The sequence below is a fragment of the Bidens hawaiensis genome, unplaced genomic scaffold (assembly GCF_021521415.1).
Source record: "Bidens hawaiensis isolate Kalapana, Puna unplaced genomic scaffold, B.hawaiensis_p1.1 tig00027595_1, whole genome shotgun sequence".
Classification (NCBI taxonomy): Eukaryota; Viridiplantae; Streptophyta; class Magnoliopsida; order Asterales; family Asteraceae; genus Bidens; species Bidens hawaiensis.
In genome coordinates this window covers 70,947-143,035 of record NW_027494478.1, presented here as the reverse complement: position 1 = coordinate 143,035, position 72,089 = coordinate 70,947, and the positions used below count along the sequence as shown (strand labels likewise).

The 72,089-nt window shown below is 35.0% G+C and overlaps 2 protein-coding genes across 2 annotated transcripts; both read left to right on the top strand.

Annotated features, from left to right (window-relative positions):
• Positions 1-26,337: 26,337 nt before the first annotated feature.
• Positions 26,338-26,748, top strand: LOC143575716 (putative mitochondrial protein AtMg00240). The gene has a single exon (XM_077060007.1). It carries the CDS (start codon positions 26,338-26,340, stop codon positions 26,746-26,748), a length of 411 nt encoding a protein of 136 aa, XP_076916122.1.
• A 14,717-nt stretch (positions 26,749-41,465) lies between these two features.
• Positions 41,466-42,011, top strand: LOC143575715 (uncharacterized). Its single transcript, XM_077060006.1, has 2 exons — positions 41,466-41,675; positions 41,838-42,011. The coding sequence occupies exons 1-2, from the start codon at positions 41,466-41,468 to the stop codon at positions 42,009-42,011; spliced, it is 384 nt and encodes a 127-aa protein (XP_076916121.1).
• Positions 42,012-72,089: the final 30,078 nt, after the last annotated feature.

The following is a 72,089-nucleotide window of genomic DNA, read 5'->3' as shown; positions in this document are numbered from 1 at the left end:
TGTTTCTTGTGGAATTGAGATTGTTGGTCTTGTTGAAGAACAGGGCTTTTGATCTAGCATGCAATTGGCTTGTTCCATTCTCACTTCTTTCATAGGTATTGCCATTCACCTATGTTATTTCTAACTATTTAGGTGTATATGCGTTTTATGTCTTAAAGTGTGCATCTTTTAGAAGCTTTGATGAACATAGGTTGTGTTCATAGTTTGTGGTTTCTGTGTTTACAATACAAACCACTATATCCAATAAAAATCGCACCCGTAGGAAAGCTATTGGTACGGATAAGCTTCTATCCAAGGGATAAAGAGGTTGTTTCCAGGGAAGCTCGACTTGCTCTATATCGTACACAAATATGTAGTGCCAGTGATAGTGAAACACTTGGCTCTATAAAAGACTTGCTTCAAAAGAACATCATACACAAATATACAAATATACAGTGCTAGTGAGGATTTTAAAACGGCAGAACTAGAAGGTTACCACCAATAAAAAAGCCATTAAAGATAAAAAAATAATAATAATAAGTACTAGATGTAGCATCATAAGTATAGGGCGGAATTACTTAAAAGACAATATCAAGTACTAGATACATCATAAAACGCAGAATTACTAGAAGACGCTCATTGTAGTAAATATTTTTTTAGAGATGCAACTCTAAAAAATTATGCCTAATACGCCCATTCTAAGTGAGTGGGGCCTGCCTCAACTCCTCTTCGCCATCACGTTTTCCACTGCTCTAACACGCGCCCAACCCCCTCAATCTCCCTTATTTGATACACCAGCCACCCTAGTCTTTGCATCCCTTATCTAGAATTCTTCAAACAATAGTAGCAATTTAAGAAATATGAGAATATAGAAATGGAACACTGGTTGCTTTGATCTTTACTGCAAACAATGTATTTTTTTTTCTTTCTTATATTTGTTCTGTCATGCTTCTTGTGTTAATGTAGTGTTTAGTATCTGTTCTTTCTTGTATTACCATTGTTCCTTGATTTGTAATTTGACTTCACATTTTGATAGTCGGATACAAAATGAATAAACTACACCTTCCATACTTCTATGCAAAAATAGAATGATGTTGTGTAGGCACGTTTTACAGAATGTTATTCATGAAGTTGTGTGACATGAACAATTTAAGTATTAAAATCCAAGTAACAAATTGAATATCGAATATTCAAATTGTTAGAATCAAATTATCCAAATTTTGAAATTATGACACTAGATTAGAATTCATAATAGATTCGACAAAGTCAATTTGAATTCAAAATTGCCAATTTGAAACTTGATTCGAGTTCGAAATTCAAATGGATTTGATTCGAATTCACTCAAAAAAAAAATTAATACTCAAAAACTCAAACTACTGCAAACTTAACAAAATGAAAATACAAATTTATAAAACAAACAGACCATTAAATGTTACATCCTAAATACTCAAAATGAAATAATGGCATGATACCATTGTTGTGGTTTTTTAGAAAAAGAGAAACGTCAGATAAATTTATCTCGTGTTATTAATCAGTTATTTTGCTTTGTAAAATCAAGAGCACAACTAAACAATCAATGTATTAGCTAACAAATAACATTTAGTCCCTTCTACTCCTTTTATTGAACCTTTGTGTTCTTGAGTCTATTTTTTTTTTAAACAACAAATTTCTGTCTTCTTGGATATCAGGACCCAAGACCTCCCGAGTCTTATTTAACAAAGGAAAGAATGAATTTAAAAAGATGTTAGGAAAAATCCTGTTTCAAGCAGTTTTATTTTAAATAAATGAAAGGAAAACTTAAGCTTATTACCTTCATTTCAGATCCTTTAAATTGAAGAGATTTTAAAGGAAAATACTTTAAAATTTATAGAATTCTTACTTTCTTTTTTCATTTTCTTTTAACTATGGAACATGGTAATTAATTAAATATTTCTGTTCCACTCTCTCTCTCTCTTTTTGATTATTATTTTTTCTGCCTTAATTCTCTTTTCTTTCCTTAATTAAACTCTGAAACACAACTCATCAACACCTGTATAATTTCTTCGCATGACACCTTTGGCTTCCAATCTCACAAGTGAGTCACAATAACAGAATTGTATTCGGTCCTGTCAAGACCGGAGACCAATCACCTGGTCCTTGTATAACAAAACAATCCCATTTCCTTTCAAAGCATCCTTCCATCTTATGACAATATTTTTCTGGTCAAAGTTTTGGTTTCTGTTCTTGTTTTTTTCTATATAATTAGGTTGCATGGGTCTTATTCAGACTACACAATTTAAAATGCAGTACTATTAAAGTGAGGGTTAAGTTATCCTACACGGTCTCTTATGTTTCTTATATCTAAGAAATGTACAAAGACGTAATGGATCCCAAATTCTAATACAATGTCGAGCAAAACATAACAAACTGCTGAGTAATATAACATAATGTCAAAAAAAAAAACACGTGGCGAGTATAAAAACACGCAACAATCTAAACAAAATTTATAAACTCTGCAAGTTATAAATCGAAAAGCGAAACTAAAATCTAGTAACCTAGAATTCGAGGAAACGGTTCGAATGTCACTAGTTTGAATTCAATTGAAGTCCATTTGATACCATACCTATAACCAGTGATGGATATAGCCTATGAGGAGGGTTAGCCTCTGCTATCTCTCAACGTTTTATCGGTAGTGTAAAAAAAAAAATTTTTGGTCGGTTTTTGTGTTTCGTTACCCCTGAACAAAAAATAACGTTACCCCTATGTATTTTAAGCCCAACCAATTTAATACTTAAACCCAATAAAAGCCCAAGCCCAAACTAAAAAACCCAATAACCCAAATAATAATAATAATAATAATAATAATAAAAAGAAACAGACCTCAGACCTTGTACTCTGCTCAGCCTCACGACACTGTAACTAGCCACCACCAGGACACCTCCACCTCCTGCCACCTACCTCCCGTCCGCCAGCCCGCCACCAGCCGCTCCATCTCCGACCTCTCCATCTTTCCGAGAATATTTATTGTATTTAGGGATTTAGGGTTATATTTAAATTGATATTAATTTGGGATTTAGGGTTTATGTTTAAATTGAAATTGATTAGGTATTTAGGGATATGCTTAAATTTGAATTAATTAGGGATTTAGCTTTTAGTTTTATGTGTAAATTGGAGTTGACATTAGGTTTTTGGCTCAAATTTTGTTTAGGGAACTCTGAAGATGAGTAAACAATCTTTTATTAGCAACCTTTTTAAACGTCAAAGAAATAAAAAACGATGGCATCGGTTCATCAACAAGTTAAATATTCCAGCTTCAAGTTCAAACATGTGCGACTCTTTTATTTTCTTATTTAATTAAATATTATGTTTATCAATATTTTTGTTGAGTAAACTTTAAAACTACTCATTAACAATATGTGTTTGATCTGATCGAAAGATATCAATAAAATCATTGTATTAGTAAGCTAATAAGTTTGAATAGTTTTACAATATCATTAAGCAAACAAGTTTAGGTTATTTTGATGCAACCCGTTATGAACCAACTTGTTTTAATCCGCCATTGCAAATAGGTTAACCGGGCGTTGGTACGCTTGTAACAGGAAGCCGAACCCGGGACATGCCAAACGCGTAGCCAGACACCTGCACAAGCAAAACGCATTACTGGGCTCCGCTACGCGCGAAACGCGTAATCAGGCCCCGTAAACGCGAAACCGGTGCGGTTAAAATTTTTTTTTACGGTACCCCTGAAATTGTTTTCTAGATCCGTCACTGCCCACAACTCCCTATTTTTAGAAGAGTATGCATTTAAATCCAAACCTTAAAGCTAGTGTCTTTAATATGAATAATATATGACTAATTTTTGGGTTCATCAATTTAAACCCTCAACTCAAAACCCGACACAATTATCACCCTACCTTATTTCATAAAGAGTTAAGTGTCATTTTAGTACCTGTGGTTTGTCTAATTACGCAACTTTAGTACCGTCTTTAAATTTATTGCAAATGGCTACCTCACTTTTCTAAAACTTGCAATTTTAGTACTTTTTTTTAACCCCGTCTATTTTATCCGTTAAGTCAGGGGCAAATTAGTAATTTTGATTATTTTATTATTTTCTCTTTTAGCTAAATGTCATTTTCATACATGTAGTTTGTTTAATTATGCAACTTTAGTATTTTTTTTGAATTTATTGCAACTAAATACTTTGATTAGTTTTGGATAGACCGACAAACCAAGAGAGCCATTACATATTACAATTAAAAGATCATCTTTAACCCTAAATGAACAGATCAACCCCCTCCCCGCGCTCATTGATCCTTCAAACCCTAACCGTTGTTCATCTTCGAGTTCAGTGAATTACGATATATTGTTATGTCCATGTGATTCCTCAATTGTCATTCGTCTACAAGTTTAATTGATGTTATACTAAGAGGTGCGAAGTTGTGTGATTGTTATTTGCTTTGATCCTCCGATGTATTAAAGAGCCACTGTTATCATACTCGAACTTTTGAAAAATAATCAATGCACATAAAGAAAATGCAAAAAAAATGGCTAAGGTGAACTCGGATCTTGAGCTACTAGAAGTAAATTGGCAATCAAGAACAAAAGACTAAGAAATATGTTATACATTTCATGGTTGTTTTTCATCTTATCATGTATTTAGTTTTCTTTTAATTGTAATATATAATGCCTCTCTTGGTTTCTCTGTCTATCCAAAACTAATCAAAGTATCTAGTTGCAATAAATTTAAAAAATGGTACTAAAGTTGCGTAATTGAACAAACCACATGTATGAAAATGACACTTAGCTAAAAAAGAAAATAAATAAAATAATCGAAATTACTAATTTGTCTCTGACTTAACGGACAAAATAAATGGGGTTAGAAAAATAATACTAAAATTGCAAGTTTTGAAAAAGCGAGGTAGCCATTTACAATAAATTAAAAGACGGTACTAAAGTTGCGTAATTGAACAAATCACACATACCAAAATGACACTTAACTCTTTCATAAAATAGCAGTACTAAAATTTTGTACGTTATGTAAAAGAATTTGATAACATCCAAATATTTATATAAATCAAAATTTGATAATTAATATTCAACTAAGACCATTTATGAGATGTCGTGGAAATTGTTAGTATTTGATTAATCTTCCGTTATATTTTTCCTAAACTTAATTTTCCTCCGAAACATTCTTCTAATTTACGACCATATATTTTTTCTGTCTAGTTGACAGATAATGTATAACCGTTAAACAGGTGACCCAAACATTACACGTATTTTTTATTTTATTCTTACTTGTATCTTTTTCGCGAGGTTGGTCTACATAAGGTGCTTGTTTCTTACGTTTCTGTACGACTTCCAAAGAGAAAACGAAATGATATTGATAAATAATATTTTTTTTGTTCTTAAAGTTAGATACTTTGTATAAAGATATAATTAAGAATTGAGTTAGGATCAAATAAAAACAGCTTTTAGCGTGACAAGCGTTTTATATTAACTCTAAAGTAATTATTATGATTATTATTATTATTATTATGCTATTTCATTTTCTTGTAGCAAAATAATAATTACTCTAGTTAACATACTACAACGTAATAATAATTACTTTAATTATTTGTGCGTTTCTTACGTTAAGCTCTATTTGTATCTGATCTCCCCCTTAAAAATATAATAAATAAAGTGGGGAGATTGAGATCATGTAAACCTACTAAACATAAACTTGAGTAATTATATAGAAAATGAAATTGTAATAATAATTACTCTTGTTTGAAGACGGTAGAATATTAATAATAATTACTTTAATGTTAGTATAATTACTATAGTTATTTGTATATTTAATACGTTAAATGTATTTAACCCTTTTTTTGAAGGACTAAATGCTACTATATACAGGTATTGAACCAATGACCTTTTATTCGGCACCTTAACCACCTTTGAACGTGGGAATGTCATTTGTATTTTAATCCTATATTAAATGTAAGCAACTAATAAAATAAAGGTATACATAAACTAGAGATAAAATAATAACTGCTATCAAATAAACATAAAAATAAATGATATATCGAATAATAATAATAGCAAATATAAAAACTTGGTCAGAGCCGGTATTGATGATTCAAGTGTCCTATACGAGTTAAAAAAAGTTCTTTGACCCTAACGAATTATATAAACAAACTTCTTTTAAATGACAGTTAACATTAAAACAATAAATATAGTAAAATCATAATATTAGTTTAACATGTATGCTTATAAATCCAAATCAATATTTATCATAAAACTTCAGCTCTCAACCTCAATCTACAAAGACCTTTATTAAAGGTTTGACTACAAACATATCAAGGCAAATACACGCCACCCATCACATATAATTAATACATCATTTTTTTCTAAAAAATCTAACGACCACAAAAAATAGCAAAAAATGGATTGTATTTATATCCAAACTTGTACCCGGTTTACCCACATAAACCAACCAATTCGATATAGTTTCCACAGCCCATTAAGCTAAAATAAAATGGAAATGGAAGGAAGGCAACCAATTAACCCAAACAAATCTTCAAAAGACTGGCCGTTTTCTTACTTCACATTTGACAAAGAAAGGGATTCTCCAGACGAAGTCCGCAACTCCATTCTGGTGGTTGCGGCACTTGTTGCCGCGGCCAGCTATCAAGCGGTGATGAACCCTCCGGATATTTATGAAAAATGGCCTCGTTACACGCAACTCGTGGTTGCTTTTGCATACACGCTAGCTTTTTCGTCTTCGTTCACCATCATCGAAATGCTCACACATTCTTTCCCATTTCAAAGGGAGCTACGACTAGCATACATGTCCATATGTTTCGCCTTTGGAGCCGTTGCTGTACAACTAGCGGATATAACCACTTACCTTGCGTACGCAGTACTTGTGGTGTGTTTATTAGCACCGTATCTTATTCGTGCCGTACCTAATTTTATAAAGAAAATGTGTGCACGATAAATATTGGTCCCGAAGACCTGAATAGAATTCATCAATTAATGTATGATGAAGTGAAGCGCTACCGCTTTATATTCTACTAGAAATATATAGGTGTACGTGAATTCTGTTTTCAACTTTTACATGTTTTTGTTTTATAAATTTAGAGGCTATGTTATCTATATATCTAGGCGATTAAATTAACCATCATGTACGATTAGCTATTATTTGAAGTTGGATATTTATTATGTATAGACATACCCAAAAAGTACGTCAAAAGATGTAGGAACATAATCAGAAGTAAGTTAATCAAACATCAAAGTACAACGATTATAATATACAAATGAAAACTAAACAATATGCAACAACAATATTACGATAGATAATACATATTCAAATCAAATTATGGTATCCATAATTAGAATAAACCCTAGCTAGAATATACTATTTAAAACACTTCAACAATTGGAGCGGGAATGATCGAACGCTCAGAAATCAGAACTGAGCAAAAAACAATGTAGCTATAAAAAGAACACTAGGAAATTTGCGGCTGAAAAGAGGGTCGCCAAATTAGTGAATGAAAACAATGCTACAATTCAAGAACTGGTTAGTGTCTCTTTTGCAACTAATACGGTCCCTAAACACATAATGTAATTAAAACTGCTAGTTACCACATGTCGCTAATCATAAATATATAAATACCAATCATTTAATTTAATGAAAGATAGATACAACAGCCCGACTTTACATGTCTCGCACATGTAAAGTTGAGGTGCTGAAGATAAATAATAAAATATCCACTTTTGTATGAGTGTTGTGAAATAAGCCTAATAGCCAAACATGTGAGAAAGAGACGGAGGGAGAAAGATGGAGATTTCATTAATTATGTGTGTTTGAGCAATCTGTACGTCACACTCGGACGTTTCCGCTTAAGCCGGGGTGTTACAAGATACAATGGGATATTTATAGGAAAAGAAAACTTAGAGAAGAAGCTAATATATATTAGGAGTTGATAACCATAATATTAATATATTTATAGCACTTTCCCTTGGTTATCAACTTAATACGCTTGAAGATACTATCTCATTAAAAACCTTGCTAGGAAAACCCAGTGGGACAAAACCATAGCTAAGGGAAAAAGAGTGCAGTGCGCATTGTCTCCTTTGATTTATATATCCGTTAAAATGGTAAATATCGATCTTCTGTGAAAGCTTCAAAACTTTTGTACTCAATCATTTGTGTCTTCGTCCCTTGACATGCGAATTGTTAAGTTGAACAATGTTGCATGATCTTCACGTAAAAACTTCTGTTGTGTCATCTCGTAACCAAATACTATTGTATTGATACCCTGTTGTGTTTCTCTGCATGACCAGACTAACAAAACTTGTTTTGATGGGTTAGTAAAATATAAACACAATCTTTCATACCTGAAATATATGTTTTAACCAATTCCAATGTCACCTAGCTAGACACATGCCGATAAATATAAATAAAGAAAATAATAATCATATATAGTTAACAATACGATATAATGCACTTATGCATTTAATTGTGGTATTTCCGAACTAATAATAGTTCATATTCAGATAGGAAATGATATTAGAGTGCATTGTTGGACATCCTTTAACGTACTAAAAGAATGAATCTTGTTTTTGGTAAAATGTCTCAACATCTTTTAGATATACTTTGATGGATTGATAAACATATAATTACATATATACTCGAACTGCAAGTCGAGCAATAATCACATCATGTCAAGGTATTTCAAAAACTATCCTTCTAAACATTTTGCAGTTTCTCTCGATGATGTGTACATCATCACTGTAAACTGTGATTATATGAACTTTTAAAAGTAAAATTTTGATAAAAACATGGCTAATGACGTCCAACTTATCTCCCTCCTTATCAAAATATTTCCAGATTGTAGGTACCACGCTGAATCCGACTATTTAGTCCATATGCAATTTCTTAACATTGTAGAACATTTATTGATGCTTTCATGCCGATGCTTATGTGTTTTTAATCCATCACAAAATTCTTTCCATCTTAACAATTATTGATTTGCATTCACTCCTCATGAGTTTTGCTACATGAACTTACTCATTTGACACATCAATTTATATATCATATATCAAAACACATATTGTACCATTCTTTGTTTATTAAGATACGATCATCATTAGGTACAATTTCTTCTATGCATGCTTATTGGTGCACAAGAATTACATCCTTAAGATGTTTCAATTAACCTTTTAAGCATTCACGTGCTAGGAACTCTTCAGGAGTTCCAGCTATATTTAACATATAAAATAATCATAACGTATTCAAATATGAATCTGTATACAAAATGAGTCATAGTGTTCTCGAGAACATAATTTACATGATTTGATAATTCAAATCCTTAATAGACTTTTTGTAAACTTTCAGTATCAACTGAATCATGATATTTATTAGACGCATATGAATTCTCTCTTCGTATTACCAGACTATTTAGGTATCAGAAAGTAATTGTTTCCACCATTGGAGAATGCATCTCCTCATAATCAATCATGGATCTTTGCAAATCCTTGTGCCACTAAATTTACATTATATCACTTAACCGAATTTTCATAACTCACACAAAAGATCCGTTTGTATCTAACATATTTTACAACTTTAGTTGTATGGACTATTGGTCCAAAAAACTTTCCGTTATTTAGAGAATTCAACTCTGCCCTATTTGCGCCTTTCCACTTTGGCCAATCACATAGGTATATTTAAAATCTCAATCTTCATCATCATCATTTCAAGCGCTAATTATGTACAAATTATAACGACGTCGACTTTATTTCGATTCCGTATATATTATAGACAAGATAAAATACAATTTACTAAGAGCTCTTTGTTTTCAGGTACTTGAGGTTTTTTCAATAACCATCATGTCTAACTTCTCTCAAAAGACCTTTTTATTATACCTCGACCTGACCATTTTTATTACTTGCTCCAATTTTTGAGGAATCATTATTCTTGGAATCGACTAGTCTACCACGCTTCAGGCGTGCCTTAGACTCACTAGTCATTACCAATGTATGGTTGTCCTTCCAGGACGTTTATATTAATTGGAGCATAAGCAGTTGTTACAGGTGTCTTAGCTAGACACTTTGTTTTGGTCAGTGAATCATCTGATAATTGATTCGTTAATCTTTATACATGAATTATTCTTTGAACTTGTAGTTCATATAATTTAATTTGAGGATCAATGGTAATTCAAACTATTTTTTTTTCCAACTACTTTATATCTCCCCTTAATGTTGGGAATGTTGCTTAACTAAAGTGAAAACCAATAAGCCATAAACAAATATCTCATTAATAGCTCTAACTCTTTAATCATAGATAATATATAATACCGACATAAATTCCCAACTTTCTTTATGGTCACATCTTTGTGTCTTGTGGTGAATTAATTTCAATATGTAACACACATGAAATATTAGATGAGAGATACTTGGTTACTGACTAAAAACCAATTGCAATGGGGAGGAAGTATCATAACTTGTTGGCTCGATGTGAATGCATGTAAAATGACAAATACCCAAATAGAACATGAACTTTTTCTCTCATTGTAACCAATTGTAGACGTTTGATGATCGTCTCAACAAAATCAATTCGTCTATGAATAGTGATTTACCAAAATAAATATGAAAATCTAGAATATTGTGCTTGCTATCTCATTAGCTAAGCCACAAATCACACAAACTTCATGTTGTGAAATTGATAACCATTTAGACGATACATCGATTTAAAACACTAAATGGTATCATGTTAGGATATGTGTATCCTTTTCTTATTCCATAACATTTAGGAATTCACACCCTTCTTTAGTTGGTAAATAAATAATTTCTCTTGAGAGCAATATGACATATATTCGGAAGAATCTTTTAGTTCTTTAATAAATTTCACATAATTGACTTGGTGTGGTCTAACCGGTCATGCCATTAGATAACCATGATCTATAAACTTCAGGTTTATGATCGTATATGTATTACGCTTCCTTAATTAATACAAAATAGTATAATACAAGAGAACAATGCATAATTATTTCAAGCTATCATAACTTTCAAAATTTCACACTTTGTTCTCATATATGGCTAACCATTTGCCAATTATGGTGGCCTATCTCAGTATTGTAAGTATAACTTTAATGAAAAATCTCATTCTTAGCATGATCATTATTACAAATTCTCAATTACGTCCATGATCAAGCAATTTTCAATGATTATTATAAAATCACATTCACTTCAAGGAATGGAGTGGTTCATACTTGTTTCATGGTTTTTCAGTACTTTCTCTGACTTACATATATAAAATCATTGGATCTCTCACACTTTTTTATTAATAATGCTACTTTATGTGCATAGTTGAGATGTGACAAATGAAAAATATTTTATCCAACTTTTCCATATAAATAATTTTCACTTTGTATAATAAAGATTGAGAAACAGTTACATGAGCTAGTTATGTAATATTATCGGTCTTAATGCTTATGATATTTTGTGAATCCAATGAGGTTTAAGAATATGACACTTCACGTGTCCTATTTGAACATACTTATACTCTTTCATGTGGTCATCATAAATCATGACTTTAGTTTAATTTGATACTATTAGCATTAATAAGATATAGAATACAAATCATAAATAAAATTAAATAACACAATACATGCATGATGTTATGCTACGACATAAAAAGTTATATTAAAGATCATCCATATAAGTAATAAAAGTAAGTACAACAAACTTTGTGCATGAAAGCATCGATGCTAATATGTTGATCTGTGAACGCATCAAAAACAATTTATTCAAGAGCCAATATAATTCAACTTAAGATAATCAATATTCAATCTATCTAGAGTTACATATATATTATGTTGCAGAAAATAAGTATTAGTTGTGATCTATATTATAAGACAATTGAGCTTTAAATTTACCAGATAAATTCATATTAGTTAGGTGTATCGAAAACCATGATACAAATAGAAACTTTTAGACTTAGTTCTAGGCTCACTAATGAAATAATTTAATTGATAAAATCGAAAGAAATATTTTGTTATTCGAATACCTACTTGGTAAAATCAATTAAATATGTGAATATCTTTTTTCTTAAAATAATAACAACGATAATAAGTTATTTTAATAAAGAAATATAATTCGTATCTTATCTTTAAAGAAAAGATACTGAATATAAATGAAATAAGTTAAATATCTCTTTTAATGTACAATTATAGCAGCATGAGATCTATAAAATCATAAATATAAACCGTGTTTAAGGAACCAAAAAAAACATAAAATTGAAAACATATCAACGAATTGTATGAATTGAGATTTGAGATCATATATAACTCCAACATTAATATACCATGTTAAGACTAGTTGAGTATATAATTAAATATGAATCAATAATATTAATAATTTTTTTTTCAATTCTAAAAATACTCCAAAATTCATTAATTTTAAAAATACTTCCTGTAACCCCCATATTAACAAAGAAAATCAAGACGATAGACCAAACGTATATTACTAACATTGGATTATATTCATATAAGCTAAAAGCACTATAGAAGAAGTCAAATAGTATCAAATCCTACCAAAAATCATAGTGTGATGATATGATTGAACCTTGTTAATTTTTTTCCTTCGCGTTGGAAAACGAGTTAGGTATGTGGGCAGATGATGCATACCTTAGATCTAAAACAATTCTTTCATATTAGATTGGTAAGTGATGGAAGAAACATGTTCTCATCTATTCCCAGCTTAGAAAGCCCATTTAATTTCGACATATGTTTTCATTCATAGTTAAGATGGATCAAACATAACCCATAAGTCATCTTTGTATCAAACAATTTTTTTTATCATCTTAATTTAAAAGAAAGTAATATTAATTACTAAGTTGTTTAGTTTAATAAATTCAAATAAATTATTAAACGAATTAAAGATTTATGAATAATTCGTTTACGTGCTTTATATATATATATATAGGGAGAGCATCAAGAGAAAACTCACTTTTAGAGAGAAAACTTAAAAACTCTTAAAGAATTATTTTTAATTAAAAATAAAAAAAATATTTTCAAAATTTTGTTTTAGCCATTATTCTTAGATTTTCTTATATTTCACTCGAAAAATATAAAAAAATAAAAAAAAATTAAAAAAAACCGCTGTAATGCACATACGTATTACTGTGCGATACCGTTGTATTACACATGTGTATTACTATGTATTTTTGAGTTTAATAGTGTTTTATTGCATATATTCAATATTTATGTATTGTATATGTGTAGTAGTGTTGTATTATATGGAAAAAAAATAATAATAAAATAAAAGTTGATGTGGTGCACATGTGCGTTAATGTTGTATTACACATACGTACTAATGTGTATTCAATGTGTGTATTAGTCTTATATTGCATATATGCAATGGTGTGTATCAAATATGTGCAATAGTGTTGTATTCTATGCAATACAAACACTTTTGCATATATGCAATGCACACTATTACACATACGCACTATACCGACGAGGTTATTGACAAGTTTTTTTTTTTTTTTTTTTGGAACCAATAACAACATATAAGAATAATGGAAAAAAAAGAAACTTTAAAAAAATTTTTTAAAAAAAGTTAAAAATAGTTTTTTAGAAGTTTTTAAGACTTATATATATATATATACACACTATTAACTTGTATAAGAAAAAACTATTAGAAATTTTTACATATTTTATGTATGAAAAACATGAAGTGGCCTAAAATAAAAAGAACTTATATACGTTGGTTTATTATACGATTTAGGCTTCTGTTATCAAACATGAATAAACTATATATTAAAGAAAGAAATGATTTAAACTTTAAAGTACCTGATTTTGCATATTAAGAATCTCATGGGAAAATTCACTGCCATCAATATTTTACAGCGTTTCTCTAATATCTAATAAATCTTTAATTGTACTACTTGAGCAAACAAATCGTGATTAGTTGATGGTATTGGTGACGAGCACTTTCGTGCTGATAACGTGTTGTGAAATAAGCCTAATAGACAAACATGTGAGAAAGAGACGGAGGGAGAAAGATGGAGATTTCATTAATTATGTGTGTTTGAGCAATCTGTACGTCACACGCGGCGATTCTGCTTAGGATGGGGTGTTAAAAGATACAATGGGATATTTATATGAAAGGAAAACTTAGAGAAGAAGCTAATCTATGAGTTGATAACCATAATATTAATATATTTATTGTCACACCCCAACCTAAGGCGGAAATGCCGAGGCGTGATCCGATTGCTCACAGCTCGAAGATACCATCATAAATATTAATGACAATATCTAATTAATTATTTTGTTCAAATAACACACACAATAGGCAAATACAATAAAACAATTCAAATAAATAAATACAATCATTTAAATTCAAGTTTGTCTTCAATGTCAGCCCATTGTAAAACTTCTCGACCAGGGCCCAAGGAGTAAGACCATGCTGTGAACAACGGGCCAGTAAACCCTGAAAACGCTCCCAAGCTTGACAGTACGGCTCGTCCGGCTCCATATGGAAAGAATGGATCTGATCGCGGAGGCGAGATGCTTTGGCAGGTGGGAAGTATTTCTTCAAGAAAGCTGTATGCAACGCCTCCCAAGTAGTGAATGCTCCAACAGGTTGTGAATCGAGCCAAGTGGAAGCCCGACCTGTAAGCGAAAACGGGAACAAATGGAGGAAAATGACATCTTCATTAGCACCTTGTAAATTGAACGTCCTGAGCACACGGGTGAGACGGTTGATGTGCGCTGGTACGTCCTCATCGTCACGTCCATGGAATAGATTACTCTGGATGAGATTGGTTATGACAAAAGAGGGAATCTGCCAAGAATTAGGGTTATCGATTACGAGGGTGATGATGGACGAGTGATCTCCGGTGAAACCCTAGAAAGCTTGTTGGTAAACGGTTCGGTTGTCGGCCATTTGAATATCGGGAATGGTTATGGGGCTCGACGGCGGTGAATTATGTGGTGATGACTTCGGTGGAGAATCTATGATGATCAGTGAATTGACTTCTGATTTTAACAGAAGTGGTCCTTGCGAACGAAGATGTGGCATAAACCTGAAAAGCACACAAGACCAAATCAATAGACTCTATTTAAATACAAAAATAAAACTAAAAATAAATAAAATAAACTAAACTTAAAATTAAACTAAAATTAACTAGACTCCTACGACTCAAAAAGAAAAACAAAACAAAACAAGTAGCACGTATGTAGCAAGTAAGTCTAATCAAAACTAATAATCGCCAAGAGTCCCCGGCAACGGCGCAAAAAACTTGATGTGATTGAAGTAGTTTAATATTATTAACTAAAATTACGCTAATCTAGACACTTAGTAATAAATTCTAGACTCTTAAACTTAACTAAACTACTAACCGGCAAGTGAACCGGTTGACTCTAGTACAGCTAAGTAAGTTCGGATATCGAACCCACAGGACTTTTTAAATTACGTTAACTAGCTAAATTTAGACTTAACTACAGACACGACTATTTATTATGGGGGGTGTTACTTACTTGGGGCAACTTCATAGAATAGTAATCAACTTTCAAAAGTGTTCCAATTAGGTCACTTAACTTTAAAAAGTATTCCAATTAGGTCACTCAACTTTCGTGTTTGATTAAATTAAAAGTTTTAACATGGTTTTTTAGCCAATTTCTTTTCTGTTTCACATAGGAAATCTTTTTATCTTTTTTTTGAAGTTGACGTTGAGTGGCAACGTGAATTTTATTTTTTATTTTTAAATTTTAATATAATTAACGTCTTTTAAAAATTTTTAAATTTAACTATATATATTGCAAATTCCGACACCCACATCTTATCATCCATTTCTTTCTTGACGTACACAAAAATCGGCGAGACTTGATTTGAAGATTTAGTGACCTGATTTGGAAAAAATATGCATCAGTGACCTAATTGGAACACTTTTGAAAGTTGGTTACTATTCTTTGAGATTTTCCATACTTAAAACTAATATTAACTTAATCGCTAAGACTTAAAAACGACTTAACTCTGGACTTAATTCAAATAATGACAAGATAACTACCTAGGCTAGAATCCCCTAAATTTCAGTTATCAATTAAACCGGAATAATACTTAGTTATGGAACTGGGATCGTAAAATAGACACTTATAAGAAAACCCGAACAGGACCCCTGACCCTTCTCAAGAGAAACCTATGGATTTCTAACAAGTTTAACGCACACCAGTATTTAAAATCAAGTTCGCTTACGGTCACCTAATTAATTACAAACTAGTTCCTTTATACGAAATCCTACCTTACAGCACGGAAATCAAAGGCAGTCTATATTCAATTGACTCGATAGACAAAGTTAACCAATCAAACATAGACGGACTCCTTACGAAGAACTAAATATAGCAATCCTGATCAACAAAGACCTATCAATAACCTAGCACCTTACAGCTATTTAGGTTAGCAGGACACTTAGGTTTATTTAATTAACAATTATTATTCCTATGATCTTAGTGCACATCAATGATAAAATAATCAAAAACACAAAGTAATTGACCTAATAGGAACCTATCATAATGACAAACAATAATCAAGGCAACTATGGAATAATAATTAATCAAACAATCCTAAATATCCATATACATCAATTTAATATAAGTAAACCTTTTACTAGTTCATAAAACCATAACGATAAATAAATCCCAAGTCAAAATCAAACATCAAATAGGTTCATCATAAGCCTAGGCAGTCTATAATGTTTAGCCTAGCATCTTAAAATCAAACAAAACAATAATAGACGAAATCATGGCGACAATAAATAAGAACGAAAGAATAAAAGCGACAAAACCCGGAGTCTTCGTCCTTGACTATTAAGCACTTCGCCGGCTGATTCCTCGACTCCAAAGCTTCCGGAAACTGTCCTCGGACGCCTCGGAACTCACCAAATTCGTCTGGAACTTCAGGGTATGCTTAATGGTGAGTTTAGGGGTCTTTATATAGGCAACAGGGGTCCAAAAATACATTAAGACGGTTAACGAGCTGGAAGATTCTGGAAACTAGACTGATCACACCCACCGCGCCGCGCTCTGGCCTGGGGGGGGGGGGGTTGGTCCACCTCGTCTGGTCCGGTTTGTTTCCTGATGCGTTGGTTCTCCGATTCGGCTTGTTTTTGCTCGTTTTTCGCCCTCTTTTCACCGAATTAAAACCCGAAACCTACATTATTCAAATAAGTTAGTAGTATACAAATCCTAATAAAAACCGAACGTAAACTAATAAAATATTAAATAAAATATATACAAGGGATTAATATATATTTAGCGTTATATCACCCTTTTCCACTCATAACAAAATGGTCCTGAGTGCAAAGGGGAGCGCATGATCATATTTAGTGATGCTATCACGTGCAAGTAAATTCGAGCAAGTAATCAAGTAACACACAAGTTCATATAGTGAATTGTATTTTGTAAACGAAATCATAAATACTTTAAATTTGGTAAGATACATATACTACCCCCAAAAGTAATAAAAGATTTAAAAAAAGGGGGTGTGAGAAACTCACCTCGAATGCGAAGATAAGCTTGTAATAAAAGCCGATAGCACAACAACGAAATCGAAGCAATAAAAAATGCGTTAAATAATCCGAAACGATTGAACTTCTCATACTATAATTAAAATTAAAAAAAATCTAACTATCGGGATTGAAAAAGTTATATATAATTAAACTTTAAGGTTAAGCATTATTCTCATTTTATGGTATTTTTATATTATAATAATATTTTTAAGCTTTTACGGAGTTTAACGATTTAATATCATTTTAATATTACTAAATAACTTAACGTAAGTATGAGAAACATGATACTTGCAAAGCACGGGCTAACGTTTACGAGTTAAAATTAAGTTTAATGGTTTAACGTAATAAAAGTTAAATAATTAAATTTAACGAAACAATATTAACGAATGAATTAAAAATTAACGGGTTAACGAGTTTGGAAGTTGTTTTTGTATGAGAACCGATGAAATATAATTTATATTTATATTATAAAAAAATTTATTTGGTTTAAAATAATTTTATTTGATTTATTATGATTTTAAATAATTTATTTATTAATTATACTTAACAAAATTGATTTTTAAAAAAATAAAGGAAATATAGCCTAACCCGGGTCCTTTTACCTATACCCAAACATACTAACCAGTTGGACTAAGCTATTAGTTGATTTAGTAATGGCAAGAAAAATATATATACTTATGTTAAAACTTCATCTTCTTCCTCTTAACCCTAGCAATCTAATTCGAGAATTTCCTTCCATGTTTGCCAAAACAAGTTTAGGGGTTTTATTAGTCAGCCAAAACCAATGAAAAACCATGTAACAATTACCTCTAGATGTTTCGGATTGACCGAGAACACGGGTTGGCCGGGATAAAGACTTTGATGAATTATTATGCTATTACAGGGTGTATCTTTGATTGAATGGAGGATTGGGGCGAGTTGTTATGATTATTAACGGCCTATATATAGTGTTAATTGAAACGTTAATCGTTTAATGCTTGTTATTGAGTTATCCTATAATTCCGGTCGGTCCGTGATTGTTACGGGATAATTATACGGTTATTAGATAATAATAATACATGTAATTGATGATGATTAAAGCGTTGTTGACATAGTCTACGGCCGTTATACAACTTTAAACGAGTCAAACACGTTGATTATTGGGTTAATGGCGCCTTGCCGGCGCCGTTTCCGGCGGCCGGGGTAAGGTGACGGGAAACGGGTTGGGGGGGGGGGAGATTTGGGACTATTTAATATATTTTAAATTTCATATTTACAGTTTAGCCCATGAAGTTTAAGATTACTTTAAAACATATATTAAACTATAATTACATAATGAACCTTGAACTTTTGAATGTTTTAAATCTTGTTAAAGATATATATATATATATATATATATATATATATATATATATATATTTGGATTATTTACATGTTATGCCCGAATAACCAACTCGTTTAGCTTTAATAAAACTTCAAATCCCGAAGTTTCGTTATTGTTTGAAAACAATATAAAATGAACGTAAGATGAACAAAAATACATTGAAACGATAAACCAGGTCGGTTTAACGAATATGAATAAACATTGAAGAATATCAAACGAAACCTGAGAATATATATATATACAAAAACCGAAAATTCGAAATGGGTCAGGTTTTAGATTTGAATAGTAATGAATGTTACAAGGACCCTCTAATATTAGGCGCTTTTCATATATTTGGAGTGTTGGAATTGAGAGAGGTATGGATGGAATTGCCAAATACTCCTAAATTGTTAAAAGGGTGGATCAAGATGACGGGTACAAGTTTAGGAGTATTAAAGTAGTAAAGAACTTGGTTATTTTGGGGTGTTATATTTGTTTTTGCTATGTTGACATTGTATGCTTTTGGTTTTATTGAATGATTGTTTGGTTTATGTTGGCACTGAATGCTTTTGGTTTTATGTAGAAAGGTTGTTTTGATGTTTATGTTAATGGTTGTTATTGATGTTTAATGGTTGTTTATGTTTTATTATCACAGGATCATAATGGATCACAATAAGAAATGACTTTTTTATTTAAATTTCATTTTATTTAAAAATTTCTGTTTTATTTTAGCAGTCTGCAGACGTTAAAAAATAAGCAGTCTTCTTCTTGCAGACTGCAGATGTTTGATCCACCTCTTCTACTACAGATGACTGCAAATGTAGTCCGGAGACTGCAGACATTGTTTGTTTTTTCATAGGTAAAATGTCTGCAGTCTGCGAACCATATCTTCAGAAGAATAGATGGACCAAACCTTTGCAGTTTGCAAGAACAAGATTGTTTGTTTTTTAACGTCTGAAGATTGCTAAAATAAACTGATGGCTGTGTACAAACTGTGGTGGTGGGTGGTGGTGGTGCTGAATGGTGATAGTGGTAGTGGTGAGTGGTGGTGGACCGTGATGGCGGACGGTGGGGGTGGTGGTGGATGGTGGCAGTAGTGATGATGATTTACCTTCGTCGTTTAATAAACGATTCATGTCGGGGTTGGGTTCGTGGGTGAAGAGGAAGGATGATGGTGGTAATGTGATGAACAAAATGGTGGTTGCGATTCAGAAAATAGGGGATGGGTTTGTGAAGATGGAGAGGATGAAGATAGAAATGGTGCGGGAGCTTGAGTCGATGCGGATGAAGACGGAGATGGAGCAGACGGAGATGATACTTGAGACGCATCAGAAGTTGTGGGATTCGTTAACGAAAAAGGTTATGGAGGAAAGAGTAAGAAGGTAAAGAGAATGGTGATGCCGGAAGAAGGTTGAACCGAAGGTTTAGTGTATTTCATTTGATAGTTTGTTATTGTTAATAATTTGGGGTGGATGTAGTTGTTGATACTTAAAAGTTGGAATCTTGATGTTTCTTGTGAAATTGAGATTGTAGGTCTTTTGTTGGAGAACATGGCTTTTGATCATGCAATTGGCCTGTTCCATTCTCATATATATGCCTTAAATATGCATCTTTAAGAAGCCTTGATAAGTTCTACTAGATACAACATCATAAAACTATTTTTAGGCCGGATTACTTAAAAGACAGATACTGTGAGCGCATATGTTATGTGCTGCTTAACATATGCGCCGTATATATTGATGTATATATATAGTTTGTTTGTTTTCATTGTTTTGTAATTTTTGATTATGGAGCAATAAAATTCTTTCTCTTCTTCATTTTATATTTTCTTTCATGTTATTGTTTTGTACGGTTACATGGTATCAGAGCATGGATATTAAGGCCTGCTCTTCCTTTTAACCAGATTTTTCTATCTTTTCTCTGGATTTTCTCTCTTCATCATCTTTTGCTCTTGTTTCTTGATCTTTTGATTATTATATTCACCTTGTTCTTCTGTTTCAGCTGTTTCTCTCTTGTTTCTTCCATTAATATCTTCTTTTTCATCTCTTTCTCATACTTTTCTGAGTTTTCACCGTCAAAATTCCATCAAAATCTCTCAGAATGTTTCTTTCTTGTTCTTGAACCTTTTCTCAGGGTTTCAGAACTTTCCTTATTCATTTTCATCATTTTTCTTCATTTTTTGCACTTACACGCCGCATAAGTCTTTGACTTATACGGCGCATAAGTTCAAATTTCTTCATACTTATTACTTATAAGACGCATAAATTTACGTGGCGCATAAGTCCTCCTTCCTTTTCAACGCATATGTTTTCTTTGTTCAAGCGTTTAAGTTTTTTTTTCTATGGTTTCCTAAATGGAAGCCCCGAACAATTCTTTTGTTCAAAACATCACCATTGATTCCTCTAATCCTCTTTATCTTCATCCGTTTGATCACCTGACATGATTCTGGTTTCAAATTTTTTGACGGAAGCGGTTTTGGAGCCTGGAAACAAGCAATGACTATTGCTCTTTCCGCTAAAAACAAACTTAACTTCATCAATAGCACTGTCACCATGCCAGCTAATCAACCGCATCTGGCCTATTGGCAAAGATGCAATGATCTGGTGATATTTTGGATTCTCAACACTCTTAATCACGATATTCTTGATAGTCTTTTGTATGTCGAAACAGCTTAAATCCTTTGGAATGAGCTTAACTCATGATACAGTCAGGCAAACGGTGCTAGAGTTTATCAGCTACAAAAGAACCTCTGCCAAATCTCCAAAGGAAGTAGTGACATTGCTACTAATTTTGCTAAAATAAAATCCAATTGGGACAAATTGAATGCTATCAACTCCATTCCTTCTTGCACATGTGGGGCTGCTCATGCCTTTTCTAAAAGAGAAGAGGATCAAAGGCTAATTCAGTTCCTTGTTGGACTGAATCCAAGCTATGATACGATCATAAAAAATATTCTGATGATGTAGCCCCTTCCCTCCATTGATCGTGCTTATGGGGTCTTGATGTAAGATGAAAACAAAGAGAAATCCACACCACCACAACCACTGATTTAACCACATCCTCTACTTCTATGCATGCAAATACTGGAGGACTTTCTAGTGGTGGAACTGGAGAAAACAAAAGAACTTTGGTGTGTACTCACTGTAAAAGGAATGGGTATTTGGTAAGCAAGTGTTATAAGTTGATTGGTTTTCCAAAAGACTATTAATTTTCTAGAGGCAAGAGGTTTGCTAACCTTGCTGAGGAACAAGGAAAAGGTGATCAAAATCACTCTGATCAGCAAGGGATCACTCAGCAACAATATCATGACTTGATAGTTTTGTTGCAGCAAAACAAAATTCAAACTGGGCATTAAAAACTAAAATACTTATGCTGCTAACAATGCTACAACCATCAATTATGATTCTTTTCGAGGTATAATGCCTTGCAATTCTTTAAAATTTTCTTCCAAATGGATAATTGACACTGGTGCAAATGGTCATATGTGCCATGATCAAAATTTGTTTTCAAGCGTTTCCTTTCTCAAAATCCAGTTTTCATCACTCTTCCTAATGGCACAAGTGTTACTGTTCATCAGTAGGGATTGCTCCTTTAACTGATCAAATTTCTTTGTCAAAAGTTCTTCTAGTACCACACTTTAGAAATAATCTTCTTTCTATTTCAATATTATGTTTTGATACTAATGGTATTGTTCTTTTCTCTAAAAATGTAACACTTCGGATTTTTCAAACCCGTATTCGTTTACATATAACCCAACCGCAAATATTTTAGATCTTTAAATGATAATCAAAAACAAATATTTATAAGTTATTAAGTTTATAATGTTCACTTTAGGCCCCTTATACTTTATATGTTGTTCAAATATTAAACTATGCATAAAAAGTTCGTTAAATGACCTAAATCCAAACTATAGGGACTAAAGTTGACAAAAATTGAAAGTTCCATTTTTTTGGCCGGAGCGCCATGTGGTGGGGTGGCCTATGCCCACCATGCGGCGCCATGGGCTACCTGCACAACTTGTTTCATTTATTATTGATTCCTAGTTCGTTTTTGGCCCGAAATCGCTTATTTTAGGACATAATCGAGTGAATTAAGCCCCAAGAAATCCCCCAAAGCATAGATACATGTCCATATTCATTAACCCTTGATCAAGAACAAAATTTACTGCATATAATATTGATTTCGTCATTAAATGCTTATTCGGTTTCCTAAACGAGTAAATTAACTAAATATAGTTCGTTTTGGTGTTTCCTATAAACAACCCATAATTCCCTGCCATAAACCTTCACATAAAGCCTAAGAATCATTCCCAGCCGTCATTAGCCTCTACCCATCTCTTATCCTCTCGGTTTTTGCTTATTCGTTGAAGACTCAAGCTTATTCGGTTGACTTTGCTTATGCACCGACCTTTGACTCATCGTATCTCTTTGTTCTTTCACTTTCCGGGTAAGTTGTAAAGATAGGAATCATTTATATGTATTCCTTAGTCAATAACCTTCAATCAATTTCGGTGGTTGAAGGGTGTTGACTGGTCAATTCGTCTAAAACTCGTTAAAGGGCAAAATAGTCAACTAGTTTGACTTAACGTTTTCTCATACTTCTGGTTGGATTCAATGTTCGGTCCAGAAGACTTTTATTCTCGTAACAAAATTATAAGGCTATGACCAAAACCCGACTTCCAACTCGATGTTCGGATTCTGGTCAGTACCAGCTCGCTTAAATCTTAAAACAAACATAACTTGAATTCTAAACATCCGTTTGGGTTGATTCCAGCGGCAACGAGTTCCCTGCTATTTATATTATCATATCCAAAAGTCTCAGAGTTTGAATTGTTTATATCGTTTGACATGTAGTGGACGACTCACTTATTTGTTAACTCGCTTATTCGTATTTATATTCGCTTGTCGTTAATCTAAGGTGAGTATATCATTCCCGTATTTTACCAAATTTTCTAAACGTTTTGGGGACATATGCGTACCTATCCGTATTTCATACTATATATATATATATATATATATATATTCAAACAAATGCATATGTGTAATTGTGAGTGACTTAATCAAATATACGTGTTACATGATTACTTGTGTTAATATTCATCCATTTGGAGAGGTCCAACGTATTCCCAAGTATTGGGTGCTCATGCTATTGACTAACGCCCGATTCGCTTGGCAATGGTCTACATACTTGTTTATGGTTTGATTATATTTACCACTTTTATCACGTTATGCTTATTTACATTGACATGCAAAACTGGTGATATTCTCACTCAACTTTATGTTGACAACCTCTGTTTTCTACGCATATTCAGGTTGCTTGTATTGAAAATTGAAGTTTGAACACGTAGACAAGACTTTAGGATATAATCCAGATAATCATTATTTGAGTATATTCATGTATTTAAATTGTTTGTTTTAATTGAATAATGTGTGTATATTTTGAATAAAATAATTAATTAGATATTGTCACTTATATTCATGATAGTATCTTCGAGCTGTGAGCAATCGGATCACGCCCCGGCATTTCCGCCTTAGGTTGGGGTGTGACAAAAAACAATTGTGTTTTATAGACCCCTTTTCTGAAGAGCCCTCTGGTTATTGGTGAAATGTTGAATAGTCTTTATCTTCTTGAGGCAACCAAGAATATTGATAGTTCTTTTCTTTTCAATAATGCTTGTAATTATGTTGTAACTAGTGAAACTTGGCATAATCGTGTTGGACATTTGGCAATTTACAAATTGAAACAATTACCTTTCATTTCTAATTCTTTTTTCAAATCTATCAAGCTTTGTAACATTTGTCCTAAGGCAAGACAACATAAATTGTCATTTCCAATTAGCACCACATTAACTAGCAAAATCTTTGAGCTAATTCCTATTGATGTTTGGGGGCCTTATCATACAGCTACCTATAATGGGTTTAGATATTTTTTAACCGTTGTGGATGATTATAGCAGAACCACATGGAATCATTTGCTTTCCACTAAAAGCAATGCATTTCCCATTCTTCAATATTGTATTGAAATGGTTAGCAATCAATTTGGGACCACTGTGAAATGCATTCGGTCTGATAATGCTTTTGAACTGGGGATTGGTTTGTTCAACGTGCTTACTTATTGACTAAAGGCATTATTCGTCAGATTACTTTTACTTGTGTAGCTGTCCCTCAACAAAATGGCATTGTTGAACGAAAGTATAAACACTTGCTTGAAACCTCGAGAGCTCTCATGTTTCAACTGCAACATATTTGATCCATAGGTTTCCTACTGAAATCCTTAACAATAAAACCCCATATGAGGTTTTAACAGGAAATTTTTTTCTTATGCTTAAATGAAATCATTTGGTTCTCTTGCTTATGCTTCCACTTTGACTCATGAAAGAGACAAATTTAAACCAAGGGCTGTACCTAGTGTTTTCCTGGGATATCCTCTTGGTAAAAAGGCTTACAGATTATATGATATTCACACAAACAAGGTTATCATATCAAGAGATGTTGTTTCCTTTGAAGCTTTATTCCCTTCGATCACCAAATCTAAAGAAAGCTTTGTTTTTCCATCCATTGACGTCATCAATCAATTTTTTGATGATCCTTATCCATCTTCCGCTACCTGTTAGAATGTCTTCCAGAACTTCTGTTCCACCTTCTTATTTGAATGATTATGTTTGTAATCACTCTGATTCTTCTCATCATCGTTTCCACACTGTCACTAATTCGTGCTCCTCTTCTTCTTCCTGTTCTTCTTCTCATCTTCTTCCTTTCAGTCAATCTATCACCAAAGCAATCTCTGATCTACATGAGCCTACTTCATATAAGGAAGCTCTCAATATCCCTGAATGGCAAGATGCCATAAAAGCTGAGTTTTAGGCTCTTGAAAATACTAACACTTGGGCTGCTGTTGATCTTCCTCCTGGAAAGAAGGCTAGTAAAAGCAATGGGTGTTTAAAGTAAAACACAAAGAAGATGGGACATTTGAACGTTGCAAAGCACAATTGGTGGTACGAGGAGATACTCAAAAGGAGGGGATTGATTATAATGAAACATTTTCTCCTGTTGTCAAAATAACCACCATTCGAAGTTTTCTTTCTATTGCTACCAAACGAAGTTGGCCTCCTTTTCAACTTGATGTTAACAATGCTTTTCTTCATGGAGATTTAGATGAAGATATCTATATGCTACCACCTCCTGGTATGCAACTCCCTAATCATCAAGTGCTTAAACTTCAAAAATCTTTATATGGTTTAAAACAAGCTTCTCAACAATGGTATGGTGCATTGTCATCTGCTTTGAAGACAAGAGGGTATATGAGTTCTCAGAATGATCACACTTTGTTTTCCTAATCTATGGGATCTTTCCTGGTTTATGCCGATGTATATGTTGATGACATTCTGTTTACTGGGAACAATTTAGAAGAGATCAATAATCTCAAAAATTTTCTAGATTCCTCTTTTAAGATTAAAGATCTGGGACGTCTCAATTAATTTTTGGGAATGGAGGTTCTTTATAATACAAATAGTGTTATCATGTGCCAACGCAAGTTTGCTAGGGACATGCTTTCTGAATTTGATAGTTCCAATCTTTCTGTCACCAATTCTCCATTACCTCATCATTTACAGCTCAAGGTTCATGAGGGTCCTGCTATTGATGATCCTTTACGATGCAGGAAACATGTTGGTAAACTCAATTACCTTACTCACACAAGACCTGATTTTGCTTTTGATGTTCAGTTTTTAAGTCAATTCATGCAAGATGCAAGGCTACCTCATTGGACTGCTGCCCTTCACACTTTTTCATATGTCAAAGGAACTTTATCTCAAGGATTATTTTTCAACAATAATCCTTCTTTTGACTTAGAAGCATTCTGTGATTTGGATTGGGCAGCCTGTCCTAAGACTCAATGATGGGTCAGTTGGTTTTATATTTCTCTTGGTGGTTCTCCAATTTCTTGGAAATCTAAGAAAAAATCCACTGTTTCTCTAAGTTCTGCTGAAGTTGAGTACCGATCGCTTTGTCATGTTACTGCCGAACTTGCATGGTTGACTAGACTTCTTACTGAGTTCAATATCCCTAATATTACTTCGGTCAACCTCAAGTGTGACAGCTAAGCTGCAATTTACATTGCCAAGAATCTTGTCTTCCATGAGTGAACAAAGCATATTGAAATTGATTGTCATTTTGTTCACTAGAAGTTACAAGAAGGCCTTGTGACTTTAATACATACAAAGACCAACGATCAACTTGCTGATCTATTTACAAAGAGCTTAACAGTGCCTCATTTTCACAAGCTTCTATGCAAATTGGGGTTTTCTCAACCTCTAACTTGAGGGGGGGGGGGAGGTTGACCTCATACGTTATGCGGCGCATATGTTATGGCGTTGCTTAACATATGCGCCGAATATGTTGATGTATATATATAGTTTGCTTGTTTTCATTGTTTTGTAATTTTTGATTCTGGAGCAATAAAATTCTTTCTCTTCTTCACTTCATATTTTATTTCGTGTTATCGTTTTGTACGATTACAGATACATTATAAAACAACATATAGACAGAATTACCAGCAGACGATAGTTATCATAGTCCAGCTAAAGTGTTCGCTTCCCTAAAGGTCATTAACCATAATCCTGTGTTTTCACAAGCTCCTATCCTGACCTATGTCCTCATAGATATGTAACTCTAAAAATTCCTATCTAATTCGCTCATCCCAAGTGAGTTGGGGCCAGCCTTTACTATTTCTCCCCTCCGCCAAGAGGGTTTTCGCTGCTAAAATGCGTCATCCCCTACATTCTCTTCACATTTCCAGACCATCTCAATCTCCCCTCCCGTATCTATCTTATTCGCTACAAAATTGTCGGATAGAAATAACAATACATTGAAACAACCCAATGGGTCGGGTTACGAATTCAAATACGAATACAAACAAAATCGAAGAATGTCACAACATTCCCTAGTATTGAAAATTTCGTCCCGAAATTAAGTAGAAGAATCCGTATAAAAAATATGATGATACTTAGTTCGCATTTGGTATTCCTGCTGCCAAGTGAATTAAGTGCCCCGCTTGGATTCTCAACGAGCCTTTTCCAAAGGTATACTGCTACGTTTGGTTTCTTTGTCTTTTCGATCCATGATTTCCACCGGTTTCTCAACGAAGTGCATTGTCTCATCGATGCGCTCTTCATCAAGTGATATGTGGAGATTTTCCTTGGCTAGAAATTTCTTCAGATTTGAAACATGAACGTCGAATGAATATTCGAGAGTTATTGCGAAAGATCGAGAGTATAAGCCACACTACTAACACGTTCAAGAATTTTGAAAGGTCCAACAAATCGAGGGGATAGTTTTCCTTTATTCTCGAAACGAACGACACCTTTCCAAGGGGATACCTTAAGAAGAAAACGGTCACCAACATTAAACTCGAGTGGTTGTCGTCGGTTATCAGCGTAGCTCTGTTGGGCCTAGTTATTTGGTATGTACTTAGTTTGTTTGTTTTGTTTGGGCTGCGTATGTAAACCGAGATCCCTTTTGTGATAATGATGCTGCCATTGCAATTGTTAAGAATCCAGTTCAACATTCCAAAACCAAGCACATCGATATTAAAATTCATTTTATTCGTGATTGTTACGACCGAAAATTAATTCATCTTGAGCAAGTCCACACTGATAACAATGTGGCGGACTTATTTACAAAACCGGCCGGAACAGCCAAATTTAATGTGCTTGTGAGTTTTCTAAAAATGCTTCGTTTCGAGGATTGAGTCTTTTTGGGAATAAATTTGTACATATTTTATTAATTTGCACAAATTTAAAAAAAAATTAATTAAAACTAAATTAAAATTAAAAAAACAAAAATTTTACATTTAAAAGTTTTTCATTTTCGCTTAAAATTATGTCGGTTGCTTAAGTTTGAAGAACATATACTTGTATATGTTTGATCTTGTGATCTACTTGTAGAGTCACAGAGGATAACCATTTATCTAAAGACTGAAAGCATCTGGGGCGATTGTGATATCTTTTGTGTTTTGAATTCTTTCACTTAAAATTATGTCGGTAACTCTAAGTTGGAAGGACATGTATTTTCATATGTATTTGGTCCTGTTAACCGCTTGTGGAAATACGGGGTAGCCATTTACCTGAAACCTAAGAGTGACCATGGTGATATAGCTTCAAACTGTCTTCTGGTAAATGATATTACTATTCAGTTAACAGCTTTTGGGAAGCTTCAAATATTTTCAAACGAAAATTGATCCAACCTTTGAAAAATGATAGATATATTGTTTCTGTGTGCCTAACGGGTGAAGTTATTAAGCTTAAAAGGCTCTAGAAAAGTCATTTATTTGTATGGTAGCTTTCCATGATGCGTAAAAGTTGAAGTGATATAAAGTAAATTTGCTAAACTTACTGTGGAGAGTCATTTTGAAGAAATGTGCATGTCTCCATATACATCTCTCCGAATGATAGACAGAAAAGCAATTACCCAGACACACACGAGCCCGTTAGTGTCTTGATCACCAAAAATGTTATGTTTCTAAGTTATTGTTTTTAAAAAAAATAAAATAAAATAAATAAATAAATTTTTCAAAAGGCTTAAAGGGTCAAACTAGAACTACAGAGATGGGGGCATAAAAGTAAGTCCTGTCATGTCTCGAATGAAAGGCCTGTAAGTCCGGATGGCTTGTAAGTCCAACGTTCAACCTTAAAGCTCAAATTTTTGTTTAATTTTCAAATAAAAACCTTTTGATCAAGTACTAGGGGGTTGAAGTCAAATTGGGGTGATCTGGGTAAAGTCAAATACGTTTTGAGAAGAGATAGGAGGCATCACAGGTCCATGAGTGATGTCCATCTAAGATTTATGCCGAACTGAACCTAATTCATATCACTGATGCAATGAAAGTCATGCTAAGTTTGTTTTACCTGCTATCAACCTGTCTCTTTATGTCATAATAACCCTGAACATGAATCCTTGTGACAGCATCTTAAACAATATGATTTCATGTTCGGATCTTTTCGTAAAAGACGGCGATTTTACAAAACTGAAATTTGATCCCAATCTGCAAAAATCTCAAAAAGATTATTCTCGTTTTTTATTCTTTTTACTATTCTTGTTTTCTTTATGTTTTATGTTTTTTTATTATTTGCTTTATCTCGAAATCACTCTCCTCGAAACATGTGATTTAACTGGGTCGTTTTCAATGTGTTTATATTACTTTGGGCTTTAGACTGGATTATCAGGTATGAGATTACAAGTCTTTGGGCTGAAACAAAGGGTTGGGCTTGTTTGTGGGTTCTCGGCCCATCTCTTTTGGGTATAAATAATATTTATCCCAGATTTTGTTCTCATTCATTCAAAAACACTTTCAAAACTCATCTCTCTCAAACCATTCAGCCAAAAACCCCACAAACATAAGCTAATCACACTCTATTGTATTTGGTGTTCTTTTGATCGTGTTACAGGTAATAAGTGATCTTGGAGATTGTTAGAAGTTAAAGGGGGTTTCGTTGCAGGATTAATGGAGATTTCGGAGACTTGGAGAAGACAACACACATTCCAAGAAGAAACCCAGAGTGTTTTCTGTCCCCAGCTGTTAAGGAGTTCTCGGTTGACTTTCGTTGACCGAGATCTCCCAGCCTTGACCGAGAACTCATGTTCTCGGTTGACTTTCGTTAACCGAAAACGTTGGAATTAACCTTATTTGACCGAAATCTCTTGTTGACAGAAAACTGATTATGGACCGAGATCAATTGTGATACTATTATTATATTTTCCTATTGGTCCACCAAATGTGATCTTGTCATCATTGGCCCCTCATGTCTTAAAAATTGATGAATTTGCTTTAAAATATAACTATAGTCAAGTTTGTGTTTACTAACTTGATTCGTTTGGTGCAGTAATGGCTGATCAGGCTCCGTTAAATTTTGTGGACACACATAACATAGTTGGACATTTGTTTGATCCACCACTGGCTCACAAGGAATTCAAGTCTATGATTGTCGGCCTCAACACTTGCAGGATTTCTCACGCATTACGCGAAAACCCTGTCATCTGCAGAAAGATGATCACTGATTTTTGGAATAATACCTCAATCAATCCACGAGGAGCAGATGGAGTTGTGTCGATAAACTCCAAAGTGCAGAACAAGCTGGTCGTCATCACAGAGGCTATTATAAGGGATGTGCTTTTGTTTGGTGATCAACCTGATCACCCGACAGAATACTCTGCTACTTCTGTCTCTGAGATTCTTACCAGGATGGGTTGTGAGGGTACTTATCCTCCAGCAATCAAGAAACTATTTCACCCATACTGGAGGTTTTTGATACACACGTTCTTCACATGCGTGTCAGGAAGAAAGGGGGGATCTGACTAGATCAGTCATACTCAGATGTCTGCTATTGTTGCTCTGATCATGGATTGGAATTACAACTATTCCAAGTTCGTTTTTAATGAAATGATGAGCAATCTGAAAGGGAAGAAGAAAGAGGTTCCTCATGTATCCCAGATTTCTGCAAATGATTTTTGACTCACACTACACCGACCTTGTCAAATCTGTTGATACATTAAATATGAAGTCAGTGGGACCCAACACCTTTGGGTTAATGAAGCAGTCCAGGAAAGGCTCCAAGATTGTCTATCAGGGCCTCAATGCTCTGGAAAAGTTTGGTAAATTTGCTGAGACTAAAGCTATACCAGTTACAGCTCAAATTGCCGAAGAACATGTGACACCTGTTCAAAGGCAGTCTGCTGCCTTTGAGATCAGTTCAGATGAAGAAGAAGAGACAGAACACCGTGAAAAGGATACTGCTCTGACTAATGAGCAATTAAGAGATTTTGAAGCCTTCAAAGAATTATTACAGTCAACCGATCTAAAGCCTCCTCAAGATGTTGCTGTAAATGAAGAAGTTGATATCCCTGAGGAACCAGCTGCTGATCTCATTCCACGAAAGCGCAGAAAGAAAGATCCGAGATCGGGTGTGCTGGTTCATAAAACTGAAACAACAACCACAACACCAGCAACAATCACAACCACTAGCCTACAGCAACAATCACAACCTGAGTCACAAGCTCCAGAACTCAAGTTGAACCATGTTCATCCACTGCAGAGCCACTGACTCAAGATCAGATGCTTGATGACATTGCTCGTGAATTTGATTTTGAGTCAGATATTCCATCCACTAATGAGGCTACTATGCCATACACTGATGTTGCTTCTGGATCTTCTGGCCCGTCCAATCTGGGTCAGTCAAGCTCAAATGTTTCCGAAAAGGTTGCTCAGATTCTAGCTATGAAAGAAAGATATTTGCAAGATAAAGGCAAGGGAGTGGTGCTTGATGATTCTCCCGTTGATGTGCAAGCTCTTCAACGTAGAGTCTTTGAACTTGAACAAGATTCTGTTGTGAAAGATGTGCGTATTCAAGAGCTGGAATCCAGTAACTCTGATGAAGACTCCAAGATCAAAGAGCTTCAGTCCAACATGGGAGAGTTAACTGCTGTTTATCTAGACCTCCAACAAATGCTTGTTCAAAAGTTTGGAGATGAATTCAAGAGCAGTGATGATATAACATCAAAGATGCCCAACGTTGATCAAAATGATAGCTCTACTGTTCGTCAGGCTGAAATTATAGATGAAGCTGAGACGTTGAAACAGTACCTATCTGAACCTCCACTCACCAAAGAGAAGTCGGATAGAATTCAGAAGAAGCTGCTGGTGATGAAAAACTCCAATCAAAATGTTGAATCATCCAATCACCCAGACAGGTTCGTTGTTAATCTTCAAAAGGGTTTTTCGGATAAATATGAAGATCGTTCTGGAGTTGTGTCATGGGGTTTTGATGCTGAAAAGAACATGTGGTGGGTTAAACGAAAGTCCGGTACCACTGAGTACTATAATAATATGAAAGACTTTGGTTCTTGGACTAAAGTGGATCTCAGTGATTTGATAAATTCTCCATTCCACAACCCAACTAATGATTATCGTGGTAGAGATTTCTGGAACTTTCTGAGAAATCAAGTTGATCAAGGTTTTCCGAAAATGCCAACTGCAGAATCGTTCTTGAAGAAAGCAAAGGGGGTCATGGATCCAAAGACAGGAAAGACAATGGTCAACGTTATGTGGCCTGCTACAGAGAAGGCCACTCATATTCCTCTGCCTAAAGCTATTCCAGATGGTACTTTGGATAACATGAGATTCTGGATGTATGATAGTGAAACTGCCACCGTTGTTATACGTTTGCAGAAGGGCAAAGGGCAGTACAGAATTGTTGATCCAAGATATTTTCTAAAGCTAGGAGAGAAAGACATCAAGGCACTCAGTGCATTTCAGATAATTGCCGACCCGATTTTTGAACCGGCTGCAAAAGAATATACAAGCATGGTGGCTTCTATTATCAGATGCAATTTTTGGGCAGGTGGTTTGAAAGACGCTGACATCGATTATATGAAGCATGATTGAGAACCAAGATACAAACCAAGGGGGAGATTGTTGGGCCTAGTTATTTGGTTTGTACTTAGTTTGTTTTTTTTGTTTGGGCTGCGTATGTAAATCGAGATCCCTTTGGATCTTGGTGGGCTTTTGGTCTTTGTTGGGCTAGCTTGTGGTATCACAACCCTATATATAGAATGCATTGTATAGGGTTCTAGGTTGTTCATCCACTTGTGTTTTGGCCGTCTAAGAGTTGTTCTAGACGTGTTTTGTATTGATAGTGCTTAAGCACCCGACGTATAATAATACGTGTGTTTTGAAGCCATTCTTGTGTTCTACGTGTTTGTGTTTACTTGTGTTCTTGAATCATCTAGTTTTGGAATTCCGCACCAACACCTAGATTGTTGATATCATAATTGTAGTGATCCAGATTCGGGACTTACAAGCTCTTTTGAGGCTACGAGCGGCTAAGAGATTTTGTTGGATTTGGAGTGATTCGATTAGTAGTCTCTTGAATAAGTTCCAGGCCGGTGATTTGGGTTTCGCAAATTCATTCCAACAGATAGGGGAACGACATTTACGGCCATAAACTGCTTCGAATGGAGCCATACCGATACTTGAATGAAAAGTGTTATTGTAAGAAAACTCAATCAAGTGAAGATGTGAATCCCAATTCCCACCAAAGTCCATGGCATATGACCTAAGCATGTCTTCGAGCATTTGAATCGTTCACTCGGATTGCCCATCGTTTTGAGGATGATAGGCATTGCTAAGGTCAAATCGAGTTCCCAACGCGGTTTGAAGTGATGCCCATAAATGCGAAGTAAAACGGCTATCACGATCGGAAATGATACGCAAAGGCACACCATGACAACAAACGATACGCAGAATATAAATCTGAGTGAGCTGATCAATCGAGAACTTTTCGTTGATCGGAATGAAATGAGTGGACTTAGTCAATCGGTCAACAATAACCCAAATACCATCGTGGCGGCTTCGAGTGGTCGGGAGTTTGAACACGAAATTTATGGTTATATTTTCCCATTTCCAAATAGGAATGTGTGGTTGAACGAGCAAACCAGATGGTCGTTGATGCTCGGCCTTGACATTAGCTCAAGTAAGGCATTTTGCAACGCATAATGCAATGTCTTTCTTTATACCGGGACACCAGAAAGTAGACCATAGATCGAAATACATCTTATCCGCACCGGGATGAATGGAATATCGAGACGTATGAGCTTCGTCCATGATAAATGTGCGAAGATCATCCCGATTAGGAACCTACAAACGATTAAGGTAATGCAACACACCATTCGAGGTAATTAAAATATGATTTTGAATCATTTAAACCTGCTAATCAAAACCCCTAACCTAAATTACACAAACATGGAGTAGATTAGTCAATTGGATTTCTTGGGTTTACATGAAGAAGATGAACCTTGTTATTATATATATATATATATATATATATATATATATATATATATATATATATATATATATTTGTTTATGTTTAAATACCAGCAACAATTCTGGCCTGGTGGTTAGAGCCTTGGTGTATGAACCACCAGACCCAGGTTCGAACCCGGGTCTATGCACCCTTTTTTTTTGTTTTTTTTAAACATCTTTCTTTATATACTTAATTAATCAATTTAAATTAAATAAAAATCGTTATATTTTATAATTATCACTTTTCACCTAAAAATCAACCTTCGTTTACGTTAAATTCTCATAAAAACCCAATTAATATTAGATTAATATTTATTTAACCTTGCAAATCGCTAAAATAAGTTTATATCTTTCAAACCACATTTAATAAATATTATGAACCTCATTATAATAGTTATTATAATAATACGTCGTAACCTTTAAACCGTTAAAAATTCGTTAACGACTTCAAATATTATTAATGCTTTAAGATAGTGAAATACATATTCATATCTAGAACCAAAGTAATTAAAAATCCCATGTAACGTCCGACTTTTAGAAATAATAAATAAAGTAATATTTAAATTCCGTATAATAAGTAGATAAATTAAAATGAGAGAAGGTAGGCTTAAATGGATATGGACTTAACAATAAAACATGGACGTAGTAAATTATGGGCCTAAGGTCCATGAGGTAAGGGTATAAGTACCCCTTAAACCTTTCCTAAAACCCTAGATCTCATATTCCATACCTTTCCATTTTTACCAACACACACTCTCCATACTTTGAAACCCGAGAATGAGATCGAAGTCGTTTTAGTGATTTCCGCATCCAAACAACAAGAAGAATCAAGATCTAACTCGTGTCAAGACTAAGCTCTAAAACGAATTTCGATAGAGTTAGCCATGCACAACTCAAGAAGGGAATTACCATTAACGGGGAGCATAACAGGATCTAGGTGAGATCTAGCTCCTTTTATGTGTTATGTTTTCGGGGCTGTGTGCATACTTCGCTGTGTTTAGATTTATACACTTAACTTAATAGTAAGTGTATATTAGATATATGTTTGCGTATGAATGTGAATGATATGGATTGTTTAACTAGTATGCGCGTAATGTTATATTAGTTATGATTGAAGGAACTAGAAAGGAAATGTAACGAAGTTAGACTGGTATGGTATAATAGAGGGCACCGAGCCCTAACAATAACCGAGGTATGTAGGGCACTGGACCCTTATAATATCCAAGGTAAGTAGGGACTAGACTCTAAGGAGATCCAAGGTATGTAGGACACCTGATCCTTATTAATTCCGAGGTATGTAGGGTTTGGACCCTTATAATATCCAAGGTAAGTGAGGATCGGATCTTTATAGTATCCGAGGTATGTGTTCAGTAAGAAGTATGAATGTATGTATGTATATATGTATCTATGTATGTACGTACGTACGTACGTACGTATGTATGTATGTATGTATGTATGTATGTATGAAAGATGAGCAGGTAAGTATTAATACGTATCTTCGGACGCGTATTGGTATGTAAGGCCCCGAACCCAGTAGCCCTACTTTAACGTCGGATTTACTCATAAACACAGTCCTTCAAATCAGAGTTTATTAAAACTTTTCACGGAATATAAAACATCAATCATTTGTTACAAAACATTAAATCTTTTCTTTGATACCATAACACAAAACTTTATATTCAAAACATTTTTACTTCTTTCTTCAGATGCCAGCCGTTCAATCTATGCAATGCGTCATCCTCTTGCTAGCTCTGTAATCAGCTCACCTGCGTGCATACTAAAAGTCAGCTACGCTGAGTGAGTTCTAGTTAATCAGGTATCATACAATTTATTCCCATATATTACTTCCCGTATCCGAAGACACATATTACTACCTTAACCTTGTATAAATATCCATAGTAGGATCGTCACGTAATATTTATTAAAAGAACCATTACCATTACCCTACCATATATAATTTCCATAGGAGGAACACTATACTATCCATAGAAGAAACACTTTACGATCCATAAAAGGAACACTATACCTTCCATAAAAGGAACACTATACTTTATTATTTAATATCCATGTAAGGAGCTAGTCACTTCCCTTGACGATGCGTGCAATATCCGAAGATCGTTCACGTACCGTCAAGCAATCAACCGTATCGATCACATATACCATACACGGCATACACATAAAATTATATCCTTTCGTTCATACTTTCTTACTTTCTTTTGTATTATCTTACTTTCATATCTTACGTTATAAAGAGCATTACGCCCTACATTCCTCGAGTATTACTAGGGCTCGGTACCCTCTTCGTAACCATACAACCATACGTTATCATTTCTTTCTTCTATTATCTCTATCATGTTCATACACATAAACCTACATAACATACTTACCTTATTCTTAGCGCTGCAACCTGACAGTACGTGCAATATCCGAAGATCGTTCACGTACCATCAAGCAATCATTCATATATTTCACATTATCCATATAAGGCATACACTTATCTCTTAGGATAAGTGTATTAACAAACATATTGAGTATGCACACAGCCCCGAAAACGTAACACATAAATGGGGCTAGAAACTCACCTGAATTCTGCTTCTTTTCCTGATAGCTGTAAATCCCTTCTTTAACTGAGCTCGGCTGACTGTACAAGTTACACGTATCAATACTCGCCTGATCTAATCTGGTGGCCTAGTATTAGCTTACTTTAACTTATCGCTTTTAATTTATTTTCTAATCAAACTTGGCTTCAGGCGAAGTTGCCGGTTAGGCGAACTTAACCTTAGGCGAACTTAGCTTTACAGCGAAGTTGTCATCAGGCGAACTTGGCTTCAGGCGAAGTTGAACCTTAGGCGAACTTAACTTTACAGCGAAGTTGCCATCAGGCGAACTTAGCTTGCAGGCGAAGTTCATCAGGCGAACTTAGCTTGCAGGCGAAGTTCATCACGTTGAAGGCGAAGTTTCTCAGATGAAGGCGAAGTTGCCCAGACGGCCGCTGTTCGGTTTCTTTCAGCATTTTGAGCGATTTTAACTCCCTTGCTATGGTTCAATATCACCCACTACGCTTCCCGACCATTTTTGGTCGCTTATACACTAAAAAGCTTGGATCTTTAAATCTCAAAGATCAAGAATCATACCTTTTTGAGCTTGTTTGGAATCTCGTTTAACTTGCTAGCACACTAATCGCTCTCTCTCGGTCCTGCCCGATTCTTCCCTTGGCTCGGTCGGCCGGCGGTATGTGTGCGGTGTGTGTGTGTGTTTTTGGAGTGTTAGGGAGTTTGGTGAAAATGAAAGATATTTTGGGTTTAGGGGATATTTATACCCCTGAAATCCCATGGACCTAAGGCCCATTCTCATTTAACCCATCTCTATTAATCCAAGTCCATAACCCACGTCCATTACCCGACACTAGCCCGACCCATACCAACCTCTATTCTTTTATTTATTTCCTGATAACCCGAGTAACTTTCCCTCTATTATTAAGTAATATAATTAATATTATTTTGGAATTTTCGGGATGTTACATGGTAAGCAAGTGAATGTAATGTATGTTAATTAACTAGAACTCACTCAGCGTAGCTAACTTTTAGTATGCACGCAGGCAAGTAGAATGAGGCAAGTGGCTTGATGAGGACACGTGGCAATAAGAGGAAGACTGGCATCGGTATGAAGAAGACACCCGTGTCGTTTTATGTTTTATGTCTTATGTTTTATGTTTTATGGACTTTATGTTATGATATTTTAAGACAAGATGGTTATGTTATGTTATGAATGAATGACTTTTAATTCCGCAAAATGTTTTAATTAACTCTGAGTTTACGAATTATGTGAATGAGTAAATCCAACCAGCGTGAAAGTAGGGTACCCGGGTCGGGGGCCTTACAGGTTGGTATCAGAGCATAAGTTCGAGAGAATAAGCATCCTACATGCTTAAACTCAAACAGAGAATGGGACGAAAAGAAGAAAAGAAAGAAGATTCTAGTTAGAGAATGCCATGTGTCACTCAAGCAAGACTAATACGTGAATTTCCTCACGTATAACGTAGGGATAAGTAAAAGGTTTATATGAATTGTTTAAGATAGAATTGCTTGCTTATGTTTGAAATGTTTGACTGTTTAACTGCATTAAGTAGAACCGAGCACAAGTAGACTCACGAAAGGAAGTGTATAGGACACGGAAGGTAGCGTGAGCAGCTAATCCCAGCTGGCCACTGTTATTACCTGCAGCCTTACTATCCTTGTACTAAATAGTTCCTCACGTGACGATGTTTGTGCTTTTCCTTTAGAATTCAAATGGCTAGTACTAAGACTACTGGACAATGGGGACGCAAGGGACGCCGTGGTAGGCCACGTGTTAACTAAGTACCCTCTAAGGAACCCGTTAATGAGCGTAGTGAAGAACGAAGCATGACTAAGAGAGAAGAAGAACATCAGCTCGATCCTGCCATTCAAGATGCGATTACTCAAGCTGTTGTTGCTGCTGCAGTGAAGAATCTCCAACCAGACAAGTCTACTGAAAGTCGTGCTAATACTGTTGATGAGGTTGGGGAGGGTAGTGAAAAGGATACTGAGACTGAGGCTGAGGCATCGATTGAAGATCATTCTGTGAAGGTTAATGGTGGTAAGCGAGGTTGAGGCGGTTGCAACTACAGAACCTTCAAAGGTTGTGACCCGCCTAAGCTGACCGGTACTGGTGACGCAATTGCTACCCTGCAGTGGATAACCGCCATGGATAAGGTTATCCGCATTAGCGAGACTACCTTCCCAACCAAGTTATGGGCTTCGCTACCCAATCATTTGCTGATGAAGCTATGTTCTGGTGGGAAACTGTTGAACAGAGAAAGACTGCTGCTGAAATTAAGGCTATGAGGTGGGATGATCTGAGAGAGATGGTAATGAGGTAGTTCTGTACTGACACTGAGGTCGAGAAAGCGGAGATGAAGTTTCTGAACTTGAAGACGGGGAAGATGAAACCCCACGAGTACACTACTGAGTTTAACCGTATGTCCAGGCTTGTGCCCGAATTGGTGGATACTGAGGCTAAGAGAATCAAGTGTTATATTAAAGGACTTCCACAGCATGTCCGCACACTGGTCAAGGCAATAGACCTGCTACTTTTGATTCCACAGTCGAACTGGCAGAAATGGTTTATGATAACGTGGCGGTGGACGACGTTGTGGTGGAAGTGAAGAAGCATAAGAAGTGGGATAATCATGGAAAGAGGCACGGTGCTCAGATGTGGAATCCCAAGGATAGGAAGCAGAAGGTGTGGGAAAGGAAATCGTGTAAGACTTGTGGGAAAATTCATGGTGGTGAATGTAAGTGGGGTGCTGGTACCGATGTGTGTCATAAGTGTGGGAAGCCTCATGGAGGAGAGTGCAGACTTGGGTCAAACGTCTGTTTTAAGTGCGGGAAGGTGGGGCATTATGCTTATGAATGTAACACAAAACCCACCTGTTACAAATGCCGGAAGACAGGTCATATGGCTCGAGAATGCACTGAGGGTGAATCTGGAGGAAGAGGGAAGAGAGATGCTGAGAAGAATAAGCCGAGGACCAGGGCTTACATGATGACCCAGGAGCAAGCTAAATAGGTTCCTGATGTTGTGACAGGTTCCCGAGTTCCCTGTTACCCTTTATGTAATGACCTTAGGAGGGTTCGATGTGGTTTTGGGAATGGATTGGCTGTCCGAGTTTGAGGCTCAGATAGTGTCTAAGAGTAGGTTAATAAGGTTAAAGTCCTTGGATGGTGGTACAGTGACAGTTTATGGTGATAAGGAAAGTAAAGGGTTTAACGTCATTTCGATGATAAAAGTCGATAAGATGTTAAGGAGAGGGTGCCTGGCCTATGTTGTCGACGCTTCGGCGGAGGCAAGGGAAGTGAAAGATGTTCTTATAGTATGCGACTATCCCGAAGTGTTCCATGAGCACCTTCCGGGGTTGCCACCGGAACGAGAGGTAGAATTTCAGATTGAGTTAGTACCAGGAGCACAGCCCGTCACGAAAACACCATACCGACTGGCGCCGTCCGAGATGAAAGAACTAATGTCCCAACTGCAAGAAATCCTCGACAAAGGTTTCATACGACCGAGTGTTTCCCAGTGGGGTGCGCCGGTGTTGTTCGTTAAGAAGAAAGATGGAAGTAAGAGAATATGTATTGATTACCGTGAGCTGAATAAGCTTACAGTGAAGAATAGATATCCGTTGCCACGGATCGACGACTTGTTCGATCAGTTACAAGGTGCTAGCTGGTTCTCGCGGATAGACCTTCGATCAGGCTATCATCAGTTGAAAGTGAAAGAGGCTGACATTCCTAAAACAGCATTTCGGGTGCGGTATAGACACTACGAGTTCCTCGTGATGTCATTCGGCCTAATGAATGCTCCCGCGACATTCATGGACATGATGAACAGGGTATGTCGGCCAATGTTAGACAGTCGGTTATCGTTTTCATCGACGATATACTGATTTATTCGAAAAACGAGTCTGATCATGCTAAGCATCTGAGAGAAGTATTGGAAATCTTGAAGGAGGAGAAACTGTACGCCAAGTTCTCGAAATGCGCGTTCTGGTTGCGTGAAGTGCAGTTTCTAGGTCACATAATCACTTCTGAAGGGATTACTGTGGACCCAGCTAAGATTGAGGCAATAAAGAATTGGAAGACGCCGCAAAATCCGACGGAGATACGCAGTTTCTTAGGGTTGGCCGGTTATTATCGGAGATTCATTCAAGGTTTCTCTAAGATATCCGCACCGTTGACCAGTATGGCCCGAAAGACTGTGGTATTCAATTGGGGTAGATTCCAGGAAGAGGCGTTTGAAGAATTAAAGAAGAGGCTCACGCAAGCTCCGATTCTTGTTTTACCCGATGGTAACGAGGATTTAGTAGTTTATGCTGACGCTTCATATCAAGGGTTAGGTTCCGTGTTGATGCAACGAGGAAAGGTCATAGCTTATGCTTCCAGACAACTGAAGGTTCACGAATGTACATACCCAACGCATGACTTAGAGTTAGCAGCTGTAGTACATGCTCTTAAGATCAGGAGACACTAATTGTATGGTACTAAGTGTACTATCTATACGGATCACAAGAGTTTGAAATACTTCTTTGAGCAGAAAGAATTGAATATGAGACAGAGAAGGTGGCTAGAGTTGATCAAAGACTATGACTGTGAAATCAAGTATTACACGGGAAGGGCTAATGTAGTTGCTGACGCCTTAATCCGGAAGAATGAGAAAGTGTTGGCTACTGTAAAGTCTTACAAACTGATTGTCAACACAGATCTCTTTACAGAAATCAGCAAGGCTTAGACAGAAGTGCTGGCAGACGAAGGGTTAATGAAGAAAGAGAGGATTTATGGGCAACAGACCGAGCTAATTAATAATACGCAAGGTGTAAGGATCAGATTCGATCGATTGTGGATTCCGCGCCATGGGAATCTCAAAAGTCGAATCCTAAACGAGGCTCATAAATCTCGATGTTCAATTCATCCATGATCTAACAAGATGTATCCAGACTTAAAGAAAGACTATTGGTGGCCAAGTATGAAGAATGAAGTAATGGATTATGTTAGCAAGTGCTTGACTTGCTTACAAGTTAAAGTAGAACACCAGAAACCGTATGGAAAGCTACAGCCTCTAGAAATACCTGAGTGGAAATGGGAACACATCACTATGGATTTCATAACCAAGCTACCGCGTACAGCTAAGAATCATGATACCATCTGGGTGATTGTGGACCGTTTGACTAAGAGTGCTCACTTTCTGCCTATACGAGAGGCCATCTCGTCAGAAACGTTAGCATATGTGTTTATTAAAGAAGTGGTGACGAAGCATGGAGTGCCGTTGTCGATCGTATCCGACAGAGATACCCGTTTTACTTTCCGATTTTGGAAGAGATTTCATGAAGCAATGGGAACTAGATTGAACATCAGCACGGCGTATCATCCTCAAACAGATGGACAGTCTGAGCAGACTATCCAAACCTTTGAGGATATGCTACGTGCATGTGTGTTAGATTTTGGAGGAAGCTGGGATGATCATTTATAGTTCGTGACATTTTACCGCTTCAATTTTCTTTAAACTTGCTTTCAGCTTTCTTTCAAGTTATCTCCCATTTCAAATGTGAGTTTCTCACACCCCCTTTTTAAATGCTTTTATACTTTTAGGGGTAGCATATATGTGTGTGTGTGTGTGTGTGTGTGTGTGTGTCCAAACAAGCTGCTCATCATATTAGTTTACAAAACGGCAATTTGTATCATGGACTTCTGTGTGTTTACTTGCTCAGAATTACTTGCTCATGGTTACCTCAATAAGTATGGTCATGCGCCCCCCTTTGCACTCAGGATCATTTTGTTATGAGTGGAAAAGAGACCCCCGATCCGAGTACGTTAATGGTTGTTACCGGCTGGAAAGAACATTGCATGCGCGATTATTACACTTGTTCATGGAATTGCATGGTTTTTATGTACTTATATAAAACTTGTGTAAACTTACCAACTATTTAATTAGTTGACCATATTTTACATATATGCTACACGTACCATTATTAAATTTTGAAGTGACGAAGACGCTAGTTCTAAGTTATCAACAATAATCAATAACTTATTATAGTTGTTTTATCTTTTATTTGGATGTATTTGTTTACTTGAACACTTGTGTAATTATTTTCAAGTATTTGTCTTCTAAATACAAACAACCAACTTGGATAAATAAAATTATTTATCTAAGTATTTGATTTATAAAGCTTTGATAAACATGTTCATATTACATAAGTCGGGTAAAACCAAGTCGGTTGTTTGTATTTAGAAGACAAAGCTTACTTAATGGCGAAGACAGCTTATCTAGTGGTAATTTTAGTGATATTAATAACTTCAAATAATTTGTAGTTTGTGTACTCCGAATGTTGAAGAAAGCTTTTGTGCATACGTTATCCAGAAATATTATGTCATGTTTTTACGATTTCTTTTTTTTTTTTAATTTACAATCTTTAAAACTCATGTCTAAATTAGATTTGTAATGAGCTATAAGCCATCATGTTAAAAATATTCAATCTATAAACCATGTTAAAAATATCTTTTTTTTATATTTGCTAACAATTAAAAAAATAACTTCAATTGAATTTATTAGCTTCGATATGTTCGTATTAATACGAATCGCTTTGGGTTTAAATAGGGGAGATGTAATTGGGTAGATATGTAATTGATGCTATTAGAAAGAGGATATATCATATATGTAAATAGCTCTTTAATTAGTTCATTAAGGGTAACAAAGTTATTTAATTAGCTAATTTTAATGAATATATGGTTTAGGAAAAGGAAATATGTAATTGATACTTTAGGGTTAAGTAAATATGTAATAAAGGAACTTATGAGGAGGATATATGTAAATGTCCATATAATATATAATTCCTTCACATAACATGTTTGGCTTCGAATCTCACAAGTCACAATAATAGAATTATATTCATTCGGTTTACCGAAAACCTTTTACCTGGTCCTCGTAGAACAAAACAACCCCTTTTCCTTACAAACACACTTCCAGTTTACACCCTTTTCCAAAGATATTTGGAAAATAATAAAACTTACCCGTCTAAGTGAAACTTACCTGTTATTATTTTTGTGGAATCCTATCTTCACGACATGTCATCGGGATAAGGCTTGATTTTTATTATTTTTTTATAGCCTTTATTCATTTAATTGTAAGTAGAAAATGACGTTGTCTCTGGTCACCTTGTCCGATGACTTGTCGCGGGGACATGTTTGATTTTTCTTTTGTCTCTTTTAGTTTCTATTCATTAAATGGTAGTTAAATAAAAATTGCCATGCCCTCGGTATGCATAGGTTTCGATTACTTATACCGATGATTGTAAAAATAACCATCATTATAAAACAGAATGAGGTAAATAACACCAAAAATAAAAATGATCCACCATGAACCGTCGGAATGACATACACGACTGTTTAAAGTCTGTTGTATAATCGATAGACTTCCTGGTAAGTAAGTGGTCAATTAGCATGCAAATGTACACCGGTTCGTTGCCAGCAAGATCATTGTGAGGCTGAACATAAGTCATTAACACCAAATGTGATGCATCTTTCTTGCTAACCAGATTCTTTCCGGAACTTAATGTTCACCAACAACACACCAAAATAAACGGCGGTCTTTCTCATTTTTGGGTGAACAAGTGTTCAGTATTTCTCTTCCCTTACACTTTTATTGTAAAATAGCACCATCTCTTATATCCGTAGATCAACCCGAACTAGTGACCAATGGTATCTTTCAATACAAAACAGAAAATAAACAACATCAACATGTAAAATGAAGGGTATGGTTTAAATTTACCATTAGTATAGATAACGGCATTTTTATTACACGAGTCTACCAAATAATCATAGAAATGGGGAGATAGAACCGTCCAATGCATATACAATAATCTCTCACTTTGAAGCCGCCAATGCTTCCAGTTTATCATTCTTCCGACGCAACCTTCTATGTGCTGCAGATTAATTAATATCATTTCAAAAAAATCAATTATCATCAAACACCCTAAAATGCTTTTGTTTTTGATACCTCGGCGGACAAGCACCTATTAGACGTATATCCTAATAGGGTACACAAGAAACGTCCGATGAAAAAGGCAGTAGAATAACAAAAAGGAGAGTCCCCGCTATTAAAAACTCTTTGGCTTCGACCGACCAATAGTCCAACACGTCGGATGGAACAGCCTATTTCCTTTTTCATTGTCGGTTGGGGATGCGAATTTATTCAATACGCATTGTATCTTTGGATAACGAAGATGATTCTTAGTTGTTTCCTGGAAGCCTCCACTTCTGAAGAACCCATGTTGATGTTTTTAGTGGCGGTTGAAAATTGTAATCATTGCTAATATTACTCTTTAGGAAGTTGTTTGCCACGCTTGTTGTAACAAAAATTTGATGAAGATGAAGAGATGGAGATGGAAGATTTTGAAAGAAGAAAAAATTAAATACCAAAAAGAAAAAAAAAACACGACGGATTTCAACAATGCATGTACAAGGCTGAAATTCTGTCCGAGATACAAACTCAAAATATATAATATATACAAAGACGAACGGATCGAGATCGAACATACAAATCTTTTAAGGAAATAATAGTGAAAATGAAACTTGCTCATCTTTATACACGAAAACAAGCAGGAACGAGAAGCATACACAAGACCATTATCCACACATGTTTTTTATACATATAGGTATCCGACGAAGAAGCCATGGTACAAAGAGACACAGAATCAGTATTGCAATTATAACTATTCTGGGCATTCCATCATCTACTTGTGCGGGTGCAATAAACCCATAGGTGAAACCCATGAAGAAGTAAGACAGTCGAAGCTCTCTTTGAAATGGGAGAGAACTCGTGAGCATTTCGATGACGGTGAATGAAAATGACCAAGATAGTGTGTTTGCAATAATGAATATAAGTCTAGTGGAACTGTTACTTTCTTTAAGAACATCAGGAAAGCTCATCATTGCTTGATAGCTAGCATTGGCAACGAGCGCTGCGACAACCAGAATGGCGCTGCGAACTTGGTCAGCAGAATCCCTTTCTCTGTTGAAGTTGAAATAGGTAAAAGGCCAATTTGTTGAAGAGTTGTTTGGATTGGTTGGTTGCTCTTCCATGTCTTGCCTGCCTTCTGTTTCCATTTTAGCTTAATGGACATCGAATTGGTTGGTTTATATGGGTGGGTATAAATACAATTCTTTTTGCTATTTTATGTGGTCACTAGATTTATGAGGAAAAAAAAAGAAAAATTGGAAACAAATAATCTTACTTTTTGTACATTGCCAGATAATACTTGATGTGGTCTCAATTATACGTATTATTATATAAATATTCTTTATACTTTTAAGTGCTTTTGAGCCAGGTTTTTCTTAAATATTATTATTATTTGGTTCATGCGTGAGTTTAATGGTTTTAAGAGACAATAAGCTAAAATGAAATACTTTTATTAAACTTGAGACCGACGAATGACGAGTCAAGAATATGATATATTATCTAATTTTTATTACAACTATATGTAGTATTTAATAAGAAAAAAAAAAATGAACTAACATACACAATTAACGTATGTAATAATAATGGCGGTGGAACATAAACCCTACAGCAAGAATTAATTACAATTATATATATTCTATTTTTGTTTTCTTTCAAGGAAAGTCAGACAGAACCAAAAGCAGCCGCCACTTTACTACAATATGTATTAATTATTATTATTTTCGTGGAAAAACAGAGGAGACACGGACAGAAAGTCGGACGCCAATCAAGAGGAGGGTTTCGACAAAAGGCCAGCAGCAAGAAAAGAAAGAAGGTAGAAGAGAAAAAGTCAATGGTTCAAGCAGAGAGGGTTTGGGTTCAACACCTACTAGGCCAAACAACATTATTATTCGGTTTGAATTTATCGTTTTCGTCATGAACTCATTATTTGAACTTATTTATTTAGATTTGTTATTAAGTATGGTTGCTGGCTAAAACCCTAGACCATCTAGGTTTATGATGAACTTTTGTTGATATTGGATTTTAGTTTGAACTTTGCTTTTGTTATGGTTTATGATTAAGTAAGAGGTTTCTTGTTATTTATTCGATGCATATGTGTTCTTAGGATTGTTTGGTGAATTTTATTGTTTCGCAGTTTCCTTGGTGATTGTTTTATATAATAGGATTCTGTTAGGTCATCTACCGTGTGTTTTTGACTAGTTTATGGTTGATATGCATTAAAACCATAGGAACAATATTAATAAATCAAATAGACCTAAGTGTGCTGCTAATCTAAATAGCTGAGAGGTGATAGATTATATGGTAAGTCTTGGTTGTTTAAGATTGCTAGATTTAGTTCTTCGTAAGGAGTCCGTCTAGGTTTGATTTTTCAGCATTGTTTATCTAGTCAAGTGAATACTTTTAACTACCTTTGATTTCCGCGCTGTAAAGTAGGATTTCTTATAGAGGTACTTGTCATAAAATAAGTTAGCGACCGTAAGGGTGTCTAATTAAACTGGTATTTTTAAGAACTTAAGAGAAATCCATAGGTGTCGTCTTAAGAAGGGTCAGGGGTCCTGTGCAGGTTTTCTTTAAGTGACGATTTTATGATCCCAGTTTCATAACATGCATTTTCCAACTAATTGACAATTGATACATTAGGGATTCTAGCCTAGGTGGTTGCTCATCATCATTTGAATTAAGCCCAAGTTCTAAGTTTAGTCATCTTTAGTTTTTTTTAATTAGTTTTAATATTAGGTTAATCTTAGTTTTTAGTTAAACCCCCTAATAATAATAAATAAATAGTCGTGTCTATAGTTGAGTCTAATTTAGCTAGTTAACGTAATTAAAAGAGTCTCGTGGGTTCGATATCCGGACTTGCTTAGCTGTACTAGAGTCGATCGGTTCACTTGCCGGTTAGTAGTTTAGTTAAGTTTAAGATTCTAGAATTTATTACTTAGTGTCTAGATTAGCGTAATTTAGTTAATAATTATTAGACTACTTTTAGCACATCAATACTCTCACCTTTAAAATTCACTACCAACGGTCCATCGTTTCAACTATTTTCGTCTCGGTGAACCTCCGTTAAAAAACACTTAACGTCGTTAAGTTTTGTCCGAGTTTCAAACCGATGTTTTATGGTTTTTGATCGGAAGAAGGATTTATGAAAATTTGATGTGATAATTGACTCGCCGTATTTGGGAGTGCATTTGGCTTCTTGCACCGGCAATAGTTTTAGAGCCATTCTTAAAATGTTTTGTTGTGGTAATGCAAACCTTGTCAGGTACAGTTCACTGCTAACAGGCGTGTGCAGCACCTTAAACAATCTCACATCGTTTTTTCTAAGCTCTGGAGAGATACCAGAAAAAGATGTTTTACATTAACTATTCACAATGCGTTTTGGTAACAATGGTTGTGGATTAGAGATTGAAGTTTGGTGACCAGGATCGATAAACACAAAAACGAAAATCTAGATCATAAGCTAGATCTTTGTAATTCTAATTAGCTCGAAAAATTACTATACATAAAGCTCTTATTCTTAATGGTATAGCCCACAAGCTCGGGTATATATATACTAATTTAGATTAGAAAACCCAATTAGACTAGAATACAAATATTATATTCAAATACTAATCGATAAAAACAAATCTAAATAATAATTAATAAATAAATTCCTTGTTGTCCAAGTCATTGGCTCGACTTGATCACCAAGTAATTTACTCTATGTAAACCAAGTCACGTGCTCAATTTGATAAACAAGACACCAACTCATCATAGGCTCGATGAGTTGGCCTAACCCGCCTCATTGACTCGAGGACAGGAATTAAGTCCAACAGAGATTTGGATATCGACTCGAGAGTCAATCACGCTCAGATGTGAATAATAACAGGACATGTAGATTCAAAATGGCAGCCGCCACAATGGTGGTTTGACTATGGTAGTGTACTGCGAAGAATTTGCCGGTGTGCGGTCAATGGTGCTGGCATTGAGTCTTTGAGCATCTCCAATGGTGCCCTCATGATACTTTTTAGGTTTAAAAACAAATGTTACAAAACCACTTGTTTGTGAGCACGAACAGAAGTAAATTGTTAAGAGTATGCCCCACTCACATTAATATAGATTAAATAAAGGGAAAACAGGTCTTGAGGTGACAATTTGAAACAGGGACAGGCAATAACCATTGTAGGGGAATTAAGTGTTTGTATGTTGGCTTAAAATCTAATGCGACATGCTGATCAATTGACGTTTTAAAACAAGAATGAATGTGTTACACTAGTGGTACTCTTAGAACATGTAATGTACCAAAGGGGTGTAAAAAGTTCAAAATCTAAATATAAAAGGCTAATATACATGTCACTACTCAAATCTGGGAAAAAGACTGAAAGTAGAAGGAAATACAAGATTTTGTTATACTTTCAACAATAATAATCAGCTAACTTATTTCGTTGCCATAGCTGCCAGCTACCAAGCATTAATGAGCCATCGTGATTTCGTTACCAGTTCCGACGACTTGCACTTGACTTTTCTCCTTCTCTTCTTTTCGAACTTAAACAATCATTTGATCAGCATCCTCCTACCGAAACATCTTATGAGTTTAGTTTATCAACATTACAGATTTTGTGACTTACGATCTTTTCTGAGAGTTAATATGTTCTCGAATTTTTAAATTATTCGTTTTTCTATCTTACGTTTTGTGATTTTCCCTTTATAATACTTGTACCTGTTATTTGTTATTTATCGTTTCCATCTTTTTCAATTCACTCTTTTATTTTTCTTTTCATCTAGATCAAGTTTCTCTAGCTACATGCAACCTAAGTTTTACGAACGCGTGCGTTCGATCTAAACTCGTGTGCCTCATACGACGCCAATGCCAAACAAACATGTTATTTTATAGTGATCGAGTAATGTGACAATGGCGCTGATTATTAAGTTTTTTCTTATTTTCTTTTTTTTTTCCTTCTTTTTTTTTTTTGTCGAATCTTGTTGTAGGTTCATGAGGTGTGTTGACAGTTAAAGAAATCTACAGCTTAATGTTTTTATACTTATTACCATTTCGTCGAATCAAACATTGTGTAGGAGATTTCGTGGCAATATGCTTCAAAGAAAATACTATAAAGCAAAGCGTGTATTATCCGTTAACACTATTACAATTTGTGATGATCATAAGTCGATTTAATTATTGAGTTATCAAATATTCAAGTAACTAAAAATCATATATTAGGATTTTAAATTGATAGTTTAGCAATTTGTTATATTATAAAGTTTTTAGTTATTATTCAGAAACCAATCGTTGACTCAATGACTACTTGAAGTATTGACGAATTCTGAATTAGTCACTCAAGAATTTTAGTGTTCACAACAAGACTATTAATTATCGTAGGATGGCGTTTTGTTGCTAGCATTTACGTTACACACACTAGTGACTACTCGGAACCAACCTGCACAACCCATCGGTTTAATCCTTGGTTTGAACTCTCGATATATTAGTGTTTTTAGCCCCATTTATCTTTTTTTCCAATAAACCAAGTGAGAGACGTTTTGGATTGTCTGTATCCAATTGCTTAGATTGACCGATAATGCTTGTTTCATTGCTTTAACATGGATCAGGATGTGGCTCGCTTGAGAAGCAAATTAGAAAGTGAATTTAATGGAACATATATGGTCTAACAGAAACTAATATATTTACTTTTTTATCAATATTTATTTAATTATATAATGCTTAATATTTTTAGTTTGAAAAGTTGAATGCTTTGTTTTTTTAGTTTTAATATGGCAAATTGGATTTTTGATAATGGAAAATGGCATATTTCCCCATCAAATCTCTTTAAATGCATATTTATCTAACCTAAAATTTTAATCGTATATTTCTTCTTTCAAATATTTTTTAAATGTATATTTATCTAACCCAAACTTTTAATTGCAAACGGTGCTTCAAATTACGAAATGGTGTTTCAATCCAGGTGTTTGAACTTCCAATTAACAAAAATTAAATCGTTTGAAGTCTAGTAGCAACTAATGGCATTAGCACCTCCAAAAACCTTAAGATAACAAAAATATTTTAGTACACGCTGATGTTAGATTGGATTACAACTGAACTATCGCTATTACAATGCATAGCCACTCTTAAAAGGTTTTGCTGTGGTAGGGTAAATCTTGTCAGGTAAGGTACAATGATTACTGACGGGTGCTTATAGCACTTTAAACAAATCTCACATCATTTTTACTATGCTCGGGAGAGATATTAGGTCAGAAAAAAATGTCGTACATCAACTATTCACAACGTATTTTGGAACAATGATTGTGTATTGGAGAAGAGCTCGAGAATCAATCGCGCTCCGATGTGAATAGTAATAGGATGGGTGAATGTATGGCAGCCGCCACATTAGTGGGCTATGGCAGTGGTATGGCGAAGTGTTTGCCGATGTACGGGCAATGATGTTGGTACTGATTCTTAACTCAAAGCCCTAAATTATACATGTAATGTTTTAAGACGATGCAAAAAAAGTCAAAATCTAAATATAAAAGGGAAAAACATTGAAACTAGAACGAAATACATTTTCTTGTCTATTTTCAACAATAATTTATTTCGTTGCCACTGCTGCTAGCTACCAAGCATTAATGAGCCATCGTAATTTTATTAAAGAAGGGTCCCGTTACCAATTTCCACGAACTTGAGTTTGACTTTTCAGCTTGTCTAATATTCGAACATGAAGTAACCATTTGGTCATCATCCTCTTACCGAAATCCTATGAGTTAAGGTGGTGGGAGCCATTTCACTCCATCCTTCGTCCCACATCACTTCCCCCCCCCCCCTTTTCACACACACACTCTCTCTCTCTCTCTCTCTCTCTCTCTCTCTCATTGCAGTGCCACATCATTCCATCATATAACCATTACAATCACATCCTTAAACCCTTGTAGTTGTTAGGGCTCGGATTTTCAGTATCCTCAGCAAACAGAATTCAGACTGATCTAGGATACGGTATCCTCTAAGGTAACATGTATCCTAATTATGTTATATAACTAACGCATTGTCTGCTACTTTCCTTGTTTACCAGGTCAAAGATAGTTGCATAAATTCCCCAAAGACGCGCACTTTCGGTTAATAAAGCGTGGCAAGAAAGGAAACGTGTTGATTTAACGGCTAATTGGACTAATTCCTTAGTTTCCTAAATTATAGGCGATAGTTGTTAGACTTGATTCATTATAAATAGAGCTACTTACGTTGATCAAAACACACTCTAGCACTCGAGAACTTACTAATACTCGCATTCTCTGTAATCACGATCAAGTTTTAGCTCCACACTTGTAACCACTTTTGATTATTAATAAACCGGTGGTGATAGTTTTCACCGCCCGGGGTTTTTTTCTTTTTATCCTCAGGATAAGGAGTTTTTTCCTCGCAACAAATCTCTGTGTTCAAAACTATTTTTACAAGCACCTAGTCTCATTTTACTAATTTGGTTGTAAAATCACTATTGTCAATTTTTAACCAAAACAGCAGTCATCCCAAAACCATCCAAAACCAATTTATTTTTTATTTAATTAAATTAACTAAATTATTTTTAAATTAGAAAATATAAATTAAAAGTAAATTATGCTAGTTTGGAAAAAAAAAGCGCATACAAGACATAAAAAAGATTAATAAACTTAAAAAGAAAACATTAAAGAAATCTAGAAGACTAAAAATTGAAACTAAACTCGTCGTGTTGTGGTAAGTCGGTATTCCAAATATGCTTGATAAGATTAAATCGCAAATCCAAATAAGTACCTCGGCTATGTAGCTTCGTAATTAAATCTTCATCAGCGACATTGTTGTTTGGAGGATTGGGTATGTATTCCAGTGATATCGCCCTACCCTAAAGCAAAGTATGTATGACTAGTTTGAGCTAACAGTTCAATCAGTTGCAAATCAAGTCCCAGGCCAATCAATAAACGAACAAAGAAATATACCGAACTTCACTTATTATATCAAGAAAACTAGCTCAAAACCTTAATACAACAAACTTTGAAAGATGATAGTGGTGGGTGATATCTAACTCTAACTTTGAAAATTGTAATCATTGCTAATGTTACTCTTTAGGAAGTTGTTTGCCACGCTTGTTGTAACAAAAATTTGATGATGATGAAGATGAAGAGATGGAGATGGAAGATTTTGAAAGAAGAAAAAATTAAATACCAAAAAGAAAAAAAAAACACGACGGATTTCAACAATGCATGTACAAGGCTGAAATTCTGTCCGAGATACAAACTCAAAATATATAATATATACAAAGACGAACGGATCGAGATCGAACATACAAATCTTTTAAGGAAATAATAGTGAAAATGAAACTTGCTCATCTTTATACACGAAAACAAGCAGGAACGAGAAGCATACACAAGACCATTATCCACACATGTTTTTTATACATATAGGTATCCGACGAAGAAGCCATGGTACAAAGAGACACAGAATCAGTATTGCAATTATAACTATTCTGGGCATTCCATCATCTACTTGTGCGGGTGCAATAAACCCATAGGTGAAACCCATGAAGAAGTAAGACAGTCGAAGCTCTCTTTGAAATGGGAGAGAACTCGTGAGCATTTCGATGACGGTGAATGAAAATGACCAAGATAGTGTGTTTGCAATAATGAATATAAGTCTAGTGGAACTGTTACTTTCTTTAAGAACATCAGGAAAGCTCATCATTGCTTGATAGCTAGCATTGGCAACGAGCGCTGCGACAACCAGAATGGCGCTGCGAACTTGGTCAGCAGAATCCCTTTCTCTGTTGAAGTTGAAATAGGTAAAAGGCCAATTTGTTGAAGAGTTGTTTGGATTGGTTGGTTGCTCTTCCATGTCTTGCCTGCCTTCTGTTTCCATTTTAGCTTAATGGACATCGAATTGGTTGGTTTATATGGGTGGGTATAAATACAATTCTTTTTGCTATTTTATGTGGTCACTAGATTTATGAGGAAAAAAAAAGAAAAATTGGAAACAAATAATCTTACTTTTTGTACATTGCCAGATAATACTTGATGTGGTCTCAATTATACGTATTATTATATAAATATTCTTTATACTTTTAAGTGCTTTTGAGCCAGGTTTTTCTTAAATATTATTATTATTTGGTTCATGCGTGAGTTTAATGGTTTTAAGAGACAATAAGCTAAAATGAAATACTTTTATTAAACTTGAGACCGACGAATGACGAGTCAAGAATATGATATATTATCTAATTTTTATTACAACTATATGTAGTATTTAATAAGAAAAAAAAAAATGAACTAACATACACAATTAACGTATGTAATAATAATGGCGGTGGAACATAAACCCTACAGCAAGAATTAATTACAATTATATATATTCTATTTTTGTTTTCTTTCAAGGAAAGTCAGACAGAACCAAAAGCAGCCGCCACTTTACTACAATATGTATTAATTATTATTATTTTCGTGGAAAAACAGAGGAGACACGGACAGAAAGTCGGACGCCAATCAAGAGGAGGGTTTCGACAAAAGGCCAGCAGCAAGAAAAGAAAGAAGGTAGAAGAGAAAAAGTCAATGGTTCAAGCAGAGAGGGTTTGGGTTCAACACCTACTAGGCCAAACAACATTATTATTCGGTTTGAATTTATCGTTTTCGTCATGAACTCATTATTTGAACTTATTTATTTAGATTTGTTATTAAGTATGGTTGCTGGCTAAAACCCTAGACCATCTAGGTTTATGATGAACTTTTGTTGATATTGGATTTTAGTTTGAACTTTGCTTTTGTTATGGTTTATGATTAAGTAAGAGGTTTCTTGTTATTTATTCGATGCATATGTGTTCTTAGGATTGTTTGGTGAATTTTATTGTTTCGCAGTTTCCTTGGTGATTGTTTTATATAATAGGATTCTGTTAGGTCATCTACCGTGTGTTTTTGACTAGTTTATGGTTGATATGCATTAAAACCATAGGAACAATATTAATAAATCAAATAGACCTAAGTGTGCTGCTAATCTAAATAGCTGAGAGGTGATAGATTATATGGTAAGTCTTGGTTGTTTAAGATTGCTAGATTTAGTTCTTCGTAAGGAGTCCGTCTAGGTTTGATTTTTCAGCATTGTTTATCTAGTCAAGTGAATACTTTTAACTACCTTTGATTTCCGCGCTGTAAAGTAGGATTTCTTATAGAGGTACTTGTCATAAAATAAGTTAGCGACCGTAAGGGTGTCTAATTAAACTGGTATTTTTAAGAACTTAAGAGAAATCCATAGGTGTCGTCTTAAGAAGGGTCAGGGGTCCTGTGCAGGTTTTCTTTAAGTGACGATTTTATGATCCCAGTTTCATAACATGCATTTTCCAACTAATTGACAATTGATACATTAGGGATTCTAGCCTAGGTGGTTGCTCATCATCATTTGAATTAAGCCCAAGTTCTAAGTTTAGTCATCTTTAGTTTTTTTTAATTAGTTTTAATATTAGGTTAATCTTAGTTTTTAGTTAAACCCCCTAATAATAATAAATAAATAGTCGTGTCTATAGTTGAGTCTAATTTAGCTAGTTAACGTAATTAAAAGAGTCTCGTGGGTTCGATATCCGGACTTGCTTAGCTGTACTAGAGTCGATCGGTTCACTTGCCGGTTAGTAGTTTAGTTAAGTTTAAGATTCTAGAATTTATTACTTAGTGTCTAGATTAGCGTAATTTAGTTAATAATTATTAGACTACTTTTAGCACATCAATACTCTCACCTTTAAAATTCACTACCAACGGTCCATCGTTTCAACTATTTTCGTCTCGGTGAACCTCCGTTAAAAAACACTTAACGTCGTTAAGTTTTGTCCGAGTTTCAAACCGATGTTTTATGGTTTTTGATCGGAAGAAGGATTTATGAAAATTTGATGTGATAATTGACTCGCCGTATTTGGGAGTGCATTTGGCTTCTTGCACCGGCAATAGTTTTAGAGCCATTCTTAAAATGTTTTGTTGTGGTAATGCAAACCTTGTCAGGTACAGTTCACTGCTAACAGGCGTGTGCAGCACCTTAAACAATCTCACATCGTTTTTTCTAAGCTCTGGAGAGATACCAGAAAAAGATGTTTTACATTAACTATTCACAATGCGTTTTGGTAACAATGGTTGTGGATTAGAGATTGAAGTTTGGTGACCAGGATCGATAAACACAAAAACGAAAATCTAGATCATAAGCTAGATCTTTGTAATTCTAATTAGCTCGAAAAATTACTATACATAAAGCTCTTATTCTTAATGGTATAGCCCACAAGCTCGGGTATATATATACTAATTTAGATTAGAAAACCCAATTAGACTAGAATACAAATATTATATTCAAATACTAATCGGTAAAAACAAATCTAAATAATAATTAATAAATAAATTCCTTGTTGTCCAAGTCATTGGCTCGACTTGATCACCAAGTAATTTACTCTATGTAAACCAAGTCACGTGCTCAATTTGATAAACAAGACACCAACTCATCATAGGCTCGATGAGTTGGCCTAACCCGCCTCATTGACTCGAGGACAGGAATTAAGTCCAACAGAGATTTGGATATCGACTCGAGAGTCAATCACGCTCAGATGTGAATAATAACAGGACATGTAGATTCAAAATGGCAGCCGCCACAATGGTGGTTTGACTATGGTAGTGTACTGCGAAGAATTTGCCGGTGTGCGGTCAATGGTGCTGGCATTGAGTCTTTGAGCATCTCCAATGGTGCCCTCATGATACTTTTTAGGTTTAAAAACAAATGTTACAAAACCACTTGTTTGTGAGCACGAACAGAAGTAAATTGTTAAGAGTATGCCCCACTCACATTAATATAGATTAAATAAAGGGAAAACAGGTCTTGAGGTGACAATTTGAAACAGGGACAGGCAATAACCATTGTAGGGGAATTAAGTGTTTGTATGTTGGCTTAAAATCTAATGCGACATGCTGATCAATTGACGTTTTAAAACAAGAATGAATGTGTTACACTAGTGGTACTCTTAGAACATGTAATGTACCAAAGGGGTGTAAAAAGTTCAAAATCTAAATATAAAAGGCTAATATACATGTCACTACTCAAATCTGGGAAAAAGACTGAAAGTAGAAGGAAATACAAGATTTTGTTATACTTTCAACAATAATAATCAGCTAACTTATTTCGTTGCCATAGCTGCCAGCTACCAAGCATTAATGAGCCATCGTGATTTCGTTACCAGTTCCGACGACTTGCACTTGACTTTTCTCCTTCTCTTCTTTTCGAACTTAAACAATCATTTGATCAGCATCCTCCTACCGAAACATCTTATGAGTTTAGTTTATCAACATTACAGATTTTGTGACTTACGATCTTTTCTGAGAGTTAATATGTTCTCGAATTTTTAAATTATTCGTTTTTCTATCTTACGTTTTGTGATTTTCCCTTTATAATACTTGTACCTGTTATTTGTTATTTATCGTTTCCATCTTTTTCAATTCACTCTTTTATTTTTCTTTTCATCTAGATCAAGTTTCTCTAGCTACATGCAACCTAAGTTTTACGAACGCGTGCGTTCGATCTAAACTCGTGTGCCTCATACGACGCCAATGCCAAACAAACATGTTATTTTATAGTGATCGAGTAATGTGACAATGGCGCTGATTATTAAGTTTTTTCTTATTTTCTTTTTTTTTTCCTTCTTTTTTTTTTTTGTCGAATCTTGTTGTAGGTTCATGAGGTGTGTTGACAGTTAAAGAAATCTACAGCTTAATGTTTTTATACTTATTACCATTTCGTCGAATCAAACATTGTGTAGGAGATTTCGTGGCAATATGCTTCAAAGAAAATACTATAAAGCAAAGCGTGTATTATCCGTTAACACTATTACAATTTGTGATGATCATAAGTCGATTTAATTATTGAGTTATCAAATATTCAAGTAACTAAAAATCATATATTAGGATTTTAAATTGATAGTTTAGCAATTTGTTATATTATAAAGTTTTTAGTTATTATTCAGAAACCAATCGTTGACTCAATGACTACTTGAAGTATTGACGAATTCTGAATTAGTCACTCAAGAATTTTAGTGTTCACAACAAGACTATTAATTATCGTAGGATGGCGTTTTGTTGCTAGCATTTACGTTACACACACTAGTGACTACTCGGAACCAACCTGCACAACCCATCGGTTTAATCCTTGGTTTGAACTCTCGATATATTAGTGTTTTTAGCCCCATTTATCTTTTTTTCCAATAAACCAAGTGAGAGACGTTTTGGATTGTCTGTATCCAATTGCTTAGATTGACCGATAATGCTTGTTTCATTGCTTTAACATGGATCAGGATGTGGCTCGCTTGAGAAGCAAATTAGAAAGTGAATTTAATGGAACATATATGGTCTAACAGAAACTAATATATTTACTTTTTTATCAATATTTATTTAATTATATAATGCTTAATATTTTTAGTTTGAAAAGTTGAATGCTTTGTTTTTTTAGTTTTAATATGGCAAATTGGATTTTTGATAATGGAAAATGGCATATTTCCCCATCAAATCTCTTTAAATGCATATTTATCTAACCTAAAATTTTAATCGTATATTTCTTCTTTCAAATATTTTTTAAATGTATATTTATCTAACCCAAACTTTTAATTGCAAACGGTGCTTCAAATTACGAAATGGTGTTTCAATCCAGGTGTTTGAACTTCCAATTAACAAAAATTAAATCGTTTGAAGTCTAGTAGCAACTAATGGCATTAGCACCTCCAAAAACCTTAAGATAACAAAAATATTTTAGTACACGCTGATGTTAGATTGGATTACAACTGAACTATCGCTATTACAATGCATAGCCACTCTTAAAAGGTTTTGCTGTGGTAGGGTAAATCTTGTCAGGTAAGGTACAATGATTACTGACGGGTGCTTATAGCACTTTAAACAAATCTCACATCATTTTTACTATGCTCGGGAGAGATATTAGGTCAGAAAAAAATGTCGTACATCAACTATTCACAACGTATTTTGGAACAATGATTGTGTATTGGAGAAGAGCTCGAGAATCAATCGCGCTCCGATGTGAATAGTAATAGGATGGGTGAATGTATGGCAGCCGCCACATTAGTGGGCTATGGCAGTGGTATGGCGAAGTGTTTGCCGATGTACGGGCAATGATGTTGGTACTGATTCTTAACTCAAAGCCCTAAATTATACATGTAATGTTTTAAGACGATGCAAAAAAAGTCAAAATCTAAATATAAAAGGGAAAAACATTGAAACTAGAACGAAATACATTTTCTTGTCTATTTTCAACAATAATTTATTTCGTTGCCACTGCTGCTAGCTACCAAGCATTAATGAGCCATCGTAATTTTATTAAAGAAGGGTCCCGTTACCAATTTCCACGAACTTGAGTTTGACTTTTCAGCTTGTCTAATATTCGAACATGAAGTAACCATTTGGTCATCATCCTCTTACCGAAATCCTATGAGTTAAGGTGGTGGGAGCCATTTCACTCCATCCTTCGTCCCACATCACTTCCCCCCCCCCCCCCCCTTTTCACACACACACACTCTCTCTCTCTCTCATTGTAGTGCCACATCATTCCATCATTAAGGTGGTGGGAGCCATTTCACTCCATCCTTCGTCCCACATCACTTCCCCCCCCCCCCCCCTTTTCACACACACACACTCTCTCTCTCTCTCATTGTAGTGCCACATCATTCCATCATATAACCATTACAATCACATCCTTAAACCCTTGTAGTTGTTAGGGCTCGGATTTTCAGTATCCTCAGCAAACAGAATTCAGACTGATCTAGGATACGGTATCCTCTAAGGTAACATGTATCCTAATTATGTTATATAACTAACGCATTGTCTGCTACTTTCCTTGTTTACCAGGTCAAAGATAGTTGCATAAATTCCCCAAAGACGCGCACTTTCGGTTAATAAAGCGTGGCAAGAAAGGAAACGTGTTGATTTAACGGCTAATTGGACTAATTCCTTAGTTTCCTAAATTATAGGCGATAGTTGCTAGACTTGATTCATTATAAATAGAGCTACTTACGTTGATCAAAACACACTCTAGCACTCGAGAACTTACTAATACTCGCATTCTCTGTAATCACGATCAAGTTTTAGCTCCACACTTGTAACCACTTTTGATTATTAATAAACCGGTGGTGATAGTTTTCACCGCCCGGGGTTTTTTTCTTTTTATCCTCAGGATAAGGAGTTTTTTCCTCGCAACAAATCTCTGTGTTCAAAACTATTTTTACAAGCACCTAGTCTCATTTTACTAATTTGGTTGTAAAATCACTATTGTCAATTTTTAACCAAAACAGCAGTCATCCCAAAACCATCCAAAACCAATTTATTTTTTATTTAATTAAATTAACTAAATTATTTTTAAATTAGAAAATATAAATTAAAAGTAAATTATGCTAGTTTGGAAAAAAAAAGCGCATACAAGACATAAAAAAGATTAATAAACTTAAAAAGAAAACATTAAAGAAATCTAGAAGACTAAAAATTGAAACTAAACTCGTCGTGTTGTGGTAAGTCGGTATTCCAAATATGCTTGATAAGATTAAATCGCAAATCCAAATAAGTACCTCGGCTATGTAGCTTCGTAATTAAATCTTCATCAGCGACATTGTTGTTTGGAGGATTGGGTATGTATTCCAGTGATATCGCCCTACCCTAAAGCAAAGTATGTATGACTAGTTTGAGCTAACAGTTCAATCAGTTGCAAATCAAGTCCCAGGCCAATCAATAAACGAACAAAGAAATATACCGAACTTCACTTATTATATCAAGGAAACTAGCTCAAAACCTTAATACAACAAACTTTGAAAGATGATAGTGGTGGGTGATATCTAACTCTAACTTTGAAAATTGTAATCATTGCTAATGTTACTCTTTAGGAAGTTGTTTGCCACGCTTGTTGTAACAAAAATTTGATGAAGATGAAGAGATGGAGATGGAAGACTTTGAAAGAAGAAAAAATTAAATACCAAAAAGAAAAAAAAAACACGACGGATTTCAACAATGCATGTACAAGGCTGAAATTCTGTCCGAGATACAAACTCAAAATATATAATATATACAAAGACGAACGGATCGAGATCGAACATACAAATCTTTTAAGGAAATAATAGTGAAAATGAAACTTGCTCATCTTTATACACGAAAACAAGCAGGAACGAGAAGCATACACAAGACCATTATCCACACATGTTTTTTATACATATAGGTATCCGACGAAGAAGCCATGGTACAAAGAGACACAGAATCAGTATTGCAATTATAACTATTCTGGGCATTCCATCATCTACTTGTGCGGGTGCAATAAACCCATAGGTGAAACCCATGAAGAAGTAAGACAGTCGAAGCTCTCTTTGAAATGGGAGAGAACTCGTGAGCATTTCGATGACGGTGAATGAAAATGACCAAGATAGTGTGTTTGCAATAATGAATATAAGTCTAGTGGAACTGTTACTTTCTTTAAGAACATCAGGAAAGCTCATCATTGCTTGATAGCTAGCATTGGCAACGAGCGCTGCGACAACCAGAATGGCGCTGCGAACTTGGTCAGCAGAATCCCTTTCTCTGTTGAAGTTGAAATAGGTAAAAGGCCAATTTGTTGAAGAGTTGTTTGGATTGGTTGGTTGCTCTTCCATGTCTTGCCTGCCTTCTGTTTCCATTTTAGCTTAATGGACATCGAATTGGTTGGTTTATATGGGTGGGTATAAATACAATTCTTTTTGCTATTTTATGTGGTCACTAGATTTATGAGGAAAAAAAAAGAAAAATTGGAAACAAATAATCTTACTTTTTGTACATTGCCAGATAATACTTGATGTGGTCTCAATTATACGTATTATTATATAAATATTCTTTATACTTTTAAGTGCTTTTGAGCCAGGTTTTTCTTAAATATTATTATTATTTGGTTCATGCGTGAGTTTAATGGTTTTAAGAGACAATAAGCTAAAATGAAATACTTTTATTAAACTTGAGACCGACGAATGACGAGTCAAGAATATGATATATTATCTAATTTTTATTACAACTATATGTAGTATTTAATAAGAAAAAAAAAAAATGAACTAACATACACAATTAACGTATGTAATAATAATGGCGGTGGAACATAAACCCTACAGCAAGAATTAATTACAATTATATATATTCTATTTTTGTTTTCTTTCAAGGAAAGTCAGACAGAACCAAAAGCAGCCGCCACTTTACTACAATATGTATTAATTATTATTATTTTCGTGGAAAAACAGAGGAGACACGGACAGAAAGTCGGACGCCAATCAAGAGGAGGGTTTCGACAAAAGGCCAGCAGCAAGAAAAGAAAGAAGGTAGAAGAGAAAAAGTCAATGGTTCAAGCAGAGAGGGTTTGGGTTCAACACCTACTAGGCCAAACAACATTATTATTCGGTTTGAATTTATCGTTTTCGTCATGAACTCATTATTTGAACTTATTTATTTAGATTTGTTATTAAGTATGGTTGCTGGCTAAAACCCTAGACCATCTAGGTTTATGATGAACTTTTGTTGATATTGGATTTTAGTTTGAACTTTGCTTTTGTTATGGTTTATGATTAAGTAAGAGGTTTCTTGTTATTTATTCGATGCATATGTGTTCTTAGGATTGTTTGGTGAATTTTATTGTTTCGCAGTTTCCTTGGTGATTGTTTTATATAATAGGATTCTGTTAGGTCATCTACCGTGTGTTTTTGACTAGTTTATGGTTGATATGCATTAAAACCATAGGAACAATATTAATAAATCAAATAGACCTAAGTGTGCTGCTAATCTAAATAGCTGAGAGGTGATAGATTATATGGTAAGTCTTGGTTGTTTAAGATTGCTAGATTTAGTTCTTCGTAAGGAGTCCGTCTAGGTTTGATTTTTCAGCATTGTTTATCTAGTCAAGTGAATACTTTTAACTACCTTTGATTTCCGCGCTGTAAAGTAGGATTTCTTATAGAGGTACTTGTCATAAAATAAGTTAGCGACCGTAAGGGTGTCTAATTAAACTGGTATTTTTAAGAACTTAAGAGAAATCCATAGGTGTCGTCTTAAGAAGGGTCAGGGGTCCTGTGCAGGTTTTCTTTAAGTGACGATTTTATGATCCCAGTTTCATAACATGCATTTTCCAACTAATTGACAATTGATACATTAGGGATTCTAGCCTAGGTGGTTGCTCATCATCATTTGAATTAAGCCCAAGTTCTAAGTTTAGTCATCTTTAGTTTTTTTTAATTAGTTTTAATATTAGGTTAATCTTAGTTTTTAGTTAAACCCCCTAATAATAATAAATAAATAGTCGTGTCTATAGTTGAGTCTAATTTAGCTAGTTAACGTAATTAAAAGAGTCTCGTGGGTTCGATATCCGGACTTGCTTAGCTGTACTAGAGTCGATCGGTTCACTTGCCGGTTAGTAGTTTAGTTAAGTTTAAGATTCTAGAATTTATTACTTAGTGTCTAGATTAGCGTAATTTAGTTAATAATTATTAGACTACTTTTAGCACATCAATACTCTCACCTTTAAAATTCACTACCAACGGTCCATCGTTTCAACTATTTTCGTCTCGGTGAACCTCCGTTAAAAAACACTTAACGTCGTTAAGTTTTGTCCGAGTTTCAAACCGATGTTTTATGGTTTTTGATCGGAAGAAGGATTTATGAAAATTTGATGTGATAATTGACTCGCCGTATTTGGGAGTGCATTTGGCTTCTTGCACCGGCAATAGTTTTAGAGCCATTCTTAAAATGTTTTGTTGTGGTAATGCAAACCTTGTCAGGTACAGTTCACTGCTAACAGGCGTGTGCAGCACCTTAAACAATCTCACATCGTTTTTTCTAAGCTCTGGAGAGATACCAGAAAAAGATGTTTTACATTAACTATTCACAATGCGTTTTGGTAACAATGGTTGTGGATTAGAGATTGAAGTTTGGTGACCAGGATCGATAAACACAAAAACGAAAATCTAGATCATAAGCTAGATCTTTGTAATTCTAATTAGCTCGAAAAATTACTATACATAAAGCTCTTATTCTTAATGATATAGCCCACAAGCTCGGGTATATATATACTAATTTAGATTAGAAAACCCAATTAGACTAGAATACAAATATTATATTCAAATACTAATCGGTAAAAACAAATCTAAATAATAATTAATAAATAAATTCCTTGTTGTCCAAGTCATTGGCTCGACTTGATCACCAAGTAATTTACTCTATGTAAACCAAGTCACGTGCTCAATTTGATAAACAAGACACCAACTCATCATAGGCTCGATGAGTTGGCCTAACCCGCCTCATTGACTCGAGGACAGGAATTAAGTCCAACAGAGATTTGGATATCGACTCGAGAGTCAATCACGCTCAGATGTGAATAATAACAGGACATGTAGATTCAAAATGGCAGCCGCCACAATGGTGGTTTGACTATGGTAGTGTACTGCGAAGAATTTGCCGGTGTGCGGTCAATGGTGCTGGCATTGAGTCTTTGAGCATCTCCAATGGTGCCCTCATGATACTTTTTAGGTTTAAAAACAAATGTTACAAAACCACTTGTTTGTGAGCACGAACAGAAGTAAATTGTTAAGAGTATGCCCCACTCACATTAATATAGATTAAATAAAGGGAAAACAGGTCTTGAGGTGACAATTTGAAACAGGGACAGGCAATAACCATTGTAGGGGAATTAAGTGTTTGTATGTTGGCTTAAAATCTAATGCGACATGCTGATCAATTGACGTTTTAAAACAAGAATGAATGTGTTACACTAGTGGTACTCTTAGAACATGTAATGTACCAAAGGGGTGTAAAAAGTTCAAAATCTAAATATAAAAGGCTAATATACATGTCACTACTCAAATCTGGGAAAAAGACTGAAAGTAGAAGGAAATACAAGATTTTGTTATACTTTCAACAATAATAATCAGCTAACTTATTTCGTTGCCATAGCTGCCAGCTACCAAGCATTAATGAGCCATCGTGATTTCGTTACCAGTTCCGACGACTTGCACTTGACTTTTCTCCTTCTCTTCTTTTCGAACTTAAACAATCATTTGATCAGCATCCTCCTACCGAAACATCTTATGAGTTTAGTTTATCAACATTACAGATTTTGTGACTTACGATCTTTTCTGAGAGTTAATATGTTCTCGAATTTTTAAATTATTCGTTTTTCTATCTTACGTTTTGTGATTTTCCCTTTATAATACTTGTACCTGTTATTTGTTATTTATCGTTTCCATCTTTTTCAATTCACTCTTTTATTTTTCTTTTCATCTAGATCAAGTTTCTCTAGCTACATGCAACCTAAGTTTTACGAACGCGTGCGTTCGATCTAAACTCGTGTGCCTCATACGACGCCAATGCCAAACAAACATGTTATTTTATAGTGATCGAGTAATGTGACAATGGCGCTGATTATTAAGTTTTTTCTTATTTTCTTTTTTTTTTCCTTCTTTTTTTTTTTTGTCGAATCTTGTTGTAGGTTCATGAGGTGTGTTGACAGTTAAAGAAATCTACAGCTTAATGTTTTTATACTTATTACCATTTCGTCGAATCAAACATTGTGTAGGAGATTTCGTGGCAATATGCTTCAAAGAAAATACTATAAAGCAAAGCGTGTATTATCCGTTAACACTATTACAATTTGTGATGATCATAAGTCGATTTAATTATTGAGTTATCAAATATTCAAGTAACTAAAAATCATATATTAGGATTTTAAATTGATAGTTTAGCAATTTGTTATATTATAAAGTTTTTAGTTATTATTCAGAAACCAATCGTTGACTCAATGACTACTTGAAGTATTGACGAATTCTGAATTAGTCACTCAAGAATTTTAGTGTTCACAACAAGACTATTAATTATCGTAGGATGGCGTTTTGTTGCTAGCATTTACGTTACACACACTAGTGACTACTCGGAACCAACCTGCACAACCCATCGGTTTAATCCTTGGTTTGAACTCTCGATATATTAGTGTTTTTAGCCCCATTTATCTTTTTTTCCAATAAACCAAGTGAGAGACGTTTTGGATTGTCTGTATCCAATTGCTTAGATTGACCGATAATGCTTGTTTCATTGCTTTAACATGGATCAGGATGTGGCTCGCTTGAGAAGCAAATTAGAAAGTGAATTTAATGGAACATATATGGTCTAACAGAAACTAATATATTTACTTTTTTATCAATATTTATTTAATTATATAATGCTTAATATTTTTAGTTTGAAAAGTTGAATGCTTTGTTTTTTTAGTTTTAATATGGCAAATTGGATTTTTGATAATGGAAAATGGCATATTTCCCCATCAAATCTCTTTAAATGCATATTTATCTAACCTAAAATTTTAATCGTATATTTCTTCTTTCAAATATTTTTTAAATGTATATTTATCTAACCCAAACTTTTAATTGCAAACGGTGCTTCAAATTACGAAATGGTGTTTCAATCCAGGTGTTTGAACTTCCAATTAACAAAAATTAAATCGTTTGAAGTCTAGTAGCAACTAATGGCATTAGCACCTCCAAAAACCTTAAGATAACAAAAATATTTTAGTACACGCTGATGTTAGATTGGATTACAACTGAACTATCGCTATTACAATGCATAGCCACTCTTAAAAGGTTTTGCTGTGGTAGGGTAAATCTTGTCAGGTAAGGTACAATGATTACTGACGGGTGCTTATAGCACTTTAAACAAATCTCACATCATTTTTACTATGCTCGGGAGAGATATTAGGTCAGAAAAAAATGTCGTACATCAACTATTCACAACGTATTTTGGAACAATGATTGTGTATTGGAGAAGAGCTCGAGAATCAATCGCGCTCCGATGTAAATAGTAATAGGATGGGTGAATGTATGGCAGCCGCCACATTAGTGGGCTATGGCAGTGGTATGGCGAAGTGTTTGCCGATGTACGGGCAATGATGTTGGTACTGATTCTTAACTCAAAGCCCTAAATTATACATGTAATGTTTTAAGACGATGCAAAAAAAGTCAAAATCTAAATATAAAAGGGAAAAACATTGAAACTAGAACGAAATACATTTTCTTGTCTATTTTCAACAATAATTTATTTCGTTGCCACTGCTGCTAGCTACCAAGCATTAATGAGCCATCGTAATTTTATTAAAGAAGGGTCCCGTTACCAATTTCCACGAACTTGAGTTTGACTTTTCAGCTTGTCTAATATTCGAACATGAAGTAACCATTTGGTCATCATCCTCTTACCGAAATCCTATGAGTTAAGGTGGTGGGAGCCATTTCACTCCATCCTTCGTCCCACATCACTTCCCCCCCCCCCCTTTTTCACACACACACACACTCTCTCTCTCTCTCTCTCTCTCTCTCTCATTGCAGTGCCACATCATTCCATCATATAACCATTACAATCACATCCTTAAACCCTTGTAGTTGTTAGGGCTCGGATTTTCAGTATCCTCAGCAAACAGAATTCAGACTGATCTAGGATACGGTATCCTCTAAGGTAACATGTATCCTAATTATGTTATATAACTAACGCATTGTCTGCTACTTTCCTTGTTTACCAGGTCAAAGATAGTTGCATAAATTCCCCAAAGACGCGCACTTTCGGTTAATAAAGCGTGGCAAGAAAGGAAACGTGTTGATTTAACGGCTAATTGGACTAATTCCTTAGTTTCCTAAATTATAGGCGATAGTTGTTAGACTTGATTCATTATAAATAGAGCTACTTACGTTGATCAAAACACACTCTAGCACTCGAGAACTTACTAATACTCGCATTCTCTGTAATCACGATCAAGTTTTAGCTCCACACTTGTAACCACTTTTGATTATTAATAAACCGGTGGTGATAGTTTTCACCGCCCGGGGTTTTTTTCTTTTTATCCTCAGGATAAGGAGTTTTTTCCTCGCAACAAATCTCTGTGTTCAAAACTATTTTTACAAGCACCTAGTCTCATTTTACTAATTTGGTTGTAAAATCACTATTGTCAATTTTTAACCAAAACAGCAGTCATCTCAAAACCATCCAAAACCAATTTATTTTTTATTTAATTAAATTAACTAAATTATTTTTAAATTAGAAAATATAAATTAAAAGTAAATTATGCTAGTTTGGAAAAAAAAAGCGCATACAAGACATAAAAAAGATTAATAAACTTAAAAAGAAAACATTAAAGAAATCTAGAAGACTAAAAATTGAAACTAAACTCGTCGTGTTGTGGTAAGTCGGTATTCCAAATATGCTTGATAAGATTAAATCGCAAATCCAAATAAGTACCTCGGCTATGTAGCTTCGTAATTAAATCTTCATCAGCGACATTGTTGTTTGGAGGATTGGGTATGTATTCCAGTGATATCGCCCTACCCTAAAGCAAAGTATGTATGACTAGTTTGAGCTAACAGTTCAATCAGTTGCAAATCAAGTCCCAGGCCAATCAATAAACGAACAAAGAAATATACCGAACTTCACTTATTATATCAAGGAAACTAGCTCAAAACCTTAATACAACAAACTTTGAAAGATGATAGTGGTGGGTGATATCTAACTCTAACTTGTTAGCTATTTATATTAGTTAGCCAACTTGCCAACTAGATTCATGTATGTCCAACTACTTAATATAAATGTCCAACCACCAAACTTATAGCAACTACTTCATTAATGTCCAACTACTTGACATTATGTCAAGCTACTTGGCATTATGTCCAACTACCAACTGGACTCTTAACTCCATACACCATAATGGAATACATAGGCCCGATCCTTATAGGTCCGACTCGGTTTTACCAACATTCACCCCCTTAATTTTCGAGTTAGATTTCGGAAGGTCTTCATCTCTAAGTAACTCGCGCATCTCCTTGAACTTGAGTCTTCCAAGGGCTTTGGTTAGAATATCAGCTCGGTGATCTTTCCCTTTTATATGCTCGACCACTATATCCCCTTCTTCAACAGCATCCCGAATAAAATGATATCGGGCCTTAATGTGTTTGGTCCTTCCATGAAAAGCATGAATTTTAACGAGTGCTATGGCTGAAGTATTATCAATAAGCAAGAGTACTCCTTCCACTTGTTTCCCGGTTACTTCACTTAACAGAGCTCGAATCCATACGGCTTGACAAGAGGCTGCCGATGCTGCCATATACTCGGCTTCACACCAAGACAAAGCAACCGGTCCTTGTTTTTGTGAGCACCACGAGATAGGTCCTTTGCCAAAATAGTACACATGCCCGGTGGTACTTCGTCTGTCGTCTTCATCAATGTTGTGACTGCTGTCACTAAAACCGGTTAACAACTTGGTATCGCACCATCGATACCGTATACCCATGCTTGTTGTTCCCCGAACATACCTTAGAATCTGTTGCACCCCCTGCATGTGGGATGCCTTCGGCTCTTGCATATACCGACTAACAATGTCAACCGAGTATGCTATATCGAGTCGGGTATTAAGGAGATACCTAAGACATCTAACACGTATTCGATACTCGATTCCATCAACCGAAACCCCACTCTCGTCTCGATCGAACTTAACCCCGGAATCCATCGGATATTGAGCCGAGTTAAACGTTTCCAAACCGGCTTGCTTTAGAATCTTTAACGCGTAACTTTCTTGCTTAATCGATATCCCGTCATTACCTTGATTCACTTCAATACCAAGATAATACGACAATTTTCCCAAATCACTCATCTCGAACCGTTCCCGCATTTGACCCTTGAACGCCTTTAATTCTTCAATTTTGGAACCGGTTACCAAGAGATCATCAACATATACCACAATAATCAATATGGACTTGGTTGAGTTCTTCACATATATGGCTTGTTCCTCGATACATATTTTGAAACCCATCTCACTTAGAACTCCTTTTATCGAGTTCCAAGCTCTTGGAGCTTGTTTTCGCCCGTAAAGAGCCTTAGAGAGTTTATACACTTTATGACTCTCTCATTTCTCTACGAACCCATCCGGTTGTTCAACAAACACTTCTTCTGGTAAATCACCGAGTAAGAAGGCGGATTTTACATCCATGTGATGTACCTCCCATACTTCTCGCGGCTAGGGCTAGAATAAGTCGAACCATTTCGAGTCGAGCCACAAGTGCGAACACCTCATCGTAATCAATCCTATGTCGTTGCAAGTACCCCTTTGAAACTAATCGTGCCTTGTACTTGTTTATTGATCCGTCCAGATTTTTCTTGACTTTGAAAACCCATTTTACCCCAATCGGCTTCACCCCATTATGACAAACTGTAAGCTTCCATGTGTTGTTTTTCTCGATCAAATCCAACTCGGTTTTCATTGCTTGAACCCACCTTTTGCTTTCTTTTGCTTCTTCATATTTTTTAGGTCCGTCTTCAATTAAAAGTAATAAATCTTCATCAAGTACATAATCATCAAGGTATCTTGGTGTAACCGACACCCGTGTGGACCTTCTAAGTATCGGACCTGAATCGTGATCCGAAACTGAGTTGTTGCTGTTGTTCGGGTTAGATGATGAGCTCGAGCTATTGTTTGGTTCAAAAGCAGACTCGTACTCTTTTTCATTATCGAATTGCACAATTTCCTCTCCCCAATTGATAACAAAATCTTGCCAAGCACGCCCATCAACCATTTCATTCAAATTCTCGGACCAATTCCACCCTTTCCCTTCATCAAATTTAACATCCTGACTCACCACAACTTTCTTTGTGGTCGGGTCGAACAAATGAAAAGCCTTGGAACCATGCTCGTTTCCAAGATACACCAATTTCTTGCTCCTATCATCGAGTTTCTTTAGGTGTTAGGTCGGAATTTTTGCAAACGCAATACAGCCAAATACCTTTAGATGACTTATATTCAGGTTCCGTTCTTTGAATACTTCATATGGAGTCTTGTCTTTTACCGCTCGGGTTGTTACTTGGTTTAGAACATAAGTCGAATGCCTAACCCCTTCACCCCACATAACTCATGGTACATTCCGAGCCTTCAAAATACATCTTGTCATCTCTATTAAAGTTCGGCTTTTCCGCTCCACCACACCATTTTGTTGAGGTGTGTATGGGGCGGTGAGTTAACGAGCTACCCCGTGTAACTTGCAAAATTCCATGAACTCCTGAGAAGTAAATTCTCCACCTCGATCCGTGCGAAAAGCTTTTATTTTCACTCCGGTTTTTGTTTCTACACTTGTTTTGAAACTTTTGAACATACCAAATGCTTCGTCTTTCGCTTTCAACATGAATAACCACATGTATCGGCTAAAGTCATCTATCAAAACAAACACGTACCGGTTTCCAGTTAAATTAGGAGGGGTAATCAGACCACATATATCTTCATATATAAACTCCAAAATCTTCGAAGCCCGAAACGAGGCTTGGTCAGAAAACGAGTCCCTCGTTTGCTTTCCCATTTGGCAAACTTCACATACTTCATGTGCCATGTTTATAGTCGTTAACCCGACCACTAATTCTTTGCTAGCCATTGACTTCAATGAGTCAAAATTGACGTAACCTAATCGGTCATGCCATGTTTGACAAACCGAGTCTTCATTTACGTGTAAGCACATGTTCTTTGCCACACGCATCTTGACCTTGTAAAGTCGGTTCGTCTTTGGTACTTTCATGATTAGCCTACTGCTAGCATCATACATCCAAAGATCGTTCCTTTTCAAAAGAACCTCACACTCATTATCCTAGGCTTGACCCAAGCTCAAAATATTACACCGAAGACTAGGTATAAATAAACGTTTGTAATTTGTTTTATCTCCCCATTGTTGCAATGCAGCATAATAGTGCCTTTCCCCTCGATTTTGACTTGGGAATTATCACTAAAACGGACTCGGCCTACCACTCTTTCATCAAGCTTAGAAAAGAATGACCGCTCTCCAGTCATGTGATTGCTAGCACCATTATCAA

Bases quoted from the DNA above. Each gene is read 5' to 3' on its own strand.
- LOC143575716 (XM_077060007.1), top strand. From the start codon at position 26,338: ATGGAGGTTCTTTATAATACAAATAGTGTTATCATGTGCCAACGCAAG.
- LOC143575715 (XM_077060006.1), top strand. From the start codon at position 41,466: ATGGCCCGAAAGACTGTGGTATTCAATTGGGGTAGATTCCAGGAAGAG. The intron at 41,676-41,837 runs GTTCACGAATGT...AATATGAGACAG, and splicing joins ATGCTTCCAGACAACTGAAG to AGAAGGTGGCTAGAGTTGAT.